This window comes from Pagrus pagrus, assembly GCF_965226575.1.
Source record: "Pagrus pagrus genome assembly, chromosome: 18".
NCBI classification, from domain to species: Eukaryota; Metazoa; Chordata; class Actinopteri; order Spariformes; family Sparidae; genus Pagrus; species Pagrus pagrus.
The window spans coordinates 14,786,158-14,856,269 of record NC_140202.1 but is presented as its reverse complement, the minus strand read 5'-3'; the positions used below and the strand labels follow the sequence as shown (position 1 = coordinate 14,856,269).

At 40.3% G+C, this 70,112-nt stretch overlaps 5 protein-coding genes across 7 annotated transcripts; 4 read left to right on the top strand and 1 right to left on the bottom strand.

Moving 5' to 3' along the window:
• The first annotated feature begins 3,550 nt into the window (after window positions 1-3,550).
• prkcha (protein kinase C, eta, a) lies at window positions 3,551-26,971 on the top strand. Its single transcript, XM_084381000.1, has 14 exons — window positions 3,551-4,262; window positions 9,410-9,473; window positions 11,713-11,866; window positions 11,959-11,993; window positions 12,084-12,166; window positions 13,078-13,207; window positions 13,295-13,428; window positions 13,530-13,661; window positions 14,018-14,191; window positions 16,611-16,765; window positions 20,864-21,002; window positions 22,724-22,912; window positions 26,196-26,342; window positions 26,437-26,971. The coding sequence occupies exons 1-14, from the start codon at window positions 3,912-3,914 to the stop codon at window positions 26,584-26,586; spliced, it is 2,037 nt and encodes a 678-aa protein (XP_084237126.1). The 5' UTR covers window positions 3,551-3,911; the 3' UTR covers window positions 26,587-26,971.
• Window positions 26,972-31,068: 4,097 nt separating this feature from the next.
• Window positions 31,069-45,694, top strand: hif1aa (hypoxia inducible factor 1 subunit alpha a). Its single transcript, XM_084380994.1, has 15 exons — window positions 31,069-31,406; window positions 38,581-38,771; window positions 39,232-39,383; window positions 39,567-39,651; window positions 40,356-40,465; window positions 41,751-41,953; window positions 42,162-42,268; window positions 42,378-42,525; window positions 42,662-42,993; window positions 43,210-43,406; window positions 43,486-43,605; window positions 43,724-43,974; window positions 44,056-44,146; window positions 44,237-44,327; window positions 44,473-45,694. Exons 1-15 carry the CDS (start codon window positions 31,375-31,377, stop codon window positions 44,634-44,636), a joined length of 2,274 nt encoding a protein of 757 aa, XP_084237120.1. The 5' UTR covers window positions 31,069-31,374; the 3' UTR covers window positions 44,637-45,694.
• A 92-nt stretch (window positions 45,695-45,786) lies between these two features.
• LOC311273786 (serine protease HTRA2, mitochondrial-like) lies at window positions 45,787-50,542 on the bottom strand. Its single transcript, XM_084381005.1, has 8 exons — window positions 49,859-50,542; window positions 49,067-49,271; window positions 48,364-48,558; window positions 48,072-48,104; window positions 47,637-47,745; window positions 47,460-47,529; window positions 47,255-47,350; window positions 45,787-46,615 (listed from the first exon to the last, which is right to left on the bottom strand). The coding sequence occupies exons 1-8, from the start codon at window positions 50,317-50,319 to the stop codon at window positions 46,450-46,452; spliced, it is 1,335 nt and encodes a 444-aa protein (XP_084237131.1). The 5' UTR covers window positions 50,320-50,542; the 3' UTR covers window positions 45,787-46,449.
• A 911-nt stretch (window positions 50,543-51,453) lies between these two features.
• Window positions 51,454-62,146, top strand: LOC311273780 (tetratricopeptide repeat protein 12-like). Its single transcript, XM_084380999.1, has 21 exons — window positions 51,454-51,613; window positions 51,951-52,105; window positions 52,272-52,293; window positions 52,954-53,031; window positions 53,134-53,255; window positions 53,624-53,683; window positions 54,012-54,083; window positions 54,438-54,498; window positions 55,182-55,370; window positions 56,198-56,267; window positions 56,712-56,800; window positions 57,224-57,392; window positions 57,682-57,771; window positions 58,253-58,316; window positions 58,449-58,580; window positions 58,884-58,976; window positions 59,307-59,375; window positions 60,495-60,596; window positions 61,124-61,223; window positions 61,382-61,610; window positions 61,987-62,146. The coding sequence occupies exons 1-21, from the start codon at window positions 51,562-51,564 to the stop codon at window positions 62,054-62,056; spliced, it is 2,088 nt and encodes a 695-aa protein (XP_084237125.1). The 5' UTR covers window positions 51,454-51,561; the 3' UTR covers window positions 62,057-62,146.
• Window positions 62,147-63,512: 1,366 nt separating this feature from the next.
• On the top strand, window positions 63,513-69,864 carry mis18bp1 (MIS18 binding protein 1). 3 transcript variants are annotated; one of them, XM_084380991.1, is made up of 16 exons: window positions 63,513-64,449; window positions 64,534-64,668; window positions 64,794-65,077; window positions 65,226-65,299; window positions 65,424-65,545; window positions 65,632-65,722; window positions 65,912-66,009; window positions 66,802-66,962; window positions 67,073-67,142; window positions 67,228-67,942; window positions 68,031-68,200; window positions 68,514-68,653; window positions 68,745-68,887; window positions 68,972-69,059; window positions 69,146-69,200; window positions 69,395-69,864. In XM_084380991.1, exons 1-16 carry the CDS (start codon window positions 63,609-63,611, stop codon window positions 69,493-69,495), a joined length of 3,288 nt encoding a protein of 1,095 aa, XP_084237117.1. In that variant the 5' UTR covers window positions 63,513-63,608; the 3' UTR covers window positions 69,496-69,864. The 3 variants fall into 3 exon arrangements, with proteins under 3 accessions (XP_084237117.1, XP_084237116.1, XP_084237115.1); XM_084380990.1 differs by having other exon boundaries at window positions 65,629-65,722; window positions 65,915-66,009; XM_084380989.1 differs by having other exon boundaries at window positions 65,629-65,722.
• Window positions 69,865-70,112: the final 248 nt, after the last annotated feature.

Here is a 70,112-nt window from a genome sequence, read left to right as displayed (position 1 = left end):
CTTCTGCATGGGGCTGAGAAGATGACTGAAAACTGAATTTTCATTTTTGGGTGAATCCTTTAATCACAGTGTCCCCTGTCCTCTCTCTTTCCTACTAAAGGCTAAAAAACAATAACAAAAAATTATTAGTTTATCCAAAACGTGACCACTGCTGGTAGAAGTTCTGCTGAATAGTGCCATCGTAAGTCATGTTTTCCTGTGGTGGAGCACTGGCAGTAAACACCACTTGTGAATAAAGCACATTTAGTACCAAATCAGCTTTTACAGGTGTGATTTATGGAGTGCCTCTGCTTCCACACAGGAGAGCCCCAGGGATGTATGTGTATGTATGCATGTATGAGTGTGTGTTGACTGTGTGTAGGTCTCTATACCTGAGGAGAGGTTGTGACTGTAGGATGGGGGTTAGCTCTGTGGAGGCGTGTTGGGGGTGTATACTGGCCCCGCAGGATTTCTCTCACCGGGGTCAAAAGAGTTGGGAACGGGCTTCGCCATAACTGGGCCATACTCCCCTTTCCCCTGCTGCCCTGTTTGGCACTAATGCTATGGTTCATTAGCCGCAGCTATAGGGTGTACCTGGGCATGGAGCCAGAGGATTGAGCTGTCCTGGGTTACACGGACATAAATTGGAGCGCAGACTGTGAAGTGAATGTGGAAACTCTACAGGTGGCTGAAATTAAGTCGATACAGAGAATCAGTCTGCTCTGAAATATGGGAGGCTTTTGGTAGCTGGCCTTTTGTGCAATAAAATTTTGGCATATTGAGGAGACACATCAGAAGTAATGTATGTGTGTGTGCACGTGTCTCTGTGTGTACATGTACACATGAAGCCCACAAGTCTGTGTTCTCAGTAAGGTGACTCAAGTCATGTGAAGTTGCACACTTCTCCCATGGGTGCATAATTCAAGATTTGGCCGTGACAACCACTTACAGGGAGAAAGTTATAGGCTGGAATGAGGAGGATGGGATGCAGGGCAAAGAGCCACAGAGTTTGACGGACCGAGGGAGAAAAAGAGAGGTGGACCGAAGGTAGAACAAAGAAACAAAACAAATCATCCTGGACCGTAAAAATGCCAGCTCTGGCTCTGGGCTAAGAGGAAGTAAAATATACAGATTTTTAAAGCTGCTTCTTCATGAGAGAGAGAGGCAATCAGAGGAAGAGGAGGGGGGAGGTGAGGAGAAAAAATATTACTGTAGCAGTCTTATTCTGCCCTCTGCTGGACAATTTTAATAAAATATCTCTTAATACTTTTATTGAGCTTCTGTGAGCAGAGGTACACTAACTCCTCACAACTTATGACCTCTGAGCACAAAAACAACATTAAAATACTTTGACTCTAAAGTGTTGTGAACAAAAACATGCGTGCTTACAATTTTTTGGTCAATCCGATCTGCAGCATAAATGTAGTAATAAAAGCACTGCTAATATCTGTGAGTTTACTCACCATTAAGCCGCTATCTGCTTGCCTCATCATTACGACCTTCTCTGCTCAGTAAGGTCATGTCTGAGATGTTGTTTACAAGACAGTCTGTATCCCAGGGATGTGTAAGATGAGGGGACCCCGGCTCTTTATTTATAACAGCTGGAGCAGAGAGATGTGGAGCGCTGACATTTGGCAGAGTGGGGTGAGAGGTCAAGTCTAACACCAATAAAGTGGAGACTTTGATCGTGGCATTTATGGATGGAGCAGGCACAGCACCCTCACAGAGAGAGAGAGAGAGAGAGACAGACAGACAGAGAGAGAGAGGGAGGGAGAGAGAGAGGGAGAGAGAGAGAGACAGAGAGAGAGAGGGAGAGAGAGAGAGAGAGAGAGAGAGAGAGAATGGCATTTAAAGAAGAAAAAAGAAAGGGCAAGTAAAGAAAGAAGGGAGTTCATTTCAGATGTTTACTTTCACTTCAGCATTCACTTTTCATTAGCAACTGGAATTTTTTTGTTATATTGTTTTTTAATTGGTCTATTAAGTGTACCAAACCAAACAAGATACTTGTTTTGACGTCAAAACCCCAAAAACTCCATTTACAATGACAAAATAGACAAAAGCTGTAACTCCTGACATCTCAGAGGCTGGAACTAACTAACGCTGAGCATTTTTGCTTGATAAATGACTTAAACAATGCTTTTCTGATGACTAATTGATTAATTTAAGTCATCGTGTCTGTGCAAATGAAGAGTTGTTGCATCATATGACATCACAATGAGAATCTGGCTGCGGCTAAATTTGGGCCAGGATTTCAGAAATACTGATGTCTGAATGCACATCTTCCCAGTGCCGCCCACTGATGCACCGCTTTTAGAACTAAACTCATTGCTTTAATTACTTAAGTTAATAAATAACAAAAATGTAATTAAACCCTTTTCCCTGAAACTTCTCTCTTGTTATGTCTATATTGGTCTATGTACCTCTGTCTGTTATTTTATATTACTTTATTTTTCTCTATTTTTTTAAAATCTTATTTTATATTATACGATTATATAAATCTTATCTATATTTGAACCATTTGTTCTTACATCTGTTTCTCTTTTTTGAGTCACCCAACATTATGGAAGGACACCAGATCGCTGGCGTATTCATTTAGGTTGTCCCATCTGCGGCCTTGAGACAGCTACTAAATGGACCTGTTATTATAACAGATGCTGTTCAACAGATTGCATTGACAGGTATTTTATTTCCTGTTACACCACTGGGGTGATGACAGAAACCTGACTGTGCATGATGGTAAACAAACATGCATTCCTGAGCTGTTTTGGGAAAATCTGGTACCACTCTCTAATAAGGCACCCATTATAAAGGGTTGTTAATTTGAAAGGGTTAATCAGTGGTAAATAAAACATTTATCAGTGCTTTGCAGATCACCAATAGGATTTTTGGGTTGCCAGGTTGTGAAAACTACCCTCACCGATATTCCATTAATAAATGCTCATGCATTGTAATAAATCATTCTGGGGTGAGAAACACCAGATCCTTTTATTATATTATATTATATCTTATTATATTACTGTGTATTATTATAATATTATATATTGTATTATATTATTATAAAAATAACAGCACTTAAAACCCACCATGAGTAACTTGCGTAAAACTAATTTATGCATTTTGGTTCTTTCTTTCTTTCTTTCTTTCTTTCTTTCTTTCTTTCTTTGCTGTAGAACAATGGTGTTAAGGTTTATATTACATATTCATATTATATTATATCATATGCTATTACATTATATTATATTACATTATATTTAATATTTTTTAAAGTGCTGTTATTATTATAAAAATAACAGCACTTAAAGTACACACTGAAGTTTTTTTCTTTTCAAAATTTAGAAAAAAAGAAAAGGAAAAAACCCGTCGTGATCATGCCATGGTGTTCAGGTTAATGGCCACTAGAGGGAGGCATTTCCCCACTCAGGACAGGTGAGCCTTCGCAACACCTTCAGTGAACACACTGATGCATCACGGTTACTATAGTACCAGGCTCCTCTTCCTTAAGCGAGAACTACAAATTCCACCACGTGACACAGCAACCCTTCAGTGACAGGTCGGGGAGGTACGTGCTGTATGTATGTGTGTGTTTGTGTGTGAATGTGCACTGCGTGACAAGCTATGCGGAACTTGTTGCTCCTCCTCGGCATGTGTGTGTTGTTGCTTCCTACTTGCTGAAAGTTGTTGAAGCAGCTTCACGCCGACACACAGCAGCGTCTGTGCGCGCTGACAGCAGAGAGGCGGAAGGTGTGCAGCCAGGACTTCAGTCAGCCGGGATGAGTGTTTGTTATTATACTTATGAGTTAATTACAGCACTGTTGTTGGTCAAGTGCTGAGGTGAAGTGAGTGCGAATGCTTTTTTAAATACACTTTGTTTTATTTTTGTCGCTTCTTGCTTTGTTTTTTTAACGTCGCTACCCTGATAAAAAGTAAAAACAATGAAGTTTAACGGTTACCTGAAGCTCCGGATCGGCGAGGCTGTGGACCTGAAGCCGACCACCTTCTCCCTCCGCCACTCTGTCATCTTCAACAAAGCCTCCCCGGCTCTGGACCCGTACATTGTGGTGAAGGTGGACGACTACAAAATTGGACAGACTCACACCAAACAGAAAACCAACTCGCCGACGTACAACGAGGAGTTCTGCCTGAACGTGAGCAACGGGAAGCAGATCGAGATGGCAGTTTTCCACGACACTCCAATCGGATATGATGACTTTGTGGCCAACTGCATCATGCAGTTTGAAGACCTCATCAAAACCTCCAACACAGGAGAGACTTTCGAGGGATGGGTGAGTACAAAGCATAAACTGGAAAACAAATATGTTGCCATGTCCTCTCCTACATGGGCGGATTCACCTATTGGGGTGTCCTGGGGCACACCCAGAGAGGAAGGGTGGGTGACCACAAAATTTGGTTTCGATCCAGAGTTGAGTAATTACAGTACTACAGTCACTAATGCTGATACTTATACTACAGTATTTCCTTAAACGCATTAATGTATTCACACTACATTGGAAAGCCGTGAGTCATGACTCAATATCTGAATGTAGTGCTGCATGTGCATTAAAACACAAGACAGGCAGGTGTTTCAGGCCATCTCTGATTCATCTCTTTGTGTTCATGTTGAGAAACATTTGATCTTATGAGGTGATTGCTCATTGACTCTATTATAAATACTCAAAACAAGACACCGATAACAGTAAGACTAAATTCATATTATTGATATTGATTAGAGTTGCCCCATACTCACTATTTGGGGCCGATACCGATATTACAGCATCAAAAATTCTGATATCGATATATCGGCCGATGTACACACATTTTTTTGCAACGATTCCTCCAATGAGGTTATCAGACACTTGTGACAAAGATATAATGTAATGGAGGCAGGATATTTTACAGTTTAAAAGCATATTTTATTTTCTGAAATGACATCACTGCACTGAAACCGTAAACCTCATTGGGAATTTAATAATTATAAATCACCCCATGCATCTTTTTCTGCATGATAATCTTTAAAAAAGCCTTTTGTGTCAGTGCATATTGGACAAAATAGAGATGTATCTGTGAGAGGTCAATATCGACCAACCCTGGGGACCCTGAGCAATGGCTGGCTTTGCCTTGATGGTAATCCACTCCTGAAGATAAGAGCCAGTAGATCCATCTTTGCTTGTGTATTTTTTTATGGTGATTTCAGTCCTCGAATTATCCGTCCATATCAAGGCTATTCTGAAGTCTTTATTACATCTTTCGTTTCGGTTATTATCTGGTACAGGGATCTATTGTTTCAACATACATCCATTAGTAGGCTAATAGTACTTCCCCATTTACTTCTAAGAAGATTACAGTAGAACAGATTAACTAGAAAATAAAAAAAAAATGCATCAGGAAATGTCATAAAAAGTATTCCTATGAAATATTGTATATTGTAGTATTGAATTTGACACATGCGTTTTAGGATTTGAGAGCAAACTTAGGAAACAAAACATGGAATATAGCTTGGGGCGATGTTGCTACACGTGTCTTGAGAGCCTGAAAACATCAACACCTGCTTGTCTTCGCTGAGCTCACTGACGGGAGATCCAACCAGCTCCTCAAAGCGCAGGCTTACTTTCAAGAAAAACACCTCACATATTCACATCATGTCCATGTCTTTGCGTGGACAGCAAGTGCTGGACCTGAAACTTTTCACGTCTTGCGCTTATTGGCCTAGAAGATTTGCTGTGATCATCAGCAAATGGTGTCTCAAACCACACATACCGCTGCTGTGGCGAGATGTTAACTCTGCTTGCAGTTTGCACAAACAGTCTCTAATTTCTTGAGCTTGCAAAGCATTTGACCTGCCTGTACAAACAAATGAATGTTGATAAAACCCTCAACGCTACAACAAGTTGGCATGGGTGAGAAGTTAACAATACCCGGTTGATTGAGGTGTAAGGGTGCTGGTTGTCTTTTTTAAACGTTACGCCTGATGCACACTTGGACGTCATCAAAGCTCAGATTCAGTGTCTTATGTTTAGTATCACATTCGTCTCAGTGTTTGCCAGACGCAAACAAAAAACTGCCCCTTCAAACCGGAGTTTCCCTCCTCTGACTAACTTTCAACCCTCTTGGACTGTAAGCCTCTGCAGGTGTCGATGAATGTAACCTGAACCTGTCGAGGCCTGGAGCAGTCTGAGTTGGTATCGACTACGTACGACTCTCTCTTCTACAGACAGACTTTTGTCAGTAAAGCACATTTTTCTGTGTCAACGTGTCAACCTTAAGTTAATTAAATCGTCCAGTGGTTCAGCAGCAGCGAGATCCTGCTGCAAAAGACCTGTTTTGACTAGAAATGTTTCTAAATCAGACTTTGTGTTACAGAATTCAATCAATCCGGTGGTCTGAGCATCACGTCACCATAAAGTACACAACAAGGAAACTAGATTAACAATTATTTTCATTATTCATCAATCTGCTGATTGTTTTCACGTCAAAGAATTGTGAAAAATGCTATGTTTTCCAGGGCCCAAAGCGACGCCTGCAAATTGTCCAACAAACAGTCCAAAACCCAAAGACTCTTCACTTCCTGTCATAAATTACAAAGAAAAGCAGCAAATTCTTACATTTAAGAAGCTGGAACCAGCAACCAGTTTGACTTGTTTGCTTGCAAAATGATTGAATAATCAATTATCAAAATAGATTTCTTTTATGATTTATGATTGCTCATTTAAAATTCTTTGATTGTTTTTCGCTATAAAAAGTGTTTCCTATCTGTGATGCAATAAAGAATATTTGCTTTCTCACAAAATGTAAGGATAAAGTGAGTTTTAATAATATTTTGATGATTATGGGGATAATATCGTGAATTGCTACTAGTTGGAAATGAAATTTTCATATTGTTACATGCCTCAATAGCGCAAATACATCTTAAAGAAATACATGTAATTAGAAATGATCGCAAAATTAACCTCAAACCAGCACTGACTGAATTTAAGATTTTAAAGTATTGAGCAGGATGAGTGCCCACACTTTAAACAAGACCCCAAGCATTGAGGGGAAGTGGGTACGAAAGTGCAGCTCTGCCTGCAGATTTAGAAGAAGTAATTAGTTGCCTTTCTCACTTCGAGACACAAGCTTGAAGTTGTTATCCGCCAGATCAGTGAGTGTCTTTTTTTTGTGCTTTGTTGCGCTGGAGAAATGGTTTGTTTCACACATGAGGCTGAGACACAAGCCTCCACACGCCCACACTGCTGTTTATCACAGCGTTCCCATCATCTGATCACTGCTCGAGGGCTCACTGTTAAAATACTCACTCTCTGTTGGCTCTTGTCCAGGTGCTCTACTTCTTCTCAGTTACCCTTTTTCAGTGCGTTCACTTGACTCTGTGCACTCTGTCCAATTTGATGCCCTTTAACCTGACAAATCGCTGAAGGTTCAAGCTCAACTTTCGCAGAATTTCTTAGTGACTCAACTCAAGTTATCATCATGACTTCATCTGTCTGAGACATCACATTTAGACAGTTTCCTCTGCCTCCCACTTGTTAACACCACATGGCACAACATAATGACATCTTTGTTACTTATTACTCATTTATTTGAGTTTTTTAATTGCACAATAAGTTTCCAGTAATCATTACTCTGGCATCTGTGGTGTTGGAGTTGTTTCTCGGACTTGAAGCGATCAAGTCTGCCTACTGGCACTGAAACTGAAAGTGGGTTAAATATGGCCCCTCGACATTTTCCAGCCAAGTGTACTGCGTGCTCAAGTGAAAAAGGCCCCATCCCCTGTGTCTAAAAAAAAAAAGACAAACTTCCTCCTCTCTCTGTGATACAGCATTAAAATGTTCTGCTTTTAAACTTGACAATCATGCCGCCATCACGCCCCCATTATTTTAGATGAGATCTGTCTCGCATAATGCTCACATGGTTTCTTCTAATTGTTTCTCCTTTGTCTTTACATATTAATTAAAAATGTAAGTGATGGAGAAAAAAATCCACAGTCCTCGTTCTCTGATGAAATTAATTCTAAAGGCACCCAAACTTTTCCCCTTGAACTAATATTTAATGGCGGGCAAACACCAATAGTATCGTGTCGTATTGTTAAAATGTAAAATGGTACTAGGATCCCAAGTTCCCATAATTTGAGGCGTCATTGCAAAAAAAAAAAGAGTGTATATCGGCTGATATGTCATCATGAGGGTTTTTTTACAAATATCGATATTGGCATCGGCTCCAAAAATCACTTTTTGTTCGGCCTCTATTCAATAACACTTCAGAAATGCAAGGACTGCTTGACAAGTGGGTAAAGACAAGTATTTGAACAAGTAGAGCGGTCTGCTTCGTTCGGAAAGATGACATCACTTTACTGTAATGTAGCCTTTAAAAGCGACAACACTTATGTCATATCACAATATAACATTACCCAAAATGTTTTCTGACTGTCTTTCTTTGGCGAGCTTCAGCAGAGGGAAAGTCACACAAAGATCGCCAATAATTCTTTCTACCTACATATGTACATATAAATATTGTTTTCAAGGCTCGGACTCTGTTTGTACAGCCGAGCTTCTTTCGTCAGGTGAAATTTCAGAAATGCATTCAAGCCTTTCAGCTCTTCTCTAAAGCTTGACCAGAGTAAACAGGGTTTAAAAACCAAAGATAACAAACACGCCGAGGAAGTCTTCGCAGTGGACAAGTCAAACTTGCTGTCTAGACTGTAGATTGAGACACAGGATATGAGCAGGTGACTGAAAACAAAAGTGCAGATGTTTTAGTTGAAGTGAAATGAACTCCTTCATGAAACGAAAGCTTTATACTAAATGTACCAACTGAGTGGCCACAGTTGACACCAAATGTGTCACTGTTTCGTGGGCAGTCAGTATTTTCCAGCTGGCGCGTGTGTGTAACATAAATAGATCTTTATTTCAGCATAGAGTGACCTAAGTTTCCATTCAGCGGGTGCTGCAGGAAGTATTTTGCTCTGTCTGCTGTACTTCTGTATGTCTCCTGAATGTATTTGGACATTTAGTTAGTCATCACTTACAGCTGAGCATCACCACAGCCTCTGCAACAAGCCCAACCTGCCAGACCTGCTGCGTTGTCTTTCCGTCACATTGTTCAAATTCCTCCGACATTACATACACACTGAGGAATGCCAAACATATGCAGTTACATACCTATAACAGAGCAGAAGGACAGAGGCTCAGATACCTTTTCTCTCCTTTTTTATTAACCCTGTTATTGTAACTAAATCACTAACAACTTTCACTTTCTACTTTTCAAATATATTTTCAAAAGCTCAAATGTGCCATTCTCCTGAATTGCGTTTTGTTTAGTTTGGGCTGTATATGTTTATTAGATACTTTTGGGATGTGGTGAGTCTTAATAACTGTCTACTGTTTCTGTTTAGCTATTTTAAGTATGCAGATATGTAATATTGTGTTTTGTTTGTCTACAGATGGACTTGGAACCAGAGGGCAAGGTTTACGTCCATGTCGCCCTCACTGGATCCTTCACTGATGGTAAGGCTGCGATAGATTTGCTGCTATAGCCGAGTTTGTCCCTGTCTTGTTTCTCTTAGTCTGAAAAACACAACAGGTATGCACACATGTTTCTGTGTGACTTGAGTAGGTTGGTATGTTTCACGTATGCTCATTTGCTTTCTTCAGACGTCAGAGCATGTCAATGTTGAGGACGTCTTGAGAGTACGTGTACATGGTCTTGTAACCAATGAGATGAAGCCTTTTAATTAAGATGAGCGAGAAGTGATGTTTGGAGGTCTTTAGAAGCAGGAGTCCTGTCAGCTGGTGGCCAGTTGCCTTCTGTTAAGTTCCTTTTTTTTTTATCTGGCACCATCACGCCTCACTGCATGATAAACTTCATGAAATACTAACATTTCATCCTCTTATAAGACACATGGCATTTTTTTTTTTTTTTTTTTAAATATACTGTATGTATATTAATGTATTATTATGTAATTAATTTACAGCTTAAACTCACATACATTATGTCTGACAAACACCTTATGGTTCCTTCATAACAATATGATTTTAATTAAGTCTTTATTAGTCAATTTGCACTTCAAACTTTATTTTCATGAAAACATTTGAAGAAAAATGAAACTAAAATCTTTGTAGTTGGGGAAAATATTTGGCGCGACGCTACAAATGGATCCATTTGTCTGATAGACATGTGACCTTTCACAGAGAAAAACACGGTACTTATGTATATGATCTCACATGAACTTAGTTCTAATGTAAAGCCCCTCTTTCACACTTCAACCACAAACACGCATTCGTGTTGCATGCAGGGGGATGGCGGGGGCTCAGCACACAGGTTTCCATAAAGCATGTGTGGTTTTCAACTCACGAGTAGCTTCGCTACACTTTCTTAGACCTAGGACACATAGAGCCAAACCAAACCTCGCAAAAACGCACAAAGCTAAAATTATATTATATATATATATATATGAATTTACATAATATAATGTTTAAAGGACTTTTGTTCAGCCTCTTTTAATTTTCTGTCTTTTAGTTCATCTCATTTCACATTCTGATATGTCATATCGTGATATGTAAAAGCAATAAATGTCATTAATTTAACAAGACTAAAACCTTACTGTGGCATTAAAACTTTTGCCGTGTCACAGTGGGGCTCAGATGATGTATTAATTGAATAAAGAAAAGAAGAAAAAGAAAAATTAATTGATGATATTCTTCTGATAATGGCAACAGTTTGTTTAGATATGAAAAATAATTTGTCAAATGATCATATAATTTGTAGCATCAAGTCAAACAGGAAATGTTGAACCTGGGGAACTCAGACTTGAAGTTCTCAGACTTAAACCCCTTTACGTTAGTCTGATGGCAGTTAGTTACATGTTTGTCCTCTGTCCGGTTAAATGCTCGTGACACTTTATTTGTAAAAGTCATAACAGCAATCTTTGGTCTGTCGGTTGGACAAAGCAAGCAATATGAAGATGTCGACTTGAGTTATGAGACATTGTTATTTTTCATTGTTTTCTCATGCTTTATTTACAAAACCATAAGTTGCTAATTTACGCAACAAAATTGATTATTTTTCTTGATTCGCAATATTTAAACCTGACATTTATAGCAAGCTGTGAACTTCTGAGCACTGACATATTAACACCTTTCACGTCGACAAGGCAAACTTCTCAGCCCAAATCTGATTTTTTTCACATTCAGTGAATTTGGAAAGAACGGTAGCATTTATTTGGAGGTCTGTACCAACACCTTTGTCAAATATCTGGCTCTTACGCTGCAAAATTTCCCACTGTATTCACCAGTTAGTCGTTAACTTGTCTGTCTACTGATTGGTGCTGAGCAGGTAACGTAGAGTGGTTTTAGTGGGTGCTCATGAGCTGAGAACAGCTGCCAAAAATACCAGAGAGCACTGAGAGAAAGAGTGAACCATAACAGTAAAGTTGTGGGTCACAAAACTAAAATGATGAGCTGAAAGTTGCGATACAACAGATGAACTGGGTGACAATTCTTTGTGGATTTGTCATTGCGAGTGACCCCTTTCACATACGAGTGGTGATGTGATCCATTTTTAATACAGAAATATTACTTATAGCTGCTTTAAAGTCCCACAATATGATAACAGTTATCCCTTTGCAAACCAAAGTTCTTACGGTATTGGGTCCAGGAATGAGCTTATTTCTGATTTTTTAACTGCAGCTTTTGTTTCACTCCTGATATTTGAACACAAACTTTTATCTCTCATTTCTTCTGTCAGACGACGCCCTTCTGAAAGAGAAGACCTATAAGCAGTTTACGAGGAAACGGCAGGGGGCTGTCAGACGGAGAATCCACCAGGTCAACGGGCACAAGTTCATGTCCACTTTCCTCCGTCAGCCCACTTTCTGTTTTCACTGCAAAGAGTTCATCTGGTGAGAGAGATGAGCAGTGACGGATCACTCCTGCCCACATGTGTCCGTGTGGTCTGTAAACTGTATCTGACTGTGTCTCTCTCTGTTTATAGGGGTGTTTTTGGAAAACAGGGTTACCAGTGCCAAGGTGAGGAGACTTTGTTTTCTCTTTCTGTCTTTTCACATAGTTCCTTAAACATAAAGACACAAATTTGACATTGAGTGTTTGTTTTCTCAGTGTGTACCTGTGTGGTTCACAAACGATGCCACGAGCATGTCGTCACTGTGTGTCCGCGGATGAAGAAGTCAACAAAAGAACAGGTAAGACCACTCGACATCACTCTCTGTTAGACAACAATATCAGTCATGCCAGCAGGTTTCTCCATCTCAACAAACCATCAGATCAATAAGAAAGTGATCAGTGTTTCAGAAGCAGTTTCAGAAGTAATATCCCATATTCATTGGGAACTTTTCGGCTAAGATTTAAGATTTACCCCCTGACACGCACCACCCTCTGGGTGCTTCGCTATCAAATTGCTGTGCATAGTTGTTGTAGACTTGTGATATGCTAATTTTACCTGGCAGAGTTTGAAGGGCACCTCATTTTCATTTTGAATTAAAATATTTGAAGATTATCATACTGTGTACACTTTCATATCTACGGCATTGAGATCTATTTATCGATTTACATTCTAGCATTGTTTTTCTTTTTTCTTAGTAATACAGGATATGCAGAAGATAGCAGACATGTTTGACAGCCCCCTCCCACACACACACACACACACACACACACACACACACACACACACACACACACACCCACACACACACCTGCTGTGATCAGCGGGCTGTACATGTTCCTGTTTTTGAGTTCTGGTCACTGAGCCGGAACACTATACTATTATCTGTTTTTCCATACATGCTTGCAGCATTTTCATGCTTCCATAAATACATATGTGCTTATTTTAGCATTGGAACATGTCATTTATGGCCTTGTTTTATTATATTTTGCTGAGCATTACTAGTTTCTCTTCCTTGGGGAAATTCAGAGAGAAGCAAATGCAGCAATAAACTGAGACCAGGTCCCACTATGACAGAAACCAGGAACTAAACATTTCTCACAGCACACACTATGTGATGATTCGGGTTTATTTTTTGAATCTGTACACGCACGGTTGAACACATAATTTCACCACACAGTGGTTAGTATACTGTATGTTTTTTCTCCGCAGCCTGTAACCCAAGGCTTCAGCATCAACATCCCTCACAAGTTCAACATCCACAACTACAAGTCGCCCACCTTCTGTGACCACTGCGGCTCCCTGCTGTGGGGGATAGTCAAGCAGGGGCTGCACTGTAAAAGTAAGACCCGTGTCAGCAGTTGTCGCTCAAAATCAGGATCTCAGGTGTCCTAAATAGTCTTCCTGTCTGTGTGGTTTCTCTCTTCAGTCTGTAAAATGAATGTTCACATCCGCTGCAGAGGCAACGTCGCTCCCAACTGTGGGGTCAACAGCGTGGAACTGGCCAATAAGCTTGCAGAGATGGGCCTGCAGGCTGGAGAGGTCTCTAAACGCAACTCATTGGTACAAAGGCTGAGTTTCCAGAACAAGTTCTAATTTAACTCAATTGTGGCTTTAATCAGGCTGATCTAAGTGGTGTTTTATTATTTTTTTGGCTCTGACAGGCCAGAAATTCAGGTCAGATTAGAGCGCCGTCTGAAAGGACGGAGGATACCGAAAGTCAGCAGCAGAACCCTCGGCTCGGCATCTCAGACTTCACGTTCCTTCAGGTCCTTGGCAAGGGCAGCTTTGGCAAGGTGGGAATGATGAGAGAGAAAAAGGAGAAATGCTCTGTGTAATGACATGATGACCAAGGTGAAAAATGAGGAAGACTGTAGAACGTGGGAATATATTTTGCGTACTAGAGGAGCCATTAATTAAGAGGAGTTTAATTCTGAAATATTTACAATTTCTGAAATATAAACTATTTTAAAGTTATTTTGTAACATGAAACATATCATCTAGCTTTTCTAATACCAGAGTTATTTGCTTGAATAAAAAAACCTATCAATTCTGATTTGATTCTGATTAGGATTTGTATCAAAGTTATGCAGACTGTGAACAAAACCTGTGAATTCTCATCTATCATACTCTCTGCTCGTTATATCTGTAGGTGATGCTGGCGAAACTAAACTGCAATGATCGGGTTTTCGCGGTCAAGGTGTTGAAGAAGGACATCATTTTGCAGGACGATGATGTGGAGTGTACCATGACGGAGAAGAGGGTGCTGTCGCTCGCCCGCTGTCACCCTTACCTCACACAGCTGCACTGCTGCTTCCAGACACCGGTCAGTACAGATATGCCCACATGCACTTTTGTCACAGTTCAGTAGGTTTTATTGTGGGTGTTATCTGTGCCAGACGTAATGAGGCACAGTTGAGGCACAACCTTCTCACTTGCCTTACTGAAAAAACTGTTCAGACAGGTTGTGGTGTTAACAGGCTACTTGGTTACTTTGCAAACAAAGAGCTCGTTTATCACTGGATGCAAGTGTGAAACTCTGAACCACCCTACATACCAAGGTTGTCACAATTAAACTTTGCTCCAATACTAGTATTAAAAAAATGCTGATAACTCTTTCAATACCATGGCATAAATAAATAAAAGTTAGAGGCACACACAGGTTATTTTTTCTTTTCTTAATATTAAGAAAACTGCAAACATGGGGCTGTCAGTACAGAAAAAGTCACTGAAAACAAACTGTTAATAGTGTTAATATCTGTGAAGTCTTTGGTTGAAAATCTGATTGTAAATCTGTTTTTTTTTCATTAAAGCTTTCCTTCTTTCGATACTATCGAATGCAGACTGTATCGTTTTAAACGTAGTGTTGAAAAAGTCTTGAAGTATCAGTGCTATTGACAACTTTACTACATACTAAATAACAGCAGGTTTTGAATAAGCAGTGTATTAACACTGAAAAAAAGGAAGTATACTGAAGAAAAGTCACTCTTTGTAATAAATCCACTGCTGTTGTACACTATGATGCACATTTACAAAATAAGAGCAGATAGAGGAGTGGCAGCCTTGGGGAAAACTGACAAATGAGTATTATTTCTTTGGAAAACTTTGAAAAGTTTCGTCAGTAGTGGCGTCCCAAAGCTGTCATTTTATTGCTATAGTTTCCTGTTAGTATACAAAATGATAAATGTCCTTTACCTTTATGTATTTATCACAAAAGTGGTACAGTTAGATGCCTTAGAGACAGTCTTGTGTACAGTAGTGTGTAATTAAGACACAGCGTTGTAGTGCATACATTTATCAGCAGGTGGCAGCAGTTTCCCAGGCTTGTGTCTGAGAGGGTGTGAGGGAGGGCGGGAGGGGGGCTCGGCTGGCAGGGCTCCTCTTCCTGGCATAGACAGGACACTTCTAATCTGCTTTTGTTGTTTTCACCTCTCTTGACCTACTTCACCTCGGATCAAAATAAAGCAGCGCGAAGTGACAAATGAACTCCGTGGCGCTTCTCCCCTGACCACTCAAACCTACACAAAACCACTCTGTTCCACCACAGTTCCTCCTCACTTTTTTATGTGTCTTGATGCCCTTTTTACTGAGTAGGTAGTTTCTATAAATGACTTGATATTTATCTTGTGAACACACCTGGAAACATTTTTAGAAATTGTCAAAATATTATTAGAATTATGACATGCTGACTGTAGTAATTTTGCATCCATTCGAGCTTCACTCCAGTGTGATTTTTGAAAAATGCGAGTATAAAGAGAGGAAGAGGGGATGAGTAGCGGGGAATTTGATGCGCCTGTGGTGTGGTGGAGTGGGCACACATTTTTTTCTTTTAGCAAATGATGTGGCGTAGATGAATTGTCCTTCAACACAGCAATTCATCACCAGCTGCTTGTCTTCAAACGTAAAATTAAATCTAATCTTGCATCACCAGACATCTTACTCATCAAGTTTACGGTGGTTTGGAGAGAATCTTTCAAAATAATTAGGATAGATAAACTTTGGAAACTCTGCGTGGGATTTAAAATGACTCCTCCAGGAAATGACATCTGTAATTATTTCAATGTTCAAATAGGACCAAACTCACCACAGTGAACCATCATTTTGAGATAAAATTGGTAATAGCACCTTGGAGCTAAAATATCAACATGACTTGTATTTTAAGATGTATAACTCAATAGGAATCAATCAAAATGCAGGACCATGAAACTGTTTGAGTGTGGATTTAAAGATTCCCACAGCATAACAGCTTAGACCACACACAGCGTGCTGGCTGCTCTGCTTGTACAGCACATTATTATGGACATTATACCTGTAATCTCAGGGTAAATATCAGACCACTCCAGACCACAGAGCAGTTAAACAGAGTCAGCTGTGGCTGAATGTGCTTATCCCTTCAGGAAGATGAAGTGGGCAGATCTCTACATCACATTCTCCTCCCGTGTTTTTTTCCCCTCCAGGCTTTAATTTTCTTGATCACATATCGACCATGGCCTATAATGAGAAAGAAAGATTTATGGGTTTGATCAGTATTTTTTTTGCCTCGCTGACTTTCAACTGCGGTTATTTGCACAGGAATCCATTAAGCAGAAGTGAAATTTATGAGAAGCAGACATGTTCATCCTTGGAGCCATCTTCATGCTCCTGGGTTCTTGCACTCTTTATTAATGCGTGCAGGGTGGTCTCTGTGAGGCTGGTGTGGTTTCTGTGCACATGTGTAAATGTCATCTCCTCGCTTCCTTCTGCAGGACCGTCTGTTCTTTGTGATGGAGTTTGTGAACGGTGGCGATCTCATGTTCCACATCCAAAAGTCCAGGAAGTTCGAAGAGCCGAGGGCACGTTTCTACACAGCGGAGATCACCTCCGCGCTCATGTTCCTGCACAGCAAAGGCATCCTTTACAGGTCAGGGAACACAAATAACATGGCAATCTGCAAGTAGAGGAGAACATACTTTTGCACATAAAGGTTTTCAAAGTAAAGTTCTTTATATATATATAGATATCCAAGTGCATAGGCTAAAAGAATAATAAATCAACGATTATGATGCATAAAAACAGAACAATCCTATAAAACCATTTCAGGGGACACACTGACATAGAGTACTATTCTCATGATCTTGTAAATTTGACCTACAGTAAGATCCCCCATAGTAATTAATTCTGACGATTTCGAATTTTAAGCAATAGTCTAGTAAAAGTCTCCATCTTAGCTAGATATTTTGTTATTGAGATGTCATAATCTGTATAAATCCAGCACATCCCGTCCTATTTTAATTAATGAGAATAGGGAAATGTGGAAATATCTCACCCGAATGGTTGAACCGTTTTAAAAAAAATAAGTTGTGATGGATGAATGTCATGATGGATTGCTTGTTGAATGAAAACACCACTCCACACACATCATTAATCTCAGTTTACTAGTCATGAGGGAAACACAGCATTGGAAACAAATGTATGATATTTTATCGGTTTGGATTTGCAGACTACCGATTTATTGCAGAAAAATTATCCTAGGACAGTCTAACTAAAAGGACACTCTTAAGGTGCATTATGGAAATTTTAGTATCCACCATTTTTGGATCTATAAACCCAAGGCACTACATTTCAGGATACTGTGTCTTGGCCTCTGTTGCATCAGTCTTGACCATTTTCCCAATCTGTCTTGTGCAAATCGTCTAATTTTGCTGGCATACTGTTTTAAGAACAATGCATTTCACCTAATGAAAATTAAATTAAACCTTTGTAGCACAGTGTGTTGCAGCCAAACACTTGCGCTGTGCATACAAATGTTCATTTTGAGGCTCATTCTCACCTATATTTTTATCAGCGCTTGCTCACGTCCAAACATATGATAGCAAGCACAGTGTAACAGCAGATTACCATAGAGTGCACGCTGCAACAGCATGGGTACAATTTTCATCTTGTGTGAACTACCCTTTTTATAATACAACTGTATACTGTAACCATGTAATTGCTTATTTCCAGCATGAGATATGTAAGTCTAATCTTTAAGGCCTTTTTAGGATGCTGTTGGCTACCTGCAGGAAGTACAGTGACTCCCTGCCAGTACATGATGATAAGGAAGGGGGCATCATGTGAACTAAATCCTGAAGTTATATTTAGTGGTCCGTGTGTTCCTCGTCAGCCTGCACCACATAGCATGACTGCTAGCTTAAGAGGCCACATGCAATTTGCATGCTAAAACTAGAATAGCAAGCCTAATAGCAGCTTGCACATCAGGCCAGTGTTATAAGAGCAGAGCTTGTGCTGCCTCCTTAAAAATAACATGATAGCCTCAGTAACTGTGTTGTGTAATATGTGTGTCCCCTTGTGACTTGACTAGTTATCTCTGTGTGGCTCTATTAGCCTCGGGCAAAGTCGTGCTTTGCAGCTTCTCAGTTTATGCCAGTGTAATCATGTTTCCTGAAGTTTAAAGAAATAACAATCTGCAATTTTTCACGACTTAAAGTACAGTACATCTAGTTTTATGATAAAGCTATTGACATACAGGGCTGCACCTAATGATGTTTTCATTATCCACAAATCTGCTGGTTACTTTCACAAATAATGGATGAAAGGTCCAGTGTGTAGGATTTAGGGGCATCTAGTGGTGAGGTTGCAGATTGCAACAAACTGAATATCCCACCTTTAACCCTCCCATATGGTGGCTGCTAAAAATGTGAAAGGCCCTCTCTAGAGACAGTGTTTAGTTAGTCTGTTGAAAATTTGCAGTGCAACATGACAGACTCCATGGAAGAGGACCCACTCCCTCTATCTGTATGAAAGAATCATTCGAAGGTAGAAAAAACACAACGTTTAGTTTCTCCTTAATCCCACACACTGGGCATTTAATCGTTGAGTCTATAAATGTGTCAAAAAAATTGTGAAAAAGGCTCATCAAAATTTCCAGAAGCCAAAATGACCATCTTTAGATTGCTACTTTTTTTTCCAGCCAACAGTCCAAAAACCAAAGACTGTTCATTTACTGTCATAATTGACAAAGACAGGCAGCAAATCCTCACATTTAAGATGTTGGAGTCGGCAACTGTTTGACATTTTTGCATGAAAAATGACTGAAATAATTAATTAATGGTCATTTTCTTTTAATTAATCGTTGCATCTCTACTGACATTTGAAGACTTCATTTCAAACATTCTGAACCAATACTGGCTGACTTTAACAATTTAGTGTGGAGAGTCAGTTAAACAAGTCTGCAGGGTGCAATCAACACTTCCTTTGTGAGGCTTATAAAGATTATTGTCTCATTTTTGCCAAACAAACCATGCTAGGAGGGATCAAAATATTAGTAAAGAACGGATTTTGAAAATGTAATGGCGTCATTTGAGTGCTTTAATAATCTTTTAAAACCCTTAGTCATTATCTTATAATCTTGAGTCTCTTTGTTTCTATGAATTTCAGAAGGCCGTTTGTCCAGATGTGTGCTGACACTAACCACAAAAAGAAAAAAATTCAGTCAGTGCGTCAGTGTTTGTCAGGACTTCCTCTTCTCTTCTTTGGAAATTTTCATGTTGCTACAACCCTCTCTCTCACCCAGCTAGATGTTTCTACAGTGTGTTCAGTTCAGTTGCTAGATGTTGTCGTAAATCCAGGTGCATTAGCTGTCACTGTGGATACCTCTCTGCCAGACTGACCCATTTCCCATAGAAAGAGATTCAGAGTCTAAGTCAGACTAGTTTCCAGTATGGTGATATGGGTGGATGAAGGAGTACAGGAGCACCAGTTGCAGTTGGTTATTTGCATATTGATGTTTGGTCGTGTGTAGCTCAGTGATGAGAGCATGGTAGTAAAAAGGCCAGGGATAGGGATTAATTTCTGACTGGACACATTCATACTTAAATGTATAGTGGCCGGCCTCCATTTAATTGTTCACTAAGCCCTTACATGCTCTAAACTGTGTACTGCACGGCTGAGTGGTCACAATGCGTGTCTTTTGGCCTGTTTGTTGTGCTGCGAGCGACAGTCACCAGGGGCATTGAGTCACTGTTGCACAGTCAGCTTTCGGTAAAAAAGAGCAAACCAGATTAATCCAAACCAAACCACCCTGCCTGACCAGCAGTCGGTCTTCCTCCTTTTCATTCAGAATGTCTGTGTTCCTGTATTTGTCATTCTGCTGGAGGAAATCACTGAACACCCTTTTTCTATTTTATTCCTTTGGTGTGAGTCGTTAAGTTTTGGAGATATCAGCTGTAGAGATGTCTGCCATTCGAATACAATTGAACTGCACTCAAAGCAGCAAAAATACACATTTGAACTCACCAGCAATGTCTTTTTCCAGAAATCATGACCCGGTTACTCAAGATAATCCACAGACCTTGTTGTGAGCAGTTTAATGTCAGAACTATTTTCTGTCTATTGAACTACAACCGCCAGCCGCATCACCATGCAGAAGGATGTCTGCATCTACTCATGGACGAGAGGTTAGCTAACGTTACAGCTCAACCGAAGAAGACACAGTTGATATTTACTTCCCGCTCAGTTGTGAGCATCAGCAAGTGATACGGTTGGCGGGTGTAGCTTGATGGAAAGAGAATAGTTCTCACATGAACATCGCATTCAAATCCAATTTACTGTGCTGTATGAATGTGCTACACAAAACAAACAATAGATCAAGTTTTGCTTCTCCTGGGAGCAGAATAAATATTGACATCAGGGCACTTTTTTCCTCTTGGCAACTGAAGTGGCCATCTGAAATGTCTTGTGTCTGACTTTTCCTGGCTGCCATTTAATGGTCAGGAAGTTGTCAGGCGCTTCACTGTCCTCAGAAGACCTTTTCGTTTTTTCTCACCACAAATTTCTACCTCTGTCAGTTTAAAGGAGAAACAACACAGACAGGGCGTGACAGAAGACTGAACTCAAACTTGTCATTTTAGCAGGAGCTGTTGGCAACAATTGGATTTTGGTGGCTGATTGGCTTCCAGCCATTAACTATTTTCCATTCATCTCATTTTCTGTTTCTCTCTCTGTTTGTCTTTCCCTTCAGGGATCTAAAATTGGACAACGTTCTTCTTGACAAAGATGGTCACTGTAAGCTGGCAGACTTTGGCATGTGCAAAGAGGGCATAGTTGAAGGCGCTGCCACAGGAACTTTCTGTGGAACCCCAGATTACATTGCTCCAGAGGTCAGTTTCTACACAAAAAACATACAGTTTAAGAATCATAACTACTAATAATGACAAGCATTTGGATCCTGTATCCACTACACCTGTGAAATAAGACATTTTCATAAACCAAGTCAAATTTATATTATTTATTTCCAGAAGAAGTTGAACTTGTTGAAAAAAGTCTTAATCAATAATAATCTGTATATGACACAGTTTTTTTGCTAAGGAGTGAGACATCTCGCTTCTTTCTGATCTCTGTTGAGAGTTGCACATGCGCAGAACCGATCAGGCAGCTGACTAGGCTCAGACCACACCTAACAATGCTTACCTTTTTAAATATCTTTTACTTCAGCGCCGACTGAACGATGGAAGGCCAGCGTACCTGTGAGGACAGCTTTTGAATGGTGCTGTTGGCTTGTCAAACCCTGATCCCCTCATCCCTTTACAGGCGTGCTAGGTTTTCATAATGAGGAATTAAGATGCTTCCTCATGATTGAAAGCTTTTTTTTTCTCTGACCTCTGACAGAGACGGATTAAAGATATGAAAAAGCCAGCAGCCTTAGCTTCAACACACGTCATAGCATCGAGTAAATTAGGCGATAAATACCTGTTACTACTGCAGGATTATTTGAGCTGGGATTAAGTCCCAATTGCACACAAAAGCAGGATATTAGCGGGTCTTAGTGGGTTTTCGGGCCAGCGTGAAAGGGGTATAACCAATTCCGGTGAATTAGTGCAGCGAATTGCAGCAGTCCAAGTGGCCGGATATAAAGGCGAGGATGACTTCATCATAATCTTTGAAAAAGAGAAACAGTCTGCTTTTGGCAATGGTACGACGTTGGGGAAAAATGGCTTTTACTGCTACATTAATTTACTTATTAATCATGAGGCGGAATCAAACGTCACACCAAGGTTTCTGGCATGGGGTTTGACGTGTGTGGACTGGTTGCCATGACTGCTGTTAATCACTTTGATGAGTCAGGGGGGGCCAAATAGGACAAATTCAGATTTGCCTTCAGCTGTAGTCCAACACTTCCTGTCCTCAAGGCAGTCTGTGAAACTGACTAGACTGGACTGGTTGCTTGGTTTTAGGGTGAGATAAAGCTGTGTGTCATCAGTGCAACAATGGAGGGAATTGTATTATTTTAAAGAAGAGAAACGTGTATAGAGAAAAGAACGGGACCTAGGATGGATCCTTGTTGTGTGGGACTAACTGGGGGAATGTGGGGAAACTAAACGTGCTGTTTTATATATCAAAGTTTATGATATTACAGAAAAAGTATTAATTCATCCACGTTTGGCTTCCTGCAGCCCAGGTCTACTGAGTTCATATGATGCAGTTCCCAGTCCCATCCCCTTTCCATCACACCACCTCACTAAAAACACACACTGCGGTCACTGCCCGTCACTCCAAACTCCCTCCTGACTAACTGGAAGGCAGCGTACCTGTGAGGTCAGCTTGTGAATGGTGCTGTTGACTTGTCAAGCCCTGATCCCTCATCCCTTTACAGGCATGCTGGGTTTTCATAATGAGGGATTAAGATGTTTTCTCATGTTTGAGAGATTTTTTTTTCTCTGACCAAGACTGTGTGTCTGCATTTATGAAAGACTTCTTTGCTGTCCTCAACACTCGCTCCTCAGTGTAGCCTCACTAATCCAACACAGTTTGCTGTTGGGACTCTCTAATGCTCTCTGTGCTGCTCTTTCAATGGTATGCTGCCTTTGACATGTTTCCACAGATCCTGCAGGAGATGCTGTATGGGCCCTCTGTTGATTGGTGGGCTCTCGGGGTGCTGTTGTACGAGATGCTGTCTGGACACGCCCCCTTTGAGGCCGAAAATGAAGATGACCTCTTCGAGTCCATCCTCAATGAAGACATTGTTTATGCGGGCTGGCTCAGCACAGAGGCTGTGAACATACTCAAAGCTGTGAGTGTTTTCATTTTGTATTTATACAGTAAATTATTCATTAACTGTAAAGAAGATTTTCTCTGTCTCGTTCAACAATTGGACGAAAAGTCTATAAATCATTACTTAAACACTGATAGAGGAAATCAGTTTCTTCCTGGATCTGTGACCATTGTGGGGAAAAAACAATAAGTTGGTGAACATTTACTAAAAGACCAATTCCCCGCATTCCTGGACAGCATACCAAGTGTGTGCAGTGTGATAAAATAACATGCCAAAGGCAGGAACACCTTTGCTCTGGATTTCCATGATCAGGGTTTGTTATTTGTTGTCCTTCAGGATGACTGACGCTTTCTGACTGCAGAGTGACTGGCAGCCCTCCGGAGCTCAGCCAACCAGCTGTTTGGCCTCTTACATAACTATATTAAGGCATGGTCCACTGGCCAGCCACAGCACACGCGCTATAAATACCACGACAACTCCTCCCTCCATTCCTCCACTCTCTGCACCCTGTTCACCTCCTCTTATCCTTGTTATTATGCCAACATGCTTGAGGAAGCACTGGACCAATCTCCCCTCGTGGTCTGTGTCACATGTTACGTAAAGATGCATGTCGGTGTGAGTGGATTTGAACACGGCTGCACTATTTATACAGAAGGTTGATCCGCTGCAAGGATCTCCTTGTTGTTATGAGCATGTTCAGGGTGTTCTGTGGTCAGGTTGTTCTGGGTTCTGTGTGGGTTTAACATATAGCGTTGAGATCAGTGTAGAATGATTATTCATTTAATATTACAAATTAATAACCGAAGGTCATTTGGGTTTTTTGCATATATACACTCCTTAGACATGTTGATATTGATAATCAAATGAAGCTATTCATTAGGGCCGAAACAAATGATTATTTATTATTTGGATTGATTTTTGATTAATCGATTAATCATTTAATCGATAAAGAATCAGGAAAATGTACATAAGGTCGATCACACTCTCTCAGAGCACAAGGTGACTTCCTATCGACGGCCTCTTTTGCCCAACAAACAATCCAAAACCCAAAGATGTTCAATTTACATTGATATAAACAATTAAATCTTGACATTGCAGAATATTTATTTATTTTCTTTCTATATGACTTTTTGATCAATCGATGCAGTCAAAATTGTTGATGAATCAACCAAAAGTTTTAGCAGTAGTATTCCTTCCCCTTTATAATAAATCTATACGATCTATTTTATTGAAGGACAGATGGAGGCCATATTATGTACAATTAAAGGTACAAGATTTAAGAATTGGCAACCTCTTGAATTAATATTCCAATAAATAGAGGGCTGCATATTACCAGAGTAACCACTAACTGCTGCTAATTGCAGCTGCTAGTTTTATTCTCAGTTAGCCGTGCTGTTAGCTGTCCCGACTGGGAGCTCCGAGTGTTATATAAAAAAAGAATGGGCTGGAGCTAGCTGGTTAGCATGCTAAGTAAGTAAGTAGACACCTCTGCAACTCAATACATCAATGTATTTGATACAGCTTCAAAATTCTCATTTCTTCACATTCTGTTGATTATTTTCTTAATTTTTTGAATGATTTAAACTCAAATTCTCACGTATTGCACCTTTAAAATAACATTTTCCCTTTCCATTTTCCATGCATGTCTTCCACCCATCCCCTCCTGCCCTTGCCTTGAAAGTCCATTAGATAAAAGTTCAACAAATATTACCTTTGTTCTTTATTAGAAAATGAGGCAGAGCACAAAATAGAAAAGGACTTGTAGATAAAATACGTCTTTGCCACCTTCTGTTGTTTTACTGGACTTATACATGTAGATATAATGATAGCATTGATAATAAAAATAAGAAATAAGGACAGAGCAGTAGTTGTATTCCTTTCTGAAAGCTTTTTATCTTTCTGCTGGTGTCGTGGAGATCAGCTTCTTAGTGCACTAATGCTGACATGGCAGGTCTGGTGCTGAGGAGGGCACAGCTTACTTGCAGCCATGGAAAGATGGCATCGACTTCAGTGGAATAGTTTCTCCTAAGGTTTCTGCTCTGTAAGCTCCTGAACTGATTGACCCCTGTTGGTCTGTCTAACTCGCAGTTATTTCCACTTCAAGGACCATACTGGTGTGCTGGTGTGTTTTTTTTAATATGCTTCCTCCCATTAGTTAGAAATCACGTCATGAAAGTCATGCTCGCAGCTGCAAATCCCTGCACGTAAACTGCATAAGCATTAAACTGTAATGTTTTTTGCCCTGTCTTGATGTATAAAGCGATACCGACGTCAAGCTGGATTCAGGTTTCAGCAAGTTTTTTGGGACTATTGCTCAACAGTGTGAGGCATGTGTGATTTGTAGGTTAAAGGACTGAACTATGCAAAAGCAACAGTAGAGCGTTTGTTCATCTCCCCTTTAGTGCTTCGTGTGTCTTTTCTGATCTACTTTCGCTTTCTCTGTGGACTTGAGTGTTGTTTAGGCCTCTGGTTGTTCATTGTGTTTGGAGCTCATATGGTAAGACATATTCATCTTTAGAAAGTCCTCGGGTAAATCTGAACACTGTCACCGTGGACATTGAGGTTCGTTAGTTTGTTGTGGCCTGGTCTGAATGTCACCGCCAGCCCTGAGGTGTGCACAAACTCCACAGCCAAGACACAGCTGTCCAAAAGCACATCTGTTTTTTCAGTTTCCTCCCAGAGGCAAGTTAAAACAAAGCTTTTCAATTTGAAGTTTGTTTAGTTTGGGCCTCTCCCTCCGGCCTCCGTCACCTTCCACTTCTTTTGTGGCAGAGACACACTTCAGTTCATCAGGTGATCCACTGCTCTATTGTTTTATTGTGCACAATAGCAGGAAGTGGAGACACCTTAGGTGCACTTTTACTGAACTTGGCTGAACTCTTACTGACTGAAACACCATGGGAGGTGCTTGACACAATCTAGGGTGTGTTCTTTCATGAGTTTGGAGGCGGGGATTGACTGGATTTCGTCCTGGCGTTGCTCCAAAAAAATATCTGGTCTGATCTAGTTTATAAACATGCACCACATTTCCCCACTTTGTACAGATCAGAAAGTAATCATCCTATCTTGTTTTATCTTACATATCTTTATCCATAATTTACTAGGGAGGAATTCTGGGCTGACACGATGTTTAAAATCACAATTTGGCCGATAGCCGATGCCAACTCCAATTATTCCCCCTAGTTATAAAGTCATTTGAATAAAAATTTGATTTTTTTGAAAAGTATTGATTTTAAAAGTCTTTTATTGGTTTATAAGGCACCACACAGCCTATTCACCAGACTACATCTCACTTTTACAGTTCTTGACCAAAAACCCGGCCCGGCGGTTGGGCTGTGTGGCCTCAGAGGGCGGAGAGAGCGCCGTGACCAGCCACGCCTTCTTCGCTGACATCGACTGGGAGAAGCTGAATCGTAGAGAAATTGAGCCACCTTTCAAGCCCAGGATCGTAAGTCACATGAATGACATGACATTGATGGCGCGATCGTGTGTGTATAATTGATTATAAAGATGCTCAACAATTCCTCATTATCCCCCTCCAGAAAGCACCAGAGGACGTCAATAACTTCGACCCAGATTTTACTCAGGAAGAGCCGAACCTCACGCCCATTGATGACCCCCTGATCCCTTCCATCAACCAGGAGGAGTTTCGTAACTTCTCATTCACCTCTCCTGAACTGCTGGAGGGCTAAGAGTCTCCTCATTGATCCACCAGCCGCTCTTCGCAGTGTCTATGGTTTTGTCTAAGATGGTACTCAGTGGTATGCACAGAATGAGACTGTCACATTCCCCAGAGACATGAAGGTGCAAAGTGCCGAGGAGTCAACCAAACACATGCTGACGAACTCTCAAGCACTCCTGTGATTCCCGTAAAAGTGACTTTTAGTTTGACTGTGTTGCAGCCTGATTTGGACACATTCTTTTAAGTGTCTGTGTGGAAATGGTGTGTATGACATGTTGATGTGTTGACAAAAGTGCACAATGACAGATTTTTTACTGTACATTTGCTCTCCTGAAGATGGATGATTTTTTTTCCAGTTACTTCAAATGTAAAAAAAAGCACTTTTTGGAGTATAAGGACATGGTCTGTGTTTCATTTTTGCTCCAGCACAAGAGTCACTTTTAACCGGTCTGCCAGAGATTCCCAGAAAAGTCAAGCTGCCAGTTAAGATCCTGGAAGGACTGAGTGAGCGGGTGAAATAGTTTCTCAATGATGTGTTCCTACTTGAAAAAAACTAATACACAGACCCACCCACTCTGGCTAAATGAGAGCTGAATCCCTCCACTTTTGAAAAGGAGGGATAAAACTTAAATGAGGCTTGAGAAACAGCAGTATATCCTAGTCAACTTAAAAAAGAATGTCAAATTAAACATTAATAGCATGATTTGTCTCGCTCAGATCAAAGGTGATGTGTAACAAAAACTTGGCATCCATCTCAGTGACTCTCTGTGTAATTTGATCAGCCAGGCATGTTGAGGATGATGCAAGATTTCATTTGAGGTAGAAGCACTGTGGTGATTCATGCTGAATGAGAAATCTGTAGAAGTTTGAGATTTCACCACACGGTTGTCCTCCAGAAGACTTATATTAGTGGGGTGTTCGAGCGGCCTTAGTCAAGAGTAACAGTAATCACTCAGGCTGCTGCTCTCTTCTTATACACACTGTTTTTCTTTCGACAGACACAACCTTTGAAACCTCCCAGGTCTGTGGGCAGACTGCCTGGTAATGGGAACTCGTGGGGGCATTTTCAAATATAGGTTATTGAGTATTCTCCCTGCTGAACACTTAAACCAGCCTTACTGTGAGAATGTAAAATGGAAACAAGGAGGTGGAGACAGAGAGAGATCTTTTACTTTAACCCTGCAGTACACTGACATGTTAGGGCGCCATCAGCACTTCCTTTTGTCATTGAAAACCAGTAGAGAGTAAACAGGAAACCACACAGCGTCATTACTGTCGCCTTTTGATAGAAGCAGGAAGACACAAGAAGGAAACTGAGCATTTGAGACACTCTGAAGAGCATGAATACAGTGTGAGTACAGTGTATGATGTTGGTAAAGGAATTGAAACTGTTAAAACAACAACAAAAAGGGAAAATGGACTCGAATTTAGAGGAACTGCATGTGCCCCCATGCTGAACCAACAGCCCCGTCCTCCACAAAATGGAGATGGACTCCTTCCTGTTAGTTTGAAGGAGGAAGTCTTCAGGCTCACATCTGTTTATCTCCTCAGCCCCCCATCCTGTGGAGGATTGTGCCACTAAATACTGTAAATTGGTGGCTTCAAATACAAATATGCCTGTGTATAATATGAAACTGAAAACAGTGCAGCTACAAAAAGCTTGTCAGCTTATACTGCTGGCAAGCTATTCCTATCATGCTTATCTTGTTAATTCTCGGATTCACCTTAAACATTAACTCGAGCAGCCCACTAATCTACTTTAAGATATACCAGCAAAGACAGTCGATGTGTGCTATACAAAGACCAGGACATTGGATTAAATGACCTTTTGTTTACCAATGAATGTGGCCCCCTTTGGCAGCTTTCCTCAGGAGATGTCTGAATGAGAGGAAAGATTTAGGAGCCTTGTCTCAGCTTTCATTACTTTGAGGTATTGATGGCTGCCAGCAGTGTCTTTGCACTGCTTGATCCAATCAGTGTTTGACCCTGCCGTCCTTCCCGTGCGATTGATCCCCCCAAAAAGTAGCAACAGATCATGTAAAAGACACTACAAAGACATTACCTCCTTAATTCTCTGTAGGAATCTTAATTTTTCTCACTTGTTTTGTGTGACAACACGCAATACGTTCTGTGAGTCTACATACATGCTTAGTACCTCAGCCTGTAGTTGTTACATCAGCTGGATCATGGTTCTTATTCTGTCCAGGAATGGGCTACAAGAATTAAAGGATAAGTTCAAAAACAGTTATTATCTACATACCCTCATGCTACAAGTTTCGTAGTCCACAAAACATTTCTGGAGCTTCACAGCAAAACAGCATTACAGCAAAACAGCATTGCAGCATTCTCCTAAACAGCTGAAGTCGATGCGGACCTCTTTTAAAACGTTAAAGAAACAACTGAAGAAGAACAAACAAAACATAAATTGGCTCCATACAGCTCGTCCATCCGAAGCTCTGGGCCCGAGATGTTTTTATGTTGTTTTTCTTCTTTTTATACGTTTTAAAATAAGTCCCCATCTACTTTAGTTATTTAGGAGCGACTGTGCCGTGAAGCTCCGGATATGTTTCATGGGCTATGAAAAATTCATCCATCAGCATGTTTGGGTGAACTCCAATCAGAGGATGGCCTCTTTTACAATGACAATGCAATCTTTCTTGTACATTCCAACATTTCCTCTTCAAAGCTGTGTTAATAGTATTACCACACAGCAGAGTTGCTTCAGGGCATTTTAATCGAACTTCTAAGAAATAAGAAAAGGTTGTGGCACAAGAGAGAGCCAGCAGAAGTGCATATTTTTGCACACTAGATGCATGTCATTCAAATAGTATTCTCACACAGTTTGCGGCCACAGAGGTGACGGGCAGGGTTAGGAATATTACAACGTCTGAGGTGGCACCTTGCACTCACCTTGCTGAGGTGACCAATAGCACAGAAAAGGGTGTGGCTAGCACATTGAACACATTTCCAGACAATCGTAAAGTTAATCAGAATGACTAATTAGGTCAACAGCATCTACAACATAGTAATCATTACAATATCCTGTAACGCAAAACTTCTCAGTTCTCACACTGAATTAAATTCACAAGGTATCAACACAACACAAGACCTGCCTGGTCACGTATTTATGTGTCCTCTCGTCAAGTCTGCAGCTCTGCCACACACACGGACATGTTGTGCCATCCAGGCAACAGTTCTGGGAACCAAACCTTTGCTTAGTTACCGTCGCCAGATGTAACAACCATTAAATAAGAAAATGAAGAATTGTACCTCTGATGGAAAGTGAGCTTTGTTGTGATCGTAAAGGGCCTCTGAAAAATAATTTTCCTTCCATTTTTCTTTTCCAAAGCAAGAGCTGAATCATAGACCGCACGAATAGCTGCCAAACATGAGGAGACTGGACAGAAATCTCAAAACCAGCTCCGGAAAAATAATTAAAACTCTAAGCCAGTAAGTGTGAGGAGGATTCCAGTTAGTGTGAAGCGGATTTCAGTTGAAATCCCTCAGAAACAGACATTAATCTAATCCATGAGTGTCATATTATGAAGTTTTGTTAAAAAACAGTTTGGGTTTTGCCACACTAATTTGCTCACAAGGTATATGGACAGCACTGGCTGTGCCCTGCGACCTTATGTACCCTGAGACTAATGGTGAAATGACATTTACTTATTTTGTGGTGCTTTCTCCTACTTTCTTCTGCTATAACTCTCAATTTTGAAGGCCAGTGTTAGTATAACTTTATAACTTAGTATAAATATAAGATAATACATATATTTACATGTATGTGTATACTGTCGGTCGGAGGGTTATCAGATATGATATTTAGCATTTTTCTTATTGGAATCAGTGTTGTTCTTTTTTTCTTATCTGATTGGCAATATATTTAACACGTACATACAATAAAAAATGGAAATGTCTCTGATGCAGCGTGTAATCTGCAAAATAGTCACTGAAGTAATCAAATACCTGTAGTGAGTAAATAGTACAATATTTGCCTCTAAAATGTAGAGTAGTGGAAGTAGAAAGTAGCAGAAAATGGAAATACTCAAGTACAAGTACCTCAAAATTGTACTCAAGTATAGTACTTGAGTAAATATACTTAGTTACATTCCATCATCGTATTTTACACTGTGGTGTTGCTGCTTTTACCTCAAAAAGATCTAAGTACTTCTTCAACCAATGCCCGGCACACTTCAAAACAAGGCTTATAACAGCAAAACATCATAAAACTCACATCTAGACATCTCAACATACAGTAAGCCTGTGTGCAGTAATAAAGTACACGGAAGAAACAGGATTGCAGCATTACTTCAAAGAGGTTCAAAGAGGCGTCTGATCTGTGTAATCATGTAATGTGTGTTTTGGTGTCACAGACTTGCAGCTGAATGGCCTGAAAACTGTAACTTCCGTCGGAGATTACATTTAATTTCGCGTTAGGTTCTCAGGTTTCCTGTGCGCGTCCCCGCCGGAGAGAAAGCATGTGACTGCGCGGCCCCGCGGAGGCAGAGGGGGGAGTGATCCTGTGGCTCCGGTGCAACATTGTCTCGACGAGTAGCTAACCTCTCTCCAGCGTGGCACTGTCTCCGACCAAGAGCAGACGAGTGGGCTGTTCGTTTAACCGAGGAAAAGCTCGATTTCTTTGACGAAATATACACCGTGAGAACTCGTATGCAAACCGCTTGAAGGATTTACGGATTTATCTCAGAGAAAAATCGTGGGATTTTGGTTCATTTCTCGACGGGCCCGGATACAGCTTGATACCCATAGAGAGACTCAACTCAGGTCCTTTCGTCCTGACATGGACACAGGAATTGTACCAGAAAAGAAAAGGTAACGACAGTGCTAGCTTGTGCTACGGAGCAGGTTTTGTTGTTGTTTTAGAGCTATATTAACAACTTTGGTCTTCTGCTGGGGTTTGGTTATGACTTTAGGTGTGACATTAAGGGCTTTGTTTCAAGGTTAATTGCTGGTGTATCGTGTTAGTTCGACAAAATGCGTTTGCTAGCGAGGCTACTGTCGTTAGCAAGCGGCTAACATAGCTAGCTAGGTGGCATAGACCGAGAGCTGTCGACGTCAAACTGTTTAGAAATCAACATACTATCGATAACTAGTGCACACAGGTGAGTTCATGTATGGAAACATTGATTGTTGTTCGTTTACCTTTTAATTATTTTCTTTTAAACAAAATATGTCCTACCAACGTTACTACATGTTTGGTTTGTAACCAGTGTTGAGACCTCAGAGATGCAACATTAGCTTTATTTACATTTGTTTTGAATGTGACAGCTAGCTATACATCCTCTCTATAGTACATCAGTGGTGGTGTACTGTTTGCGTGTAATGTGGTGTGTTGGCAGTGCCATGGCAGTGCCCATGTAAGCACTGCTGTTGAGTGGTTTACGGTTTCTGATGAAATATTCAGGGTTTAGTGAAGGTGTCGGTTTGAATTTCCCTTTCAATTTTCTGCTCTGGTAATAATTTATGGTGAAGTTTGATTTTGTAAGTAATCATCTAACTTAACTTTATATAGCTTTTAGACTCGGACCTGTGGAAAGTTATCAGTAGTTTAGCTTAAAATGACAACAATACAACAATAATGACCTCCACCCCCTCAGGGGTTTAACGTCACACATTAGCAAAGTGTTAACATTTTCTGTCAGTGGTTACTAGAGTTGCCTGCATCAGAACCCTATTTGCTAACCAAGCATCATTTGGTGGCCTATTTACTCAAACAAAACCAGTGAAAGTGATGCCACACCTGGCAGGGTGCAGATCAACAGCTGGAAAATGTTCAATGGACTTTTGGAATGGATTATTAAGGCAATATTGCAATAAAGTATCAAAAATATATTTAAATTCAACAGTTTAAGTATCACAGCTGAAATTGTTTTCATACTTATTAGTCTTTTAAAATGTTTTTTTAAAAAATAGCATGATATGCCTATAAAAAGTTACCAGACCAACAAGCAATAACCCAGAATACTCCTGTCATAATCCTTTTACACACAGATATAACCAATAAATTAGGACCATATATGAAGTTGTTACAAGCTAAATTAGTTTAATGATTAACCGATTGTCACAGATGAGATTTATTTATTTTGTCTGACCAATAACTGAGTAATTTGAATCGTATATACTAGTCGTTATGAATTAAAACTATAAATCAAGTCTGGCAAAGTTTTTATTGGGTGCAATGTGTAGCTTAAGTTCCTGGTATTTCTTTACAAGTCCGAGGGAAGCACATAATTAGTATGGACTGTAAAATGGACGATTTACCTGTGCACTCCCAGACTCTGCATCCAGTGGATTACTGATCTGGGCCCGTCTGTCATTGACAGACGTGCTGGATATGCAGACAGGTGAATAACTTGTAGTCAGACCTCTTGTGCACAACTTTTGTCACATAACAGCCTAACTTCCCGTTCCAAATATGGTCCTGAGATTAAAAGAAAAATGAAATTGATAAAAGCGATTAACTGGTAGTCAGCAGAGTAAACGGGAGATTTTGAGATTTATCTTTCAGCTGAGGGCAAAATGGTATCGACAAAAATCTTCCACAGAGGAAAATAATAGAAAGCTTCACTGTGGAGTATACAGTCAGTCTGGTGTCAGAGAGTCTTCATGGCTGAGGAGAAATCTGCATAGCTTGTACAGAGGATGTGCTTTGTACTAAGGTTTTCCTGTACATCTGAAGTGATTTGCATTTTAAAATTAATACATAATAGCATTGGAAGGTCCCTAAAAGTTAGCCCATGCTATAACAGCTATATAATAATGTCTTTGAAACATCGCTAACTCATCTCTGCTGCTACTTGTTCATAAAGATTAAATTATTTATCATCCTATTGTTAAGATCTTGTTGTGGCTGTTGTTGGTGGTGGTTACTTGTGCCAAAATTGTTGAGTGGCACTGCTTCACTTGGTAGACTAGGTAAGTAGTTAGCCTATAGTTCTCATCTTTTTCTTTAAGCAATTGCCCCAGTTACAATGTGTTGTTATAGGCTTTACTCAGTCTCTGCCAACATGAAATTTGGCACTTTGTATAAGCCTAGGTAGAGGGTTAACATCCTGTTGAGATTCAATAGATTTGTGGTCAGTGTGATCGCAGAAAAAGATCAAGATATGCAGTCTAGTTGGATGCAGTTTTGGCTGGTCCCTGTGGGGTGCCTTGATATTATTTTTGTCTCATCTCTTAATCACTAGGGCTTGACGTCAATAGGAGTGGCCAAATGAGTGTCGCAATCCGCTGCCTGGCAATTTGCAGGTTGCCCTGAGACATTAAAGTACAATTGCTACTTGTGTGTGGGCTAGTTTGAACTTGAAGAATAAAGTGGGCTACATGCTGGTAGAGGGCATAGTTTTGTTTGTTTACACATTTTTCTTGTTTCATGTTTTGTAATGGGGCACAAAAACAGAGAATGTACACTGCGGGCTTGCTTTTATCAGACTCCTAAATCACTGCCTTTTGTGGATGGCTATTACACCTGATCAAATCAGAATCTTACTGCTTTTGGCAGTAAAATACATACGCATTTTAAGGAAAACAAGCAATTTAGGCTTTGTATGCTGTAATTGTGAGGGCTTGTTGATTATAAAGGAAGCTTGTTTTTCACTGGAAGGTACGATCTATAAAGTAAACCATATCAGAGAGCAGTTTCTAGGGTTTTGTTGTCCTGCAAGATTTCAAATCTCACATTTATCTATGTAATAAAGCATCTTTTTATACCATCTTCATTTATAAATACAGAACTGACGTAATGGCTCTCACCACCATCCCGAAAAACATTTTTAAATGTCCTGAAGTGAATGTAAACCATGCTAAAATAAAATCATGTTTCTTCACTTCATACCTTCTATAGTTGTGAATTAAAACTGTTAGCATTCAAAGTGTTTTTACCTCCAAACTGTACTTGGCTGAAGTACTGTAAATTTCTTTTTTTTATTGACACATAAAACTGCAGATCACTGTTTAATGCTTCATGTTCCTCTTTGCAAAAAAACTCCTGCAGTGTGTTTCGCTGTTAGCTGCATTAGCTCTGTTTGCAGTATTGGCTCTCTCAGCCAAACACACCAAGTATCAGCCACAAAAAGGTAACTAGTTCTCCTGCATATTTCACCCACGTTTGTGTGAAGTGTAATATCTGCGCAAAAAAACCCCCACCCTTATCCTTGTAACATTTAACTGGAAAACAAACTGAAAGCTTTTTTGGCTGCAGTATACCGATTCCCTGTAAAATAACATCTGTAGTCAAAGCCAGAAGAGTCTTCAACTTTTATCAATGTCTGCTGTTTTAGTGAACCCTTTAGTAGTGTCATTCAAAGTATAGTTCACACCCACAGAAAGGCAAAGGAAGTAAAGTGCTTGATCCGCTGGAGATGGATTTGTGCAATCTATATCGGGTGAGGCAAACAAGACCAACTCACTATTGAGATACTCTTTTTTTCTTTTTTTCTTAAAAAAAAAAAAAAAAAATTAAGTGCACAAGTTAGACGTGGTGGATGTTCATGGGCCATATGTAATCAGCTGAAGTAGTCTATCTTGGGAGTGTAGTAAAGGAGGAGGTAATTCAAATTTTATCAGTTAGATGAATTATTTATAATGTTGTTCATTTTAAGTATGTTTGCCAGGCCTTCCAGTGGAGAGGAACAGGCCAGAGTCCCTATTTGAAGTACCAAATTATAATTGCCCTTAAACTGTGAATTTAAGAATCCCGTAAGCCTTCAGTCTTTCAGATGCAACAATGGGTAAATTGTGTTTGAGTATAAACGAAAGTGGATTTTGCTTCATACATATTTCAATCAGGAATCTCATGCAGTGTTTCATGTGACAGGCTCCAGTTACTCTCCACACTGCAGTAATAGCTTTACAACTGATAATTATTACTACTACATATATGTTTTTTCTTTAAGGCTTCATTCTCCTCCCTCCAAAAAAGATAAAATTGCATTTTTTGTTGCATGACAAAATAGTATTGACTCAAGGTACAGGACTCAGGGTGCAATTACTTGCCTTTTCAGAGCTTTAAACTACCTCTCATGAGTGGGATCCTTTTGAACAAAAACTACATACAGTTTCCACCAAGGAATGGAATAACCAATGTATTATTCCTGAACACAAGGAATATCTGACGTCGGTGTCACTGAGGCGTCTTAAATTTAGGGGAGATCCCTACTATGCTGCTTCCAAAAACGGTATTGCATGTAGCTGCATATTCTGCCAAGGGTTCAGAGTTCTGTGAAAGGGCTTTATTTTCAGCCTTGCTTTGCTTTTCTCCCCATATTGGGTAGAGGTTTCAGTTGTGGTGTTTCCCTGGAATGGATTATATAACAGATAAGACAGTGTTTACTGTTAGACTAAACAGGACTGACTGATAGTGAGAACATTTCTCTAGTAAAATAGGTCAGCTCTTAGTAACAAAATACACAAGCAACTCTCGCAAAGCGCGATTTTTATTGTTCACTGGTTTGTTTCTCCTTTAATCTCCAATCCTCTTGTTTAGATCTGTGAACAATTCAAATAATTTTTGCTCACATAATCGCACTTGCTCTTATTAGGCACCAAAACATGTCCAGTTCAAGCCAGTGAAAGTGCAAATGTGATTTGTGTTGGCAGTGGAGCATGACAGGCAGTGGACTGCTGGGGATTCATGACCATGTGCATTAATAGTGTTATGTAACGGTGGCCTCTCTGCTCGCCTTTGTTTTAACATCAAGGGACCTTTTTTGTTTTCATTGCATGATTCAAGTCAAAGAATAAAAGCAGTTTTCTTCTCCTTTTGTCGGTTTAAAAAATGGTGGAGGTGGATCATAGAAAAGCTGTAATTTTACTTTTTATAATTAGGTATTGAAGGAACAGAATAGGACTGAAAAAAGCTGTCAGCGCAATCTGTTGTCTTTTATGATCTGTATGTTTAGATAAGTTGACCATTTCTCTTATGACTCTTATATCACGGGACAGCTATATATTCGTAGTACACAGTGGCTCATACATCTTATACTTACTGTTTGTCCTTTGTCATCCATTGTTCCATCCCTCTGTGTTCAGCGGATGTGTACTATAGTGGAATATTACAGCTAAACTTAATTTGGATAGGATTTGCATGAAGACATGTGATACAATGGGGGTGAAGCCACTACAGAGGGAACAATTTGTATACTGTCTGCTAATAATCAATCATCTATAGTCCTAGTGGGAACACGGTGTATAGCAATGGTTATCTGACATTAGATCATTGTAAGCTTAGCCAGTAGCTTAGCGAGGTGACTGTCCCAGTGTGTTCCCAATGATCGTTTCACACTGTGTTGATGGTTCACCCTTTTTACATGAATGTAGCTTGGTGGTGATTGTTGTGTTACAGGAGCCAAAGGAAATGTGCCGATAGAATACAGAACCGGTTGCATAATAATGCTGCAACCAGATCTTCTGGCTGTGTCTGGTGGGGTTGACATAAGATATTGTAAATATTTGTTAATGCTATTGACAAATGTGCCGACATGTGGATGAGTGTAAATGCCTGTAGCTTGCAGCTGTAACTACACCCTGGGATGAAACCTGTTTATATTACAGTATGTATAAACATCTTTGAGAGGAGGAGGATTATTGGTGTATACACCACCATGTACCTCAGTTACACATAATTTGTATCAGATCCTTCAAAGGGGGATAAGGAAAACAAGATGTCCAGTAGATGTGTAGTGCCATGGGGCCATGATCCAATGTGGGTGTTGGGTAGATTGGATTTTTGTTTTTGTGTTAACTGTCTGACGATGTTTTTCTCAGGCTTGGGTCAGTGTCATGTTCAGGGCTTTTTGAGAGACAAAGGTCATGTGAGACTTCTTACCCGAAGACTAAATTTGTCATTTGTACGTGGTGGAAAATTTTGGTCTAAAATCTAAATAATTCCCTAACCTAGTCTATAAAAAAATCAGTCTCCAACCCTGACATGTCATTTGGTACACAGTAGGCTAATTCTAGTTAAGTGGTCCATTCTCTTGTTAGAGAGCCAGAAATAACGATATGGCCTTGGTCAATGCTGTAAATGCATAACAGATCAATTTCAATTAGGTATACTTTTCAAAGCCAAGGGCCTTTGAACTGCCTTCCATTCAGTTGCGACGCTGCTCCAGTGTCATCAGAATGACAACCCTTACCCTTGTCATTCAGATGACACTGTGGTTAGGGGTAAGTACACATTATCATTTTGGTTATTTTTTCACCCTATAGTCTAGTTTTTATTTTCATTTCAGTTAAAATGTTGGTGGGTTTTTTTCACACAAGTGACTTGCAAGTCATTGTGTCCTTTTAAATCTGCTGTACTTTGTTATTTTAAAATAATGCCAGGTTTTAAGGTCTTGTTTACAGTGTAGTGAGTGCCCATTAGCCAGATCTTGGACAGCTGCTTGCATAAATGCTTAAAATGGAGCTTGTATGAACAGTAAGCAGTTATGATGAATGCTAATGTAGAATAATAGAAAATACGACTGAATTGTTTGACTTGACAGTTGAAGATGTCACTCACTTCGTGTTTGTGTGCTCTCTCTGCGTCAGTGTCAGTATCAGTATTATCGTTCCCCTCCCTTGTAGATCTGTTGAGCCAGGCTCGTAAATGTCACAATGATTGGTGCTGCACTATAGCTTGGCTGTGCACCAAGAGACAGACAGACAGACAGACAGACAGACAGACAGACAAGACTGAAGAGTCCATGCCCGGCCTCCCAGCCAATCACTCTAAGGGGGTGGACTCCATGTCTTTTGGTCAGCAGCCAATAAGACGATGGCAGATAGCCATGTATGTAAATGAGTCTGACGGGGGCCCAGACGGCAGCTTGGCCGTGAGCTCACGTGTTGCGGACTCCAGCTACTGCAGTCTCCCCAGTGACGGGCCAGTGGCTGAACAGATTCTGTACACAGAAGGAGGGATGTCAGCACTTGTAGTGTGCATAGTGGGTTCAAAACCAGTTTGTGGCCAGGCTGCGACTGACCCTCCACCTGTCTCCCGCAGGGTGAGCTCGGAGCGGAGGAAGGAGAAGTCGAGGGATGCGGCGCGATGCCGGCGCGGGAAGGAGTCAGAGGTGTTCTACGAGCTCGCCCAGGAGCTCCCCCTGCCCCACAGTGTCAGCTCCAGCCTGGACAAGGCCTCGATAATGAGACTCACCATCAGCTACCTGCGCATGAGGAAACTGCTCAGTCCCGGTCAGTAACTGCAGGTGTTTTATCTGTCACTGGAGAGTTTATCTTGGGGCACATGTTCGTTTTAAATTTCATTCTGGACTCCTACTAGTTAAATTGTGCCGCAATTTTCATTATTATCTCAGAGGCTTGAGAACGTATTGTTTCTTTAGAAATCTTCATAAGTTTTCTTTCACCGTGGTTAGCCACAAGTGAAATGAATTAATTTAACTGATGCGGAGAAAAACTGAAGAAAACACTGATAGACGGTTGAACTCTGAGTCAGCTGCTCAACAAAATCGACTCAGACATGCACAGATATAGATCCTTTTGCAGATAAACCTGTGTACTGTCTCTGTGCGGCAGTCTCAGCCATCCAAACATGTTTTTCAGATAGGAGAGATGTCCTGTGCCTCATTTTTTCTTGCTTTTCTTTTCTACCTTCCTTTATCTCTCCCATCTTTCCCCTATTATCTTCCTCTAGCTGAGCCAATGGCAGAGGAGGAAACAGAACTTGATATACAGCTAAACAGCTCCTACCTAAAAGCTCTGGACGGCTTTCTCATGGTGCTCTCCGAAGACGGAGATATGATCTATCTCTCTGAGAACATCAACAAGTGCCTCGGGCTGGCACAGGTACGTCTGAGTTTACTTGTGTCTGCATTGAAAACAACAGATAGGATAGAGCATAAGATTGCGAGTCAGAAGCAGAACATTTTAAACCTAGAAATGATATGCTTGTTGTTAAAGTTAAGCTTAGAAGTCACCACACAATGTCCACCATGTACAACTCTAACTATACAACTCTTTCTGCTGCAGTTCGACCTGACCGGACACAGTGTGTTTGACTTCATCCATCCCTGTGACCAGGAGGAGCTGAGGGAGATGCTGGTCCACAGAACAGGTGAGGGAGGGAGTCACATTATAAGACCTCACTAATGGACAGAGACGGGCACACACAGGCACTCTGTCAGGTCTGCCAGTGCTCCAATCAGCAGGGAGTCCAATTCACTCTGAGCTGGCAGATTCAGACTGGGAGGCTGTCAGAACAAGTTATCATTTTCCCACTTCAAGCCTGAGGTCAAAGTGATTAGAGTTGGCTACTGTCTGTACTTGAGTGACCTTTCACGCAGCATAAATGGAACAGGACGCTGCATCACTGGCACATTTACTGTTGTGCTTATACAACTGAATTCAGTCTTGTTGTCGAGTTCAGTCAGTGGATTGAATTAGTCTACTTTTTTGCATAACTCCCACTCCTCTGTAGTGTTTTTAAGTGAAACTAATTAAGCTAAAACTTTCCAGTGCTTCATAGCACAAATTGTTAACAATGCATGTTTGTTTGAGGAACGTTGGAACCCACTGATGTTATCATAGCCACAACGGCTGGTGACTCCACTTCCTTAATTATTTTGCAGTAGCTGACCCCAGTGCAAAACCACTGTAGCTCGATGTCCTCTCTGAATGCAAATGTGTACTGCTGGCAGGCAGAAGTGAAATAAAAAATAATAAAATGGATGCAGTTGTGAATGCTTACAGTTTTGAAATGATAACACAAGATGCTGGTTTTCTCTGAAACCGTCTCCCTGCCTGCTCATGTGATTTCAGGCTCCAAAAAGGCCAAGGAGCCAAACACAGAGCGCAGCTTCTTCCTCCGAATGAAGTGCACTCTCACAAGCCGGGGCCGCACCGTCAATGTCAAATCAGCTACATGGAAGGTAAGCCGCGGTGAAATCACTGAGGAAATGTTTTCTCATGTATGTTTAGAAATTAGCTGATCATAATGTTGTAAGTAAAGAGTTAGAACACTTTGGAGATTACGTGCACAAACTATAAAGATACAGAGTGCAGTAAATGATGTCTACACCAGCAGTAATCTAATAAACTAATGTGAAGAGGAAATGGACCATCATACTAATCGGGATACAAATGAAACATTAAGTGCCTGTGTTTAACATATAAACACATAAAAAACCTACATTAGATGTAGCCATTATTCAAATCAAGTTTAGTAAGCATAAAGGAAAACTCAGATAATTGACCAACCAATTATAATGCACCTACATCGTCATTTTATAAATCATTTATTTGTACTTTAACTCCTGTTACTTTTGAAACTATATATACTTTTGTCACATTTCCCCTTGTGTGTAGGTACGTTTCATTTTCATATCATAAATGAGGACATTTCACAGGCACCCAAATTTAATTTTGTCCCCTAGTGGACAAGAGGAGATGAAGATTTACATCAAAATAATAATGGAGAAAGAAGACAAGTCTTTGTCTTAAAATAATCTCATGAAACCATCTAAAGTATGCAGTTATTCCTGCAGTCTTTAGCTAGCAGCTGTTGTCAAAGTCTCACATCACCAAAACACTGATGTTATTTATTTACAAATGTCTGATCATTATCTGTCTGCTGCAATAATAATGATAGACTTTATTCATATAGTGCCTTTCAAAACACAGTTACAAAGATGAAATAAAAGTTGACAAATGATGATAAAAATAGAAAAACAATTAAAAAGCAGTTTTGAGGTTATACAACATTCAGCGAAAACAGCTAAATATAACACAAAGTAAAATTAAATCAAATAATATAAGAGTTAAGGGAAAGCTTTTGTATAAAAATAGGTTTCAAGAAGTGACTTGACAAATAAAAGTGAAATTTTGAAACCAAACCCTGTAAAAGCACATAAGAATATGTTTTTAAGAGGGGTTTAAAAGGAGAAACTGCCTGGTCACCCTTTGTCCTCAGTCTAGAGCCTAGATTGTGTAATGGCTAGGAAAGCCTTGGCTGAAGACCTCATATTGAGACTAGGCACTTGAGCTGTGAAAAGATCTGAGACGTGCCTCTGTGCAAGTCCAGAGAAGGCCTTAAATGCTATTAACAATATCTTAAAATCGTATTCTAAATTTTACTTGCATTAGGAAACATCTTACTCTCCTTGTGGGTCTGTAAATCATAATAACAGCGTTGTGACCCTATTAATGTCTCTCCAGGTCCTCCACTGCTCAGGTCATGTCCATGTATATGAAAGCAACACTGAGGAGACTCCAAATGGGCAAAAGGAGCCACCGGTCCCCTACCTGGTTCTGATCTGTGACCCCATCCCACACCCCTCCAACATTGAGGTCCCTCTGGACACCAAGACCTTTCTCAGCCGCCACACGATGGACATGAAGTTCACATATTGTGACGAGAGGTCAGTTTCCCCATCTTAGAGAATTATTATTTGCGTAAGAAGCTTAACACGGCTCGCCTCTTAAGCCACCTGTGGCTATACCTGTGTCAATGGATATTATTGCCAAAGCTCTAGTCACACAGAGCCACCTAGTGTTCAGTGTAGGTACTGCAAATGTCCCCTCAGCATGGAAATATGGAAGAAATAATAAAAAAAATGTCTTTTCCAGGATCACTGAGCTCATGGGTTATGATCCAGAGGACCTGTTGAATCGTTCTGTGTATGAGTACTATCATGCTCAGGACTCGGACCATCTCACCAAGACTCACCACAACTGTAAGCATGAATACCAAGCAAAAATACCCACACATTCCAGCTGTGTTATTTCTGCCTTCAACCAAATGTCTAATTCTAATTTTTCCTTCTCGTTTCTCTCTGCTTTTAGTGTTTGCAAAGGGCCAGGTCTGCACAGGACAGTACCGGATGTTGGCCAAGAGAGGAGGCTTTGTGTGGGTGGAAACACAAGCCACTGTCATCTACAACAACAAGAACTCCCAGCCGCAGTGTGTCGTCTGTGTCAACTTTGTGCTCAGGTAATTTAAAGGCTCTTTGAAGATTCAGTATTTTCAGGAGAGATTGTAATATATTACCATGTACAAAATAGATTAGACTGTTTTTGTGCAAAATCCTCACTAAACTCAATCTTACGGCTGCGTGACTCTGTTACAGCGGCATCCAGGAGGAGAAAATGATCTTGTCTCTGGAGCAGACCGAGGATGTGAAGCCAGTAAAGGAAGAGCTGCAGCAGGAGGAAGAGCTGCAGCAGGAGGAAGAGGAGGAAGTAGTCGAGAGCAGCCAGCCCGAGCTGTCTTCAACCTTGCTGAAGAAGGAGGTGGAGGAGAAGTTGCCAGAGGTGGATGTGATCAAACTATTCACTCAAGCGACAGAGGCCCAGTCGCTGGCTAGCCTGTATGACCAACTGAAGGAGGAGCCCGAGGCTCTCACCCTGCTGGCTCCTGCTGCCGGAGATACCATCATCTCCCTGGACTTCAGTTGTCCTGGTTTGTGGCCCCAGACACACACACACGTAAAGGTCCCATATTGGAGAAAATTAGATTTCAGATGAGATGAGATTAAAGCATGTAAAACTGTTCTAGTAGACAGCCAAAATAAATGTTAGCCTGAAAATAAGCCCAATACGGGACCATTAAACTGCATGACTCAGAGTTTAAATCCTGAGTGTGACCATCCTGACCTCCCTCTGTCTTTTGGTACAGATTCAGAGATCCAGCTGCTGCAGGATGTTCCTCTCTACAATGATGTAATGCTTCCATCAACCAGTGACAAGCTGGTACTGCCTCTTTCCCCTCTGCCGCCCAGCGAGCCTCTCCACGTCACCACCACCACATCTGAGGATGCAAAAACTGAGCGCTATGCTCCAGCCACATCCCCTTCACTGGTCGGCTCCTCAGAGGTAGGATGGAGGAAATTATTGTCATTTTGCAGTGTAGGCAATAAACCTTTTGGTGACCCTTGACTTCTCTTCTCTTTAGGCTGACAGTCCGCTGGACTTCTGTTTCCCCATGGACTCAGACATGAGCTCAGATTTCAAACTTGACTTGGTGGAGAAGCTGTTTGCCATCGATACAGAACCCAAGACCCCCCCAATCCAGGTAATGATGCCAGGAGATACTGTTGATTATTCTGCATTTTAATAAAGTTCCCGGTTGATCTAATATAGTGAAAAGTTCTCTGTATTCTGATTCAGTAGACCTTTTTTCTCCCCTTCAGGCAATGGAAGATCTGGAGATGCTGGCTCCTTACATCCCCATGGATGATGACTTCCAGCTTCGCAGTCTGACCCCAGATGAGCCTCTAACTTGTGGACCAGTCAAATCCCTTCTGAGTTCTCCAGTCTGTGTCAAACAGGACATCCCCAGCTATCCCAGCTCCCCATTCAGCTCACCAGGCAGTCGCACAGCTTCCCCAGCACCACCTGAGCCAGTAAAAGCCCCTCATCTTGCCACCATCCTTGCTAAGAGGTAAAGTCTCCCAGGTGCACCATTTTAAGGCTTTATCATATCAGTTTTTTGGGTTAACTAATCCGTTTTGCTGTGCTGCAGAACCACACAGCTGGGGACGCTCGGGACCCTGGCAGCTCAGCTCACACAGCGCAAAAGAAAACTGGGTGACATAAAAGAGATGATTGGACAGGTAAGTCCTCAACATCCAAACATGATTGATAGATCACTTTATATTTACAGATGAAGAGTTTGAGTGTCTGTATTTCATGATTTCTCGCAGGGGACTCTGCACATGGGGCAACAGGAGCAGGGCAAAAAGCTGAAGCCCTCAGAGTCGGGAACAACCAGGACCATACTTGTGCTGCCTTCAGGTGACCATGCTAGATCTGTGTTCAATAGTTTAGATCAGTGGTTCTATAGGAACCCAAGTGTGGGTCAGGACCTCTAGTTCTGGTTTTTGTCACGCGAATCAAAACATCAGCACAATCATAACTCTTGTGTCTTGTTCTCATTTAGATCTGGCGAGTCGTCTTCTGGGCAGCACGTCAGAGGGCACCAGCTCCCTCTTCACCCTGCCTCAGCTCACACGCGACGACTGCGAGGTCAACGCCCCCTTACAGGGTCGTCAGTACCTGCTGCAGGGGGAGGAGCTGCTGCGTGCTCTGGACCACGTCAACTGAGTCAATGCTTAGCCTGCTCACTGCTGAACTAGACTGGACACTACAATTTCTCCCTCTCTAAGAGCCCCCACCCACCCTACCCCACCCTTACTGCCCCCTTATTTATGTATCCGTATGAGTTTGACTATAGTTTGGCTGCCGTTTGCGCACATCATGTGATATCTGCATCATTCCGCCGTGACAAACGCCATAGCAGCGCCTGGTTTTTTGGTGCAAGGGATTCAGGCATCATGAGATGTCCAATTGTTGTTTTCTTTTTTTCCGTTTTGTTTTTTCTCTCTTTTCCGGGGAGTCTCTCAGCACACAGCGCCTCGACAGATGACCCTTTTCCAGCAGGTCACCACAGAAACCTGGCGCTACTGCCAGCAGTGTATTGTAAGCTTCAGTCGCACAATTTATATTTTCTTAAAAAGAAAAATATTACCAGCAATATATATTAAGCCTTTTTAAAGTCGTTTTAATGGGATTTGAACAATTTTATTTTTCCTCCCATACTTGTATGTTGTAGTACTCGTACCTAACAAGATGTCTTTAGTCCAGAAGTATGAACATGTTGTTTAAACCTTAGGTGGTTTGAATGTTATCTCCATTTAATAGCTGTCAGTCTTTGAGGTAAATGCATTTAATTGTGTAGCAGGTCCAGTACATGTCACTTTATTACTTTACTGTAAGTGTGTGTTACTGTACATATACCAGGGAAATTTTAATTTACTCATTATGGCTCCACTGCTTTGACTCCCAAAATGAAATGAGTCTTCACTTTCTTTGTTTGCTTCTCAACGTGGAGGATTGGCATTTTCTCTTTAAACATGAAGCAAATTCATGTTTTTGGTTTTTACTTTGCGTGACATACTCAGAAGAGTCCGTTTTAAAATAAGTGGGATCTCAACAATTCATATTTTACCTGTGTGATCATCGTCATCATAGTAGCCTTCGTGAGTTGTCAAACTTGTTTGCTCAGTTAATGGTAGTCAGTTTAATACCATTGATCCATGCCATATTGTTGGGTCTCTCATGCTTCTTGTTGCTGTCTAACATTAAATGGCTTTAATAAAGTACATTGTTTCAGGTTTCATTAACTAACAGTCTACAAACATGATTCATTACATAACTAGTTTTGCTACTTCGCCAAGTAAGAAGAAACAGAGCATTGAGGTAGAAAACACATTTTGTTTATTGTACTCCCTGGGAATAAAAACTCTAAGTCTTGAGTGCTGACAGGTTAATATGGAAGCCCATTTTTGCCAGTTAAAGAAAAAAAAGATAACCTGGCCTTAATTTAAAAAAAAATATTCCTGTTAAGTCAATTTGATGATATATTTATTTCAAAGTTTAGACTCTCATAATATCAATTATAATTCATAATTATGAGTTACCATGGGAGTATTTTTTCATCAAGCTTAGTTTTCATCTTATTTATTTAACCAGTAGAAAGGGGCTTCTATAGGTTAATGACAATTCAAATAGTTTGAATTAGACAAATTACATTGAAATTCATTGTAGTTGACAGCCATCAGCCAAGTGGAGAAAGACTTGACAAGTTTAAATATAGACAATACTTGGACTGATAAATATGGCTACAAAACACCCTTTTTTTCTCAAGATGACACTGCAGGCGTTTCTCTGTATTTACTGAACATATATACGCTGGAACCCCCCCGCGCATGATTAAGTGTTTGTGACACTAGAAACACATGTTCATCCAACCACACACAATCACATTGCACAGTTTTTTTTTCTTCTCTTGAACTAATCATGTGGCCGTCTGTCCATTAGCTTAACGTGAAGTTAAGAAATGAGGTTGTGTGGTTGGTCACTCTGTGTACTCTGGAGTCATTTGCAGTCGCAGCAACTCGTCTCCTCTCTGTACCACCATGGTGATTTTGTCACTGTTGCGGACTGCCTGGTAGATCTCCTCGGAGGTGTGCACCTTCACACCGTTTATCTCCACCACAATGTCTCCTGGTAGCATGCCAGCTCTGAAACAGGTACAATAGCATTGTGTGTTAAGTGTTCCTTATGTAATTCATCAACAATGTCCACAATGTTTTGGTTTCAACACCAGGAGTCAAACAAAAATGATGAAAAGATTGTTTATACTAAAAGATTTCTGGTTCACACGGGTGACTGTGTGGGTGAAACGTCAGATTATGTTGAAAATTAAAAATTTTTCAAGGAGGATATTCAGATTCAAGCATATGCTGAACCATGAAAAGATATAATGGTAAGCATTTTCCAGACTTAGGTAAGTTAATGTGCATTTTAATAAGTGCACTACCTGGCTAACTCGGAACCAGGTTTTACTTAATGTTTTCTTGATGATTCAAGATGATGCCCGGTAGGGTTTATTTCACGGTTTTTAATCAAAATAGGAATGCTCTTTCTTTACTAATTGCAAATATAGCCAAACAAAACCATATCCACCCTCTTATGTCTTCTCACCAAACATTACATGCAATGTCTAGAAATCCTATCTCCCCAGTACAAACACGAGATATAAATATTCACTGGCTTAAGGGAAACACACACTCTTTAACATTCATCATCAGCATCAAAGTTCAGGAGCAAGGAGGATCCTTTACCATTCCTTATCATCCACTGCTGCTTGGTCGGCTTACCTGCTGGCCGGGGAACCCAAGATCACTCTGTGAATCAGGATGCCGTGTGTCACGTGTGGGAAGGACGGGTCTCTCAACTTGAGTTCTGCAATGATGCTGAAGCAAACAAGATCACAACTGGTTTTAGATGCAGTGATGTGAGCTCTGCTGTAACTACACTTCACTAAGTTTTACTGGAGGAATTTTTGATCATGAAGTATTTTACCTCTGTGTCAGCGTCAGCATCATCACACCAATGTACCGCCGCTTCGTCTCCGACTCACCAAACCAAGAACCTTGAGGAAGATGAACATAAACAAGGATGTGAGGATAATTTCTTTCATAAGAGAGAACAGTTGGATGCAGAAAAAAAGGGTGTAATGTACATCTTATCCCTTCTTACTCTTCTTTTTTGCTGCTTGATCAAGAAAAACTCTCAGGCGGTCAGATGGAATAGCAAAGGAGATTCCTGCAGTGACCTTCATGGTGTTTATACCGATGACTTCACCATCCTGATTGGAGAAGATAAGACATTCAGATAAGGCGTTGTGCATCATTATGTTATTATGTTTGGCTGCCAAAGTCCAGTAATGTCTGAATAAATAAACTGCAGTTTTATTGATAGTGATAGTTGTGTCAGTTGCTAGGAGGCAACCTTTAAACACACAAAACTACATTTTAAATGTTAAACTTAACACACATCTTGTGACAACAGACAAAAAGCTGCCTGCTGCAACAATCTGCCTACAAACTTGCTCAAACTTGACACAGCACAACAGTCAGAGCAGGTCTGCTGACATTTAAATGTGATGACATTTAAACAGGACTGGTGACTCACCAAGTTAATCAGGGGACCTCCAGAATTTCCAAACTGCAAAACAAATCAGTCACATCTGACGTCAGGAAGAATCATATGAGACATTTCTGAGTCACAGTAAATCTTCTCCCTGCTGGCTTATTTTTTCCTGATCCATTTAACGCTACTGTTCCAACAATCAGGGATATTTTCAGGACTTAAAACAGGTCACTTGTGAACTAAAAAAGGGGCATAAAACATTTTCCCTAACTGGTTCTCACACTGATCATGTGGCCATATACACCTGTAAAACGAATTATTGCAGAATACTCACATCAATTGCTGCATCAGTCTGGATGTAGTCCATGTTTGAGTTAGACAGACCCAGCTCCTTACTGCCTCTCTGCACTGAGCTGATGATTCCTGACGTGATTGTATTCTTCAAAGCAAACGGGCTTCCCATGGCGACCACAAACTCTCCTTGTCGAACATCAGACGACAGACCGAGGGCGAGCGTGGGTAAAGGGTTCTACATGTCAGGGTAGAGACGGAGCAGGTCAACATTACATCCTCAGTCCTCAGGTCATTTTCTTTATATCTCTAGAGGAGCTTACGATTTTATCTACGGCCAGTTTTCTTCCTGCAATGACCCCATCATGTAAGTGTCCTGCTTTATTATAAAGATGTTGGATCAGCCTTTAGTGCGTCTATCACTGTGCTGTTTTTAGATGGTGAAACAGAAGACTATTCATGAGTTTTGATCTTTCAGCGTATGTATGAATCACAACCTTGTTATTCTCTAGAGGAAACAATACAGGCAAAACATTCAGTACAGTCATTCTATACAGGAAGCCATTTAAAGAGATTGTCTGATGTAAGTGAGGACCTTGACTTTGAGACTTTTTCATACACTGTATACTGTTTAAGGGCACTTGAACTCATGCACTCTAAACATGCCCTCTTGGGGAGACATATTTGTAAAACGTGCATCCAGTAAGATAAAAAATTAAACAGATATTATTTAATTTGCTTCTCACCCTCGCAGTGATTTTGATGGTGGCGATGTCTGCAACTGGATCAACATCTTGCACAGTGGCATTGTACACGTCTCCGTTGGTGAGCTTCACACGGACGCCCCTCTTGTTGGCCACAACGTGCGCATTGGTCACGATGAGGCCGTCACTGCTGATAATGAAACCAGAGCCATTTGACACCGGGACTTCTCTTCCTGAAAATGGGTGCCTGTGAAACAGCAAATGCAAATCATACTCAGTCCGGAAGCAAAGTGTATTATTTGAGTTAATCCACTTCTGAGAAGTGAAACCGAGGCTTTTGGGGCCCTTGAAGGTTATGACAAAGGACTATCTAGTTCTTGCTGCAACACAGTGCCTAATGTCAAAACTGTTATTTCTTCACATTCTCATGCCATTTTTTTTTTTTAAATTTATGTTCACAATTTAAATTCTTACATATTGCAGCTTCACTACATTAAAGAAGTTGACAAGACAGATGTTACACTAAATTCTGTGACCTGAGGGCATTTCATCTGTGCTGCCTCCTCAAATGTTTTATTATACTTTATCACACTCTTTACTTTGATAAATATGTCCCCACAATATTTAGAGACATACTTGTATGCAACACACTCCAAATACTGTGGCTGTGACTACAATCAAAATAAAGTCTGTAATGTGAAGCATGATAAACAAACATCTGCAGCAGCAACATACCTGAAATTCCTACTCGGGTCTCATAAGTGGGTGTAACACATGCTACACATTCATTTCCATTCCACTTAATCCATGTGGCGTCGTTTTCAGTCAACTCACCTGCCAATGATTTCGATGTACACCACAGCTGGAGTCGACTTTTCGACCACATCTGCAATAAAGTTGTACTTATACCGGGGGCTGTCAGGTTTATAGGGAGAGGCACACTGAGCTGATGGCAGGATGAGGTCAAGACACCGTCCGGATATCGAGACTCTTCTGTCCTTGGCTTTATCGTCTTTTTCACTGTCCAGAAGCGCCGCACCACACAGTCCCAAACCCACCGAGACAGACCTGAGCAGAGGACAGCTGCTGCTTTCCTGACCACCTTGTCTGTCCCAGCCCACTGGCGGTCCTCTGTCCAGGCTTGTGTGTCCCTCTGCTCCTCTGTGGTTACATATTACTACAGAGGACACCGGGCTGACTGTCCTGTCTGCCACACAGGTGAGTCCCCGGCTCGGACAGCGAGTATGTCTCCTCAGTGCTGACAGAAAACACCTACTGAGAGGAGTTGCTGCCATGTTGCATCACTTCTGTCACACCGGCTCAGGAGTTTTTGGACAGCAACAACACTTTACATCCAAATGTATTTACAGTGACAACTCTCCTTTTTGTGTCACTTATAACAACCGCACTGGTCATGTAAACAAAAACAAAACAGTACAAACACTTCCTTTGAATTTAACTTATCTTCGCGAAACAGAGACAGCCACGGCAAAGAAAGCGACAACCTTACACCGGAAGTTTAAGTCCAATGCGAGCCTGCGCTGTACGCCCCTTCTTCTTCTATGGTGTTTGTAATTTAGGCCCTACTGCCCTCCACAGGATACAAATCACAAAACATTAAAAAGTAAAAAAATTTAATGATGAAGTAAATTACTTAAATTGCTATTATTAATGTGGAATTTAACCACAGTTCTTATCAAGTAAATAATATAATAGTAATATTAGTAATATAATAATTGTTGAACAGACATGGATAATGTTGTAGGCTATATGTATGTTTGCAAGTTTTAGAAATAATAGGATTAAATAGTATTAGTGTAAAATAGTTAAAGGTAACGATTTAATAATAATAAAAAAATAATAATGTTTTTCTTCCTGCCTATAGTGCCTTTGCCACGGGCCGGCCCTGAGGGTGGATGACCAGAGAGAAAATATGAAACTATGTTGAATGAATCTGATTTATGTAGACAAAGAAATCAATTTAGTGTATGCTAATGCTGACTTTCATTCAACTAAAATTCTACTTCCTTAATAAATAGTTCCCCTATCCAGTTTAATTATTGCTAAAGATTCAAGAGTCTGTTGGATTGAGGCTGTACACCTTTTTTTTGGGGCTTCAGGGTGTAGGATGCTATTTCATTCTTATTTATTTATCTCATTTATCAAAGTGTTGTGGCAATAAACTGTATCTTTAGCCACTGTACTCAACTCACATCACTTAGGTTACACATGCACAGAATAAACAGTATGTGCAGGAAAAGAGGAACCCTGAGGCACTTTGAGTTTAAAAAAATAAAGTTAGCCGTTATTATATATAAGAAAAAAAAAAAATGTATTCAGTTAAAAGTTTCGTTAAGTAATTCCGCTGCTGTGGCCAACATGTTTACGAGCGACCGTGAATGCATCACGTCACCATGGTAACACAACACTGAGACGTCAGAAAAGTGAGAGTAAAGTAGAGTCATTGTGGCTAAAAGCTAACACAGAGCTATCTAGCTTATCAATTAACCAACGCAGGCTATAGAGGACACGGCACGATGGACAAACTTGAAGGCTTGGAGAGTTTTTTGAAGAATGTTGACAAAATAAGTGAGTAATATAAGTGTAAACCTTATTAACACTAACACAAGGTAATAGCTTGGTAGCGAATGGCTAACTTGTGTTTGTGCTGAGGGAAGCTTCACTTGCTAAAGTCATTAGTTAGCAAACTAGACAGACAGATGAAGTATTGTTTGTTTAACCTACCACAAAAGTAAACGGCATAATAACATTGACAATGACATTACTTCCTAAAATCGGCTCAGATAAGTTTCACCAGATAACTGCTAGCTAGTATAGTAAGCTTACATAGCTTATGTGATCATTATTGATATTGAACATGTCCGTCAAGGCTGTAAACGATAACATTTATCATTAATCTTTTCAGGTGAGCTAGTGAAGGATATGAAGTCTTCTGATGCTGAAGTCCAGCAAAGAGCAATGGAGGAAGCTGACCACTACATTTCTGCTTTGGATGAACCCTGCACGACAAAAGTCAACAAGACTACAATCAACACAAACCCACCGCTCCAGCCTTCCATAGTAAAGACATGCACACAAAGTCAACCAAGATGGAGAACGAGTCCATTTAACTTTTACATGCACAACACAGACTTTCTTGTTGTGTTTTCTACCATGTGCCTTTTTTAATGCAAGGATGGGCATGATATATGAATATACTTGTAATCGTTCTTTTGATGTTTTACAGAGTCTGCAGAATGAAAGTCCAGGTGAGATGGTTATTTGGTTGTTCCTTGCAATGAATTGCAACAGACTTACTGTATATGTCCACATGTGAAAGAAAAGTTTCTCGGAGTCACACAAAAACAAACAGAATACAGCAGCAAACATACTCTTGTACCCTGTTTTTAAAGATAATCTTAGAAAACAGTGTAGGATAAAACATAAATAAAAATGTAATCAGTAAAAATGTAGCTGTTTGTGGTGAAAATGTGTTGCTCAATGATACTTTACTTCAGTGCTCTGTATATTTTTCAAAGAAAGTAGCCTGCCTGAACAAACACAGTTGAAAAAGATGCACTTCACTTAGTGTTACATCAGCCTCGACTATGATGCAACCAAAGTCTCAGCTTATGTCAATCAGCAATATAAAATATGTTCTCCAAAAGACAGATACTGTCTGTGTGAGAACATATTTTGTATTAACAATCTCTAAGAAAGCTGTGGGATTTCTATAGTTACCAAAGATGCCTTTTTGAAGCCTAGTTTAAAACCTGTATTTCAGTGTTAGGTGAAAGGACATACAGAACCATATTGTTTTGTTCTGACCTCAATTTTCACACTCTGACAAGGGATACCTTAAAGTGTAATTTTTTATACAATGCATGTGTGGCACTCACACTCAAGAGTTTTTTTCTCTTTTTGACCAGAGAATTTCATGAAGATTGTGGAAAAAGACGCTGAAGACAGGAGAGTGAGGAGGAATGCAAAAGAGAAAAAGGCAACTGGTGTGTGATTCTCTGTTCCTCCAAGATGTCGTTGGAAGTGAACGGTTTCGTGTAAAGGCTAACAGTGCATCCATTTATATGTTGTATGTTGTGTCACTGCAGCACTCAAAGACAAGGGGAATGAATTTTACGCTCAAGAAGACTATGAAACTGCTGTGAAGTATTACAGTGATGGCCTGGCTGAACTACGGGACATGCAGCCTCTGTACACCAACCGTGCACAAGTGAATATTTTCAGCCTTTTTTTGTGTGTGTTTTACAATGAAAACACAGATTTTGTTTTGTAGGAAAAGGGTTGGAATTTACCGTAATTCAATAGGTTGATCCCAGATTTAAGAGAAAAGCGACAATTGTTAGTCCTTTAGAAGAAATCAAAGCAGACACAGATTACTGTGAATGAAGAAACTTTTGGTTTCAAGGCAACCTCATTACAATCAATAAGTTCCTTTCCAGAGATCCTGCATCGTGATAGCTGTCTATGTGGTATATTCATAACCAAACAGTGCTATGTCAGTAGTCACATTATTTATGATTATTTTATTTGTGAAGCCATTTTTGTCTGTTTATCTGTTCAATGTTTAAATCTACTTAGGCTTACATCAAGCTTGGAAAGTACAAGGAGGCCATCAGTGACTGTGAATGGGCCCTGAAGGTGAGGCCTGGCTGGGAGCTGGGGTCAGTCAGTTGCTGCCCTAAAAAGAACACTGTGTTTGAAAAAGTTGACAAAGATGAATGATGTTATGAGTTTCTCCTAATTAGGTAGTTAATTTCTTTAGGTTCCCCAAACCAAACGCATGTTTACAATGAAAAAGGCTAGCTTTAGTTTTCGATGACAGATGTGCTCTATTAAGCAGATTATTTTCTTCCAAGTTCAGATTCAGCATTTCTCTCTTACTGTGCTGGTATGATCAATGCAGAAACATTACATCACCATTGTGTAGAGTTGTGACACACTCCCTTGATCATTTTCTCTCTATCAGTGTAATGAGAAGTGCATAAAGGCTTACCTACACATGGGGAAAGCATATCTGGCACTGAAGAAATATAATGAGGTGAGTATAATTACCTCTCATTACATGTAATCAAGCCTGTTTTTTCCCCCACATTGCTCTTGTATATACAGATAGCTACATTTGGCGTTTCATCTAACTGCAGCAGTAAGTTAGGGTATAAGCATGAAGCAGTTCAAACTCTCAGTAGTCTTCTGTAAAATTGGTTTTATGGGTATTTAGGTCCATTAGGAGTGTGTGATTGCAAGGTGCATTATAGTTTTCTATACACCACACTCTTGTGCTGAGATACTAGTCTGTCAAAGTCGCCAGAATCATATTGATTTCCATGTCTCTTAAAGAGACCAGTGAAGCACATCATACAACCAGTGATGAACTTAATCCTTCTCTTTTCAGTCCAAAAACTGCTTCCAAAAGATATTGGAGATTGAACCTGCGAGGGAGAAGATGATGAAAGGTAGTGACATTTTTTTTGTTTTTTTTTCAGAGGTCATGTTATGAAAACGTTTCTGTATTCAAGTCCTTTTGTGATAATTGCCCTTGCAGGTTATTTCCCCCAATAATCCTTTAAATGACTATTTTTTGTCAAACCAACAGTCAGACTCTTCATATGCGAGAATACATTTAAAAGAAAATCAGAAAATCCTTAGACACTGGAAATATGACAAAGTGACTTTACTTTTTCTGGACACAGTTTACCTCAAAATTGCCAGGTAAAGTAGACAAATCGACAAGCTCGACACTAGTTGACTTTACTTGGCAAGTCTGAGGTACATGGCTTTCTGACTTTTTAAAGTAAAGTCAACTTTTAAAATTTACAATGCATTTAAGAAGGCTGGAAGCAGCAAATGTTTTGTTGCAGTTCTCAACCATAATGGGCTAAATGTTTGGTTAGAGCTTGTGACTGTCGTGCAGATTTACAGTCTATTTGCAATTTTCATATGTTGGTGTAGCATTACATTTGTAATACAAAGGCAGTGCATGTTTAATAGGTAGTGGCTTGGTTATCTGAGGAGACTTTCAGTTCACTCTTTTCTGTAACAGGGCTACTACAGTTACTTCTATGGAATAACTTTCAGTCCGATCACAGTCTGCTTTCTCTTCTTCCCTCTTTTTATCTCTTTGTTTTTCTTCACGCAGAATACCTGATGCAGGTGGATTCGGAGGCAGAGAAGGAGAGTCAAGAGATGAAAGCAATGCAAGAGTTTGACAAGGGAGATGGGAATGCCAAAATAGTGCCCGAGCTGCTGGAGAAGCTGTCGAGGCCTGGCCAGGCGTCCTTCTACTACTGTGGGGGATGTGAGATTCTGTCACAAGTAGTAACTGACTGTGAGTGATTGTTCTTTTTGGGAGAAGCTTGTCACAATTATCTTTCTCCTTCAATCTCTTTGTGCCCACTCTTACCTCAATAGTCTGCTTCACTGGTCCACCTCTTTACCATTTCTATGGCTAAAATGGCTCTCAAGCCAGAAGGATTTAGAAGACTTGAAGGAGAAAAAGAGAGTTAATACAGCTCATAAGTACTCACAGAGAACATCTTTGGCCGTCAAATGAGGCAAGGCTAAAACAAATCATTTCCTGTCTTGCTCTGTGACAATGGAAGAAAGGGGGGGACTTCTACTGTCCGACACTGATTTCTTTTTGTTTGATTTGCTAATTCCAGTGTGCAAATTGCCAATATAGACTGTAAAGTCACACTGAAAGAGCAAAACCTCGATGCTGCCTTGTTAGCCACTGTGCAGAGGATAATTTTAATTTAATTTAAATTGTAGTACACCATATTCCTTTGCACTGGCTGTCCACTGCAGAATGGTAAGCATTTATATCCTTTTTACAAGGTAAATTAAATGTCCTCATTCAGATGAATAAAAGTGGACAGTCATATGATATAATGCCTGTCTAAGTGTCATTGAACTGAAAAGGGCAAAACTTCAATAACTCTCACCTGAAAGCTGAAAACCATTCCTCACTGTACCTTACTCTCTCAACATATTTTATTTATTCTTTCCTCTAGTGTCCTTGACTGCAAACCCATGAACAATACAAGCTAAACTGAAACAGGAGACACCTTTGTGTTTCTCTAAAACCTTGAGGTTACTTGGTGATGATATATAGCTTTCTGTCTTCTTACACAATCAACTATTTTCTTCTAACAGGCACAAGCCAGACCCTCTTTAGACTCAACAATGGCTTCAGTATCATCAGCAGCAATGACGTGGTGAAGAGGTAAGGTCAGAGACCAGAGGGAGAGGTCAGATGGACCCAGAGACACAGAAACAGAGATAATGATGTCTCAACTTCTTCATTAATCAGTAACAATGATAGTAGAGTGCTTTTGGTACCCTAAAAAACAAGACCTTGCAGCTGTAGCTTGATTGCTTCATATCCATATGTAATGGAATGGCATCTTGCTTTTGTGAGTTGAATTGCTTCCTGCATCCAGTTTTACTAACAATATTTGACTATAAAGGTATTATTGGACATTTTCGCCTGTGCTCCATTCTGTTTTTGTAGTTTCAAGTATGTTTTCCATCCTTTGTTGTGTTGATATACATTTTTATTGTCAAACTTTAACACTTTCATGATTTGATAGTAATATTTAAATCTGATTTGTATTATGTCAATAAGAAGAGAACCCAGTTGAGATCACTGAGTTTATTATCTCCACAGTTGCCTCTTGCAAAAAACAAAGGATCGAGACAGCCAGGAGCTGTGTGCGTCTGTTCTGAGATTATGGAGGGTTATTTGTTGTGGAAATGGTATGTAGATAATTGAATTACACTTCATTTGTCATTTCATCTGTCTTTATCCATTTCCATTGCTGTCATAACTCAATGACAGCAATGGAAATGGAAATAGAGGGAAAATTTAAAGATTGAAATACTGATATTTTCTATTGTGGCATTGTGCCATTACCACACAGCTTTCCAATGTGATAAGGAAGCCTTCTATTTTATCAAACCTTTATTTGTCTTTGAATCACACAAGCTATGTTGGCTTCAGCACAACTGTAATAATTTGTTGACATGTTTTTACCATATGACAAAGCAAGCATAGTGTCAGTATCAACTTCATGAACTTCATGTTATTGTGTTTACACACTGGTTTATATACTGTGTGACACACTACTGTGTCCAGTGAAGTCATTCTTTACATATACCCTATTTTTCTTTTGCTTTCAGATGAAAACCTGAAGATGCTGATGTCATGCCCAGTCAGCAGACAGTCCATTGTTGACTTGCTAACATCAGAGGATGGTGCAGTACAGAAAGAATGCATAGCATTACTATTATTGTGCTCACAGACGCCATATGGAAGATGTTTGGCCATTGACAACTTGAATGTACACAAGTAAGACATTTCTTGATGTTGTTATCGGATGCAATTTGTGAGCAATAACATTACTGGTGTAAAAATGTACAAGTATATAAACAAATTATTTATAAGTTCAATTACCACCTCCCAACCAGTTCCCAACCACCGGGTCGAGGACTGGCACTGGCTCTTGGGTTGTTCAGTACCGGGCTGTGAATGTCATTTTGCAAAATGTTTTATTATATTTTCTCTATATTCCTCTCTCTCTTTTTCTTCTATTTCCCTCTTGTCGTACGTTGCTCCACCCTTGATCTGGTTTCTAAAGGCTAGCGGGGAACCTCATGGTGTGCATCACAACGCAGCAGCAGGAGAAGACAGTGGTCAACATCCTGGAGAACTTTGCAGCAGAAGACAAGTATTACTGTTACACAGCCCAAAAAAAAAACAACAGAGTTATTGTCCTCACACCCTAGAAATGTATATTTTGTTTTGGACAAGAAAATACAGAGTATCTGCAGAGTTCAGAACATGAGCCACAAGACAGTCTATTAATTTCCAATACATCATATCCATATATATATAAGAAGTACTAAAATCTGTTGTCACATCGTGTCGGGAAGTGCTAATGCCACTTGAAGGCAAAAAGCTGCTCTCAACCTGCTTCTCTCTTTGTAGTAGAGTAGGAGTAAACTTGACTTTTACTCACTGCGTCCTCAAGTGAACATTATGTTCACTGTACCACAACAACGCATGTGATGTTTTATAGGTGCTACTTCTGTTCTGTTCAACAGTGGCCAGCCATCAAACATTGTGCATATTAATACAAATATACCCCCATACATATGTTTTGCTTAATGCAGTTTTTTTATTTATATCTTTTGTTTTTTTTTTTACAGATTTTGCATTCAGTTAAGGATAGGGTTTACAGACTTTGTCATCATGCCATTTACAGTAATACTGGTAAGATATGAAGATAAAAAGACAAAGTTTCATATGGATAAATGTTTATGCACTGAATATGTACAGCTGTGTTTATGTGTGGTTGTGTGTCTGAGTAAATATGGACTTTTGTCTGTGTGTTTCACTTTACAGAGTAATATCGACAAGTCCAGCCAGCATGTTCCATGCCTGATATCGGCTGTTGGCCGTCTGGCTCGAGATGAAGTCATCCGTTACGATTTTGCTCATAATCCAGAATGTTGGAAGGCCTTTCTGATTGCCATTGTAAGTATCATTACAGACTGGTCTCTTTGCATAGAAAGGTGCGAATGACGTGTTCAATTAGCTGAAATCAGACGCTACAGTACAAATATACAACAATATTAGACCTTAGTATAGTCTGTGTGACATAATAGAGAGGTGAGTCTGTGCCCTTACGGTGGACCACCGTCTGAAATAAGGTCCCATGGAGCACACTGGAATGGACAGGACCTCACCTCTTTAATTACAGTTTGTCTTGAATGTTATGAAAATGCTTAGCTGGTTTTGCATTTTATGCAGTGTAGAATGTGTTGGCTGTCATTGCAGAGGCTGTGCAGTGCATGTGAATACAGAGAGATCCTCTACGCTCTGCTTGGTTTGATCATCAACCTTTCAGCTATCACCTCTCCAGTCATTCAGGTAAGATATGATTTAATCTCATCTCTAGTCTTAGTAGTCTACACACTGTACTAGTTGATGATATGATGATCTTAAAGTTGAGCTGAACTATCAGTCAATATAGAGCCTGGAAAGAATTTTATGTTTTCTGAAAAATGTTTTCTGAAAATTCATTCCACACCACTGAAATCCAAGAGTTAAGAGTGCAGCTGATATATTAAAGTGGACAAGGGACAAGGGAAGCAGTGGGAGCATCTGTGTGAACTGTGATGTGTGACCTAATCAGTCACCTCATCAGAGGTGAAATGTATGTATAATTGATTTAGCCACTTGTCCATCTCATTTTTGCAGGAGCATGCTGTTTCCCTCTGTAACTGCAGCCTAGGCCTGCTGAGGGATACTGATGGAGGCATCATAACTGTGAGAGAACCTCACTTAAGCACTACACTAAACTACTCAGGAGGGTTGAAAAAATATAGTTCATAGTTGGCAAAGGAAATTGACACCAACACATCATTTTATACAAAACACATTGTATACACAATACGGTTTAGCTTTCTCAAGAGTTGGAGTAAGGAGCATGCAAATATGAGCCAAGGTGCGTTGGAAACTACCCAGTTTCTACATGCCATTTACTTCCACTGTGCTCACTTTGCTCCAAACATTAGAGAAATGTCACTTGTAAAACATTATTTTAAGAGTTTTAAAGCAGCATTATTCAATATCTGGCCACAAAACACACTAAAAGACACATACTGACATTCTGTACAATAATATGGCCTTACAGACATTAAGCAACATTACAATCTGATTGGAGCTGTGTAACTCCAGTATTTGGTGGCCTCTTGGCTCTGATTTTCTGAGTATTAATTTCTCGGCCTTAAGGTAACTCTGTCTGTTTTTCATATGGCACTGGGGTGGCAGCATGCAGTGGCTTAATCAGAGCTTATTTTGTGAAAACAGCTGCCTACTGCTGTGATGAATGTGGTTGATTATAGCATTGATTGATACTTGTAAAAAATTTAAGTTTATCCTTTATTGGAAACTCAAGATGCATGCGTTTCTTACAAATTATTCACTCAAATGACTAATTTGTACACTAACAATACTTATTTTGTCGCCTTCTTTGAGTAATTCATAACCTCAAAGTTCACATTCTTCCAATTCTTACACGTTTTTCTCTTTCTTTTCTTTTTATTGTCTTGTCCTTGAAAGTGTCACTTTGATTTTATTTCCCCTCAAACATGTCTTCAGGCAACTCTCTGACCGTCTTTACAATAGACGTTCTGTACTTTATTCTTGCTGCAAACAAACATACTCCATAACCCCTACTGATTTCACATCTTTCTCTTTTCAAATTCTCCACCCCCACATTCACGTTGTCTGTTGTTGTAGTAGTAGTGGCAGTTTTCTCTCGACCCTCTGCTATCTAGCCCATTTCTCCGCTCTTGTTTTCAATCTATTATTCTTATTCTATCTATCTTTCTCCATCTTCTGTTATCTCATTTTCTAATGCCAAAATTCTTCTTTGTCCTACAGAGAGCCACAGGCGTGCTGAGTAATGTCCTCCGTCAGTCCTCTGAGGCTGTTCAGCATGCTATTCAGGGGGATGTGGTCCGAACCATGTGTCGACTGCTGAAGGTACATAACTGTACATGCAGCCTAGTTTCTGTAAATACACCAACACATATTTGTATCTCACTTATATTCTAGTTCCCAAATAATCTTGAATTGGATTTATTACTCTTAAAATAATTATATGATTGAAGATGACTTTCATGTCATTTCTAATGCACAATACTTGAATAAGTATCTATGTAATACTTTCTTTATTAGGGCCTGACAGCTCGAGTGTGCTTAAGTGATCACTGATAAGCAGTATTCACAAGTAATGTTGAAACGAAATCTACAAACAAATACATAAATCAAATCTAACCCAGATGCTCTGATTTTCTGACTGCTGAGCTCATGTTTACATAACCCCTTAAACATTTACCAACATCGTGATCTGAAGACATGATGATAGTACATAAAAGATGTGTCCAAATCCACCACAGGTCTGTATGGCAGTATGACATTTTTTGTGTGGCCTCTAAGTGTTGTTACAGTTTAGAAACATACATTCTACATTGTTAATTGTGTTGTTATTTGTGTGTCTGCCTACCCAGGGAACAGGGCAGACTGCCACTAAGTATGCCATTACGACTCTGACTGTGTGCACTGCTGCCAGTCAGTTGGCACGGGAGGAGCTGCTGAAGTCTGATAAAAGTGAGAAATGATTGACATGTTCTCATTATATTTACAGGCTCTTTCGTTACGCCACAAATTATATTTTTGCAGTGTGCAGTATGTCCGTAGAATTTCGCGTGTTTTAATATATTTTAAAGTGCTATTGCTATTTGCTAATCATTTATCGTTCCACACAGAACTTTCCAATTTACGACGTTTGCTGGGTTCCAGCTGTGATGAGATTGTGTCAGGAAATGCGGCCCTGTGCTTGGCCCACTGCCTTGAGTTAGAGGGAACTGCCAGCAACCTGCTGGGCACTGATATTGTGCTGGTGCTACTGCGCCACGCTGCAGGGGACGCTAAGAGGACAGATGTGCAGCAAAATGCAGCGATTGCTCTTGTGAAGCTGTGCCGCTCTGAGCCCAGGTACCCTCTCACCTCATGCACCTAGTAACACACCTGAAAGAGCATCGATAGACAAGATGAAATGTCACTCTGTTAATTAGCTAATGCAACAGTATGGCTCTGGATAAAGGAGTTGGTCACACATGAGACTAATTTATGGCTTCTGCTTCAGTCTGACCTGAAATATTTGTTTATTATTATTTTCTATGTACATCTCAAAGTCAGATGTGCACAAAGTCAGCATGTAGTCTACGGAGCTCCGCTGTTGAGGATGTCTCGAACTTTTTACTCTTTACTAAATTACTTAACTAAATTCACACAAGTGTAGTTTCAGTTGAATGCCAGCCCTCTGAATGCACAGTGTACTCTTTTGATGAACGTATTTCTTCATTTCCAGACATATGAACAGACTTCGGGAACTACATGGCCTTGAGATCCTGCACTCAGCAATGCAACATGTGTTATAATATCCTTGGTTGTCATCAGTTTTGTTGTGTCCTCTGTGCTCTGTTCCAACCAGTGGGCGTAATTAAATAAATAATCTCTTTTTGAACTCATCATTAATAATATGAATTGTTTTTAAAGAAAGTTAAGGCTGTTGTGAGAATAATCTCAGATTGGTTTCATTTGAATAAAATTCTGCTCTTATTCTGTATAAATTAAACTCCAGATCTTTTCTCCAATGAAGTTTGTTTACCACATGTATCACTATAATGACCATATCACACCTTTCTCTTGAAGTTAAATGGATTGGGAAAATAAAAACAATATACAAAGGTAATACAATAACAGTAAAGACCGATCAAGTGTAAGTGGAACAAATATGAAAATAAAAAAATATATAAATATAAAAAAATAAATAGGTGAATAGAAAACCTACAGAAGCCCTAAAGGGCCATGCATTCATACATTTTATTTCCTCTGTTTTCCTGTGATAACCAGTTAATTTCATTTGTTTTCTCGAGATCTCGAGTTATTATCTCGAAATAACAACTGCCGTTTTCCTGAGATAACGGGATAATTTTCTCGAGATCTCGAGATAACGAAACTTTGTTTTCCGAGATAACGATATAATTAATTCGAGATCTCGTCATTAACTACATAGCTGGTCAGCTATGTAGTTAATGACGACATCAGGCTCACTTAGATTGCGCCGCCGATATAGCTGAAGCCTTGCTAACTGTCTTTTTAGATAATGCACATTAATGTTCTGTAATGCAAGGCATAATGCTATTTCAGCCTGTGTCAGGCCTTGATTGAAAAGATATGTGACGCCCCTCTGACATTGCTACACTGAATGATGTTTCCTGCAATGATTTAATGTACTATTACACTATCGTTTTGTTTTCTCAAGATCTCAAATTAATTATATCGTTATCTCGGGAAAACAAAGTTTTGTTATCTCGAGATCTCGAGAAAATTATCCCGTTATCTCGGGAAAACGGCAGTTGTTATTTCGAGATAATAACTCGAGATCTCGAGAAAACAAATGAAATTAACTCGTTATCACGGGAAAACGGAGGAAATAAAATGTATGAATGCATGGCCCTTTAGGGCTTCCGTACTATAATGACCATATCACACCTCTCTCTTGAAGTTAAATGGATTGGGAAAATAAAAATAATATACAAAGATAATACAATGACAGTAAAGACAGATCAAGTGTAAGTGAAACAAATATGAAAACACAAAACTATATAAATATTAAAAAATAAATAGATGAATAGAAAACAGAAGTAGGCTTACACATACATTTATTAAACTGGGAGATTTGATAAGCGAATTCATTTCTAGATGAAAGGTGAAAACAGATTTATCACATTTCTGTTTACAGAAAAAAAAGAAAGGAACCGGAAACAGTTAAATTATGTGCGGAAGTGACGTATTTGTTTTGGCTGTACGTCACAGGTTTCTAGCCAAAGGCGGCAGTGATGAGAAATTTGAAATTTACGGGCTAGCGAGCTAGCCGCTAGCATACGTGTCGGATGTAAAACAATAACTTTTCGTTTTCCCCAAACTATGGCGTCCTATCGCCATTTATCACAACACACAAAACCGCGGTTTGAATCTCCTGCCAAGGTGTTTGCGAAGCTAAAATCCAGGGTGCAGCGAGAGGCGATGTGCGCGAACGAGGGGGTTTTTACAGGCAAGGATCCGCTGTGTAATGCTAGAGACAAACACGGAGCGGAGTTTAAGTCGCCACGGAAGCGAGCAGAGAGCACCTGGATCACCGATGAGCTCAAGGAGAATCACAGGTTTGGATCGTATCGCAATGAAGTGCACGCTATGACCATCTCACCCATATCGAGTCCTCAGAAAACCTTCAGCTACTCGCTCTCAAACATTGGCCCCAAGCCTGCAGAGGAAATCTCTCTGACTGAAAGAGGACATGGATGCACACCAAGACAGAGAGCCTTCCTGGAGTCAACAGCTGTGTCTCAGCCCCCCTTTATGGTCAGGCAGCAGATCCACACAGAACCACCTCAGATCAGAGACTTGGGTGGTTTCAATGTGACCAGCAGGACTCCAGTAAAGATGCAGCCAGTCGAAAATTCCTGTGTCTTTGAGGAGGAATGTGCTCCCCTAATGTCCCCAGTCCATACGTTTTCCCCCATGAGGTTGAGGAAAAGAAAATGGGAGCCGTTGGGGTGTAACAACAGTACCAGGGAGGTCAGCAGTGAGGTCATAAGTCAGCCAAGAGGAAGGAAACCCTCCAGAGTTTACAGTGAGGATGACACCTACAACAACACCTGCATGGAGGATCTGGGTCCTGTCAGACGGTTCTCTGTTGACCAACCAGAGATGAATCCGGTCACTTGTGAACCTGTGTTCAAACCACCAAGATCCATCGCAAAGAAACGTAAGATTTTATTGCTGCTTTGTTTCCAAGTGAAACTCATTTAGGGGAAGAAACTGACTGATGCCTCCTTGTTGTTTTGAACAGGTTGCCATGATTTAAGTGAAAAAGGTCCTCTGATGTCTCCAGCCAAGATGTTTGCTTACATGAAGGAGAGAGAACGTCAAAAAGAGCAGCAGGAAGTTTATAACATCAGCAGCAGCACGCGGGATCTCTTTGGGGGTACGTTTGTCATAATTTGGCAAAGCAAAACATTTATTTTAAGCTGCGTATGCGTGTAGGCATAGTTCTTGTTTTGGTTTTTCTATGTTGCATGCTCATGTTATCACTTACATGTTTTTTTGTAGGAGATTTCCATCAGTCCAGAGACCCACCTCCGTCCACGGCTCATAATGTTGTCCAGATGGAGGACATAACCTTTAGAGGTGTACCAGAAAGTGTGGTCTCTGCTGACTGGTCCAGAGTAGAGTCACCTGGCAGCCAATCAGACATAGAGCCCTCTGAGGATGCCTTGTCCCCCGCATTGCCATCACAACCTTGCTTGTTTGAAGACCCGCTTGTACTCAATACGCCGAGGATCTCCATCCGGAGGAATAACGAGGCCACGTTCAAGCGCACAAAATTCCCAAGTGTGAGTAGGAATTTGTATTATTGTTGTGTATATATATATTTTTTTATTGCATTCATTTTAGGTCAAGTGGGAATCAGAATCATCTATATTTTGTCTTGATGATGACAGTTTGTGGTTCCTCATTGGGTTTGGTTTTCCTCTTTGGCAGGAGAGTGTAGTTTATCTCAAAAGGTGGTTCCTGAGGAGGAATCATAAAGGCCTGTTTGTTGATGGAATCCACAGGTAAGTGTTTCTTCAGACATGATTTAGACATTGTGAGCAGAAAATCATGGGTTCTTTGGATCTCTTAAGACTTATGTGTGGTTCAAAATAAACACTGGGATTTTTTACTTGTCTTTCAACCCAGGGAGGAAAACATACCATGGAACAGTAACATCATCGTGGACAGGGTTTCTAATTATGTGCTGAAAACTGTCTCCGGCAAGGTTTACATCTTGGTTGGCAAGATGAACTTGGATGTTGACGCCAGTAGGTCAAATTCTCAGGCAAGTCTTGAAAGTTTTGAAAATGAATTATTGCGTGGATTAATATTCTGTTTTCTTTTATCTTAGCAGGGTTTCCCAAGTGGCTTTTGAAGAAGTTTGTTAACGGTTTTCCTCCGAACTGGAAGGCACTTTATGAGAAGTTTCTGTCAGAGTCAAGAACGTAAGAATATTTATTTCACTCAAAGGCGACCAACAATAAAGTCCATCCATGCTCTTTCAGATACAAAAATGTTTTGTTATTGCTGGGGATGTTGAATAATTTAAGCATGAGATTAAATGACCACTGAGTGTAGCTGTTAAAATGTTGTTCTTAGTAGAGCTGAATTTTGTTTTTCTGTATTGACCCAAGCAGAGAAACGGGCAGAGATTTTGCTGCGAAGACAAAGTCTGAAGCCTCCTCCATCAACCTTTCTGTGAAGCAGCACAGACAGAAGCCTCTGAAGACACGTAAGTACAATAGAAAAGGATTTTAAGGGGGTTTGATTATAAACGAAACAGGATTTTCCAAAGTCAGTGAGATCATCAAAGTAAATAAAGGTTAACCAATTTTACACATTACTGTGTTTACAGGTCTTAAAGAGTACTACTGCATCTGTGAAGAAAGGTAGTAAAAAAGCCTTTTGAGGTTAAGAGGAAGCTGAATGTAATATGATAAATTGCCTCCAGTGATGTCACTTTGGCGAAATTGCATTGTGGGTAATGTAGGCCACATGTTTTGAAAAGCAGCCCACTGGTCTAGCATTGCACTCGTGTAACAGTTTAGAAACAAATAAACATAATTGATGCAGCAGAACCAGAGACCTTTTTTATTCCACGCATTCTTCTTATTTTTCAAAACCTGGTGCCCACATTACCCACAATAGAATTAGCCACTGAGTGACGTCACTGGAGACAATTTATCATTTGACACACAGCTTCCTCTAGAGCTACAAAAGGCTTTATATTACTTTTTTCACATATGCTGTAGTACTCTCTGGGACCTGTACAACCACATTATTGTGTAAAATTGGTGGCTTTAAGATTCATCCTCTAGGTGACATGAATGTTTAAGTAGATAGAGATATTTCAATGTAGACCAAATTGATGGACTTACAGATCGACATCATAGTCCCCAGTGTTTCAGATCATGATTTTCATCCCCACAGCAAACAATCTGTGATAATGCGTTCAGTAACCTGTGTATCCGTATCTAAAGGACTTTTTTGTGACCATTTACATTTATTCTCTCCTCTTCTTCAGCTGCTTCTTGTCCTCCTGCCCCCTCGTCTTCTACACAAGTGTCTCGAAGTGGTCGAGTCATCAAGCCGCCTCTGGAGTATTGGAAAGGCGGGAGAGTCATTCTGGACGCACACATGAACGTTACCGTCCATGAATGTTATGAAACATCCATCTGCATCCCCGTAAGTTCAGCTCAGATGAGTTAAGCCAGACTATTTTTTTTTTTTTTTTTTATCCTTGAGAGCAAACAACTGATATTTCTAATCAACCTGACTATGTTTCTATCTCACAGGAGGTCACAACAGAAGTGCCTGAGAGGGTGTCACAGAAACCTGCCCGTGTATTCCTGCCTTGCAGTGAAGGTAAAGATAACTGAGGAGCTGTACTTTTAGCATTATGAGATAAGTTATGAGTTGCATGCAGACAAACTGTCCTATGTGTTCCCAGGACGTAAGCAATGTCAATCAGCCAGCATCAACGAGGCACCTGTACTGCTGAGAAAGGTCAAGGCTCCAGTCCGCAAACGTGACAGAGCGATGGTTAAGCCCACTAATTCACCTGAATCTCCTGTGGAGACAATTAGCAGCCCAAAGGAGCAGTCTGGCAGAAGGACGAGGTCCAGCCAAAGGCATCAAGCTGCAGAGAGAACGTCGCATGTGGACACTGTCCCTCAAAAACAAAGCAAACCAAAAAAGACTTCAACACGAAGGCCCAAAAAACAGACGCCTGACAGCACAAGTCCTTTAGTGAGAGTGTTGAGGAGAAGACCTGCAGTCCAATCATCTCCAGAATCTCCTGCTGTTACTGATAAAACATCACCAGATCAGTCATCAATTGATGACTCTCCCATCAGCAGAAAGAAGCCGGGGAAAGCAGCGCACAGAAAGAGAGGTGAGAAGTCACAGCCAAGCCCGTCAAGTGAGTCAGAGGGGAGCGGGAAGGAACTGAGGAAAAGAACCAGAGTGACAAAAAATAGAAATGCTGCACAAACACAAACAAAACATGAACAGAGCAAATGCACCAAGACATCACAACCTGAAAAGCCTTTGGCTAAGTCGACACAATCTAGCAAGAAACAGAAAGCACACAAAGGAAACTTGTGGATTCCACATGAGCAAGACGAAGAAGAGTGGACCGAGGCAGAGCTCATGCGACTAAAAGAGTAAGTTGTTTAACCTGACAGAATGAGGCGGTAGCATAAGAGTAACACATTTCTGTATTATAACCCCATATATGTGTGTGTTTTCCAGGGCCGTGACCTTCTATCCTAAGCACGTGGCAGGTTACTGGGAAAAGGTGGCGAGGATCGTTGGGACGCGTTCTGCAGAGGAGTGCCACAACCAGCACCCGTCCCAGGGAACCTCCCAGACTCCAGCCAAGAAACCCAAAAAGAAAAAAGAGGAAGCACCAAAACATCCAGGTAAAGAAGGCCTTTTATCTTTGGTCTTAATTGTTCGTTTTTAATTCATTTTTAAAAAAATACACATTTCTTACAATACATAATTTAATGAAGCCTAAGGTGATCCTCAAATAAATTGTTTTGCCCCACAAACAGTCCGAAACCCAAAGAAAACAAGTTTACTATCACGATGAAATGAATCAAAGTTGCTGCAACCATCTAATTGGCATTCTTACTCAGAAAATGACTTAGACGATTAACCAATGATAAATAATTGGATAAAGTGAGAAGGTGTGAAACTGCAAAGATCTGACAGACTATCATCTCCGTTTAGCTACAGATCATCCCGTGATATCTGCCCGAGTGGGAACCTTAAAGAGAAAGCAGCAGGTGCGTCAGTTCCTGGAGACGATGCCCAAAGAAGACGTCGATGACGTTTTCAGCTCCGCGTTCATGCAGACTAAACGCTTTGAGGTTTGTTTCTTTCTGCATTTGTACTTGGCAAAGATCCCTTTCCTGGGATTTTGAGACTATCTTACTACCTTGTGTCTGTCCTGATACACAGATCCCCTCCATGTGTCCGAGTGAAGATAATGATTTCACATTGGCGGACTTGGAGCCCACGACCCCCATGTCAACAGGTTTCCCTGAAGTTAAGACTCCTCAGTGTCTACATATCACTCCCGGGATGATGGGCTCACCCAACAGGTGAACTGTGTTTACATCTGCATTCTGGCTCAGTAGAGTTGATTGCAGTGCAATAACTAACTCATGTCTTGCTTGATTTTAAAGGAGTAATGACGACAAGTACGTCTTTCAACTCCAGAAGAGGATGAAAAAACGTCAGTTTAATGTCTGCAAACAAGCTCCACCTGCAAAGGTACGAATTATGGGATTCTTGTTACTTTGAGCGCATCACTTGTTCTTTTTTATTGTAAAAATAATTTCCTCGTCTGTTTGTTTCAGAACTTCACACCCACACCATCAGTTAAAAGGGCGATGAGAAGATGTGGTACCGTAGGTAGGTTTCCTGACAAATGTGCTCATCGCGAGTTTCCACTTGTGTTGTGGAGGGGAGGGACAATACAAAACGATACCTATCAGAAGTGAAATATTTCTAAAGCTGTAATTGAAGACGTAAAGTTGTTGCTACGTTTTATTTGTAATGCGAGTCTTGTTGCTTAACCCAATCTGTTTCTTTTCTTTTTTCACTAGAAAACGACACCTTTGTTGTTTGGGAGATGTTCCCAGGAAATGATGGAGGGCTGTGTGAAAGCGGAGAGGAAGAGGATTTTTACTTCTCAGACAATGACTGATTCTATGGATCATAAATGTCATGTAATTTTTAAAAAGAGTCTTGTTCTTAATAGCAAATAATGTCAATGAAATAGAGGAGAGATGTCACGTGTTTAATTCATACAATGTGAACAATAAAACGGCTGTTCTGCTCCCCTGTAAGATTTCTTTTAATGTGTTAATGCAGGCGAATGATTGATTTGAAGCCTCTAAACATAACTTGGAATTGAATGTATAAAAATTATACACATTTTTGTTTTTTTGACATGTTGTCAAAAACAGACTTGTGCTGCTGTCTTCCAGTAAATATGTTCCTGTAAATGTATTTTAGTTCAAAGTTCCAAGAGTGAGTTGTAATTATTCTTTTAATAAACAGACTTTAAATCTTGGTCATGGTTTATTTCTATATATTAGGGACAAAATCATGCAGACAAACTAAAGGATACGTGTTCCTTTTTGTGTCAAGGAAAATGGTGTCCTCAGAGGACAGCAGACATGTTGATCTCATGGGAAACCAGGTTGAATAAATATGTATGTACGTGAAATGAACAAACAAAAGTTCTCTGATTCTCTGTCACTGCAGAATGACTTCTTTTACTTTTGATACATGTCACTCATAATATGTTATTTTCTGATG

What these genes read in the sequence shown, in the direction of transcription:
- prkcha (XM_084381000.1), top strand. Translation starts at nt 3,912, where the DNA reads ATGAAGTTTAACGGTTACCTGAAGCTCCGGATCGGCGAGGCTGTGGAC. An exon ending in ACAGGGTTACCAGTGCCAAG is followed by an intron (nt 11,994 to 12,083) that starts GTGAGGAGACTT and finishes TTGTTTTCTCAG; the next exon opens with TGTGTACCTGTGTGGTTCAC. An exon ending in AGAAGTCAACAAAAGAACAG is followed by an intron (nt 12,167 to 13,077) that starts GTAAGACCACTC and finishes TTTTCTCCGCAG; the next exon opens with CCTGTAACCCAAGGCTTCAG.
- hif1aa (XM_084380994.1), top strand. Translation starts at nt 31,375, where the DNA reads ATGGACACAGGAATTGTACCAGAAAAGAAAAG. An exon ending in AGTGCCTCGGGCTGGCACAG is followed by an intron (nt 39,384 to 39,566) that starts GTACGTCTGAGT and finishes TTTCTGCTGCAG; the next exon opens with TTCGACCTGACCGGACACAG. An exon ending in TAAAAGAGATGATTGGACAG is followed by an intron (nt 44,147 to 44,236) that starts GTAAGTCCTCAA and finishes GATTTCTCGCAG; the next exon opens with GGGACTCTGCACATGGGGCA.
- LOC311273786 (XM_084381005.1), bottom strand. Translation starts at nt 50,319, where the DNA reads ATGGCAGCAACTCCTCTCAGTAGGTGTTTTCTGTCAGCACTGAGGAGA. An exon ending in TACATCGAAATCATTGGCAG is followed by an intron (nt 49,272 to 49,858) that starts GTGAGTTGACTG and finishes GCTGTTTCACAG; the next exon opens with GCACCCATTTTCAGGAAGAG. An exon ending in TCAAGCAGCAAAAAAGAAGA is followed by an intron (nt 47,530 to 47,636) that starts GTAAGAAGGGAT and finishes ATCTTCCTCAAG; the next exon opens with GTTCTTGGTTTGGTGAGTCG.
- LOC311273780 (XM_084380999.1), top strand. Translation starts at nt 51,562, where the DNA reads ATGGACAAACTTGAAGGCTTGGAGAGTTTTTTGAAGAATGTTGACAAA. An exon ending in AAAAGAGAAAAAGGCAACTG is followed by an intron (nt 53,032 to 53,133) that starts GTGTGTGATTCT and finishes GTGTCACTGCAG; the next exon opens with CACTCAAAGACAAGGGGAAT. An exon ending in TGTACACCAACCGTGCACAA is followed by an intron (nt 53,256 to 53,623) that starts GTGAATATTTTC and finishes AAATCTACTTAG; the next exon opens with GCTTACATCAAGCTTGGAAA.
- mis18bp1 (XM_084380989.1), top strand. Translation starts at nt 63,609, where the DNA reads ATGGCGTCCTATCGCCATTTATCACAACACACAAAACCGCGGTTTGAA. An exon ending in AAGATCCATCGCAAAGAAAC is followed by an intron (nt 64,450 to 64,533) that starts GTAAGATTTTAT and finishes TGTTTTGAACAG; the next exon opens with GTTGCCATGATTTAAGTGAA. An exon ending in GAGCTCATGCGACTAAAAGA is followed by an intron (nt 67,943 to 68,030) that starts GTAAGTTGTTTA and finishes TGTGTTTTCCAG; the next exon opens with GGCCGTGACCTTCTATCCTA.